The following is a 72,089-nucleotide window of genomic DNA, read 5'->3' on the forward strand; positions in this document are numbered from 1 at the left end:
AAATTCATGCTGACAGCCTCACATGATGGTACTTCCTACTATCTGAGTACTTGGCCATACAATGCTATTAATAGTCTTTGGAAGCAAAGGAAAAGTTTCTGTACATAATTTACACTGCTGAAATTGGAAGACTCCATGCAAATTTGGATCATCATGCTAAGCAGTGTACATAACATAACCAAAATCTCTGTGCTAATATGAGTTTGTACTAGTGTGATTACAAGCAAAAAGTGATACTCAGACTACAAACAGATAAAGATTCCTCTGCATTTCACCTCCTGTGATTTTTTAATGTTAAGTTTTAAAGAAATGATGATTCTCACCACTTTTTGAGAAGGAACAGACATCCAACTTTTTCTAGCATTTAGAGTTAAAAATTATTTATTTTTTCAATAGCGATATACACCATCTCAAAATCTTGATAAAAAATAATGCAGGCATTTTGCCCAATGCCAGGGAAGTGTCCATTACACATAGACACACACATCTATATAAAAGTGGACACTTTCCCTAGTATTGAAGTTGTTGCTCTGTGTCTGAATGAGAGACCCATCAGCCCATTTTTTACTTCCCCGTTGTTACAATTGTGTTGTCCCTAGGCTCATTCATACACCCTATTTCCTCTAGGCAAGCCCCCAAAAGTTTCTCTATTACATTTTATATCCATAGCTATCATACAAAAGTTACACCAATACATTAATGGAAATTCCTATGGTCTTCACTACAGTGACTTTTGTCTTCGCAATGCTTAGACTGTTACTAAAACATGGAATAGAAAGACTAATATTTTTCTAACCATCTATCTGGGTTGATTCATGGCTTCTACATGCAATAAAACTATTGATTAATGAACTGAGCTCAATTTCAAACACACTTTTTACATACACAGAGTCAAAATACTAAGTACAGTTGAAATCCAACTTGCCAGAAACTTCAGACTATTTTTCTTATCATCCTTACTGTCACCAGAGCTACCAAATTCAAGAGAAATAGTTCAAGATAACTCCAACTTCTACATGAATGCATTTGGATATTTTGAAGATATAAAAAAAAGCTCTGCACACTTCTTAATAAGTAGAGCAGAAAATGTTGTTAATGTGCAGTAAGAAGCAGATAGTGTAGTGAAAAGTACAGGTGACAAAGTCTACTGATATTTATTCCTTAGAGTAACATTTGTGGAACATAAGTGTCAGATTAAAAGAGAAGAGGGAAAAATAAAACGAACAGATGACAAATAGAGTAATAGAATTCCCTAGTAAAACCCTGCCTGACATTTTTAAACAGACAAGAATAAGGGAAACAGTCAAAATACAACCAGGAAAGAAAAGGAGGAGGGAAAGGGGATTTGGAAGTCTGGAACACTTGGTAAAAGTTAGAGATGGACTGTAACCAAAATTCTTGATCCAAATACCTCTAAATTTTGGAGGACATTTGAGAGCTTGAACTGGATTTGAGTTCTACAAAGTTGCCTTCCCTCTCCTCCTCCTCCCCCCCCAATACATTTCTAGCCAAACTCTGCTTCTGAGATCTGCAACAGTTTGAGAAAATCTTTGGATTCACGTTCCTGAATCTTCCACCCACATCAGCTGAAAAATCTTACATTAATGCAATTGTTGAGAAATAGCGCTGCTAGCCAGGCCTCTATTTTCAGCAGCTCAACCTCCAGAGCTGTTCTAGGCCACCTTTGTCTAATGGAAATAGTGCATAAGGCTGGACCTGGGCAGCTCAAATGCTTCTGTGCAGTGCACAAAGGGAGGTTTTATTGTAAGCCTCTCTTTCCACCACTTCAGTCCCTCCTACGCAGCTCAGTAAACAGTTAATTTATATACTCTGCCAGAAGCACTCCCTCTGGCTTCATGACACAGTATCTAAAATGATGAAAGTGTATGAAAGAGTGGACGTGGCTGTTCCAAAGTCAAGTCCTTAGCATTGCACTGCCTGCTGGCACAAGGACTCTCATCGCCAGCCCTGCATCCCATGGCAGGCTGGGATATCCTTAGCTGTGTACTGTGCTCATACCTTCCCTCCACACAGGCACCTCGCTCCACCAGTGTTTCCACTACATTCCCTGTGCAGCATCCTTGCTCCTGCCAGGTGCCTCTGGAAAAAATTTTCCTTTGTAAACTGTTTTTGTGCAAAGAGGCTTACAGAGGAGACTATGGGACATGAAAGGAGGAGGAAAAAAAATAAAGGAAGGGTTGAAACGACTAGTTTATGAACACACAAGGATTCGCTAGCACTATTCCTTGTGCCATATATATATTCCACATATTTCTTGTGGAAAAAAAAAATCGATCAAATAGCTACTCAGAAAAATGTAAATGCCAAATCATTTTTTTCTCCCCCAGCTGTGGTGTTTCTGATGGTCTCTGTGTCCTGTGCTTCTGGTGCATGCTATGGGAAAACTCATACCACTATCTTTCCCCTTTTGAGGATGCTGGCAGGGACCTAGCAACACAGATCCTCTGTCAAATCTGCCTGAATCAAGCAAGTGGACCCAAAAGTTACTTGGGAGAATACACTGGAAAATATCTTCACAGACAGTGCAACTAAACTAAAAAAGATGAGAAGCAATCTGCTGACTGCCCACCCCCTCTGCAAAAAGCAAGGGGAATCAAAAGGACCTTTGGGCACCCTCAGGAACTTTCTGATGTCCTCCATACGTAGCACCCCTATAGAAAGGTGATCCACAGGAATTGCCATATAACTTGACAACCCAACGTGTTTGCTATCAAGACAGTAGCTTTTTATTAGCTCTGGCTCTGAGACACTTGCTAAACAGTAATCACTTTGCCTCATTTCAGATACTTATTTGTACCTAATAGGTAAAATAATACCTTATTAGCATAGGGCCCAGTTCCAATAAATGTCTAATATGGCTATAGGTTTATGCCTCTGTACATAAGAGCAGAAAACAGATTTCCTGTTTTTCCTAGGATGTTTAAAATATCAAATTGTTCTGATACTTTGGTTTTTCAATACATCTACAAGAGAAATAAAAACAAACTTTATTCCAATCTAATGACATGAAAATGTTACCATTTTTAAGAAGTCAATTCTGAGAGGTTTTTAAATATTAATTTGTCCAAAGTTGCCAAATGGATAATTACAGCAGTATTTTTTTATTTTACAATACATTTTAAATTAGATGCATGTTACATCATGTTGAAAAGGGCAATTCTTTTTCTGAGAAAAATGGCCAAGTTCCTTTTTGGCCATCCTCAGTTTCAACAAGAGTCCCATCAGAGACTTGCAGATGCTCTTCTGCAACATCTTCCTGGTAACACAGGTGAGACTCGCTGTCCCTCTGAATCCTTTGCTATCCTGATGAGAATACTGTAGGGTTTCCCAAAAAAGATGACTGAAAGGTGAAAACAGACTGTTAGTTTCAGCCCAGGAACACAAATTAAAAACTGATAGTTGCAGCCTATGATGTTCACAATCAACATAAAGGACCTGGGAATTTGAATAACTTTAGCTTTCTTGGCTTTAAAAATCAGTATGAAGAGAGCAAATGACTTGATTCCACCAGCCTTTTGTACCAAGAATTCCATTTATATCCATATATGGATAAAGGAGACTGAGACAGTACGGTGGGGTTTATTTTTTTTTTAGGGGGTTGGGGGAAGGCATGTCTTTAAGTTGTAGAAGAAAAGGACTTTGGAATTTATGTCAGAGGAAAGGTAAACAGATTTCATCTACCCCTGCCCCTCTTCTGTATAATATATTGTTCCTTGCAACAGAATTTAAATTAACATAATGCAAAAGCAAGTTGCAACTTTGGGATTTAGTTTCCTTTTGGTTTCTTTTATCATTTTTTATTATTACCTTCTGAGTAATTCCTTTTTAGAAAAAAATGTTTTATGAAAACACTGTGGCAGGAACACCAGAATATTTTTTAGATCACTAATGAGATTTTGTCTCATGATTCATGCTGCACAATCCAATTCCAAATTATTGCTTTTTATGTTCAAATATTTTCTTATGTAAGCAGGAATTCATATACTTGTGGCATGGGAAAAATGTGGTAAATCTTATTCCAATGTAATTCTTTTCATGTACAACCTGTCATGCTTAGCTCCCAAGGATTTTAAAATAGCCCAAAGAAAAACAAATGAAATAAAAATAAATTCTAGAAGTAGAAAGAAAAATACAGTTTACCACATACCAGGTTAATGTTTATTGTGTACTTAATACTTAGGTACAGGTTTTCACAGTTTCATTGATAACAATGTCCAGTACTTAATTTTAAAACTCTAAAGGTAATTCACCAATCTTCAAAATCCTTCAAAGTAAATAAATATTATTTTAGAAGGATTAAAAAAAGAAGCTGACAAGACTTTCAAGGCTACACTTTGGTTTCAGACTTGATTCTTGTTGATTCAAAGGCTTCTGAGGTTTACCTCAATGCTAAAGCCATTGGCTTCATTAAATGTGTGTGGGAAAACAGCTGCATTAACCTTAATCAGTCCACACCTAAGCCTCAGTCTCTAAATAAACAGCACATTCAGGGAGAACATGCACCACACAGGTGCATCTCAGCAACTCACTGACCAATATGGCTTTGCAGCAAGGGTGGGACCATTCCTCAGCAAGCACAAAAAGGAATTAAATCCCCACCCATTGCTCCCTTTTTTGTAGTGGAAATGGTTTTCCACAGGAACTCATCCAACTACTGAGCCTAACCCACCAATCCCTACTCCCTAGAATTTCCTGAAATTCTCCTAAATATTTAATAAGTTTAGAATATGTTTAGCTCAAAATAACAAGCTATTTAGTTTGGACTTCCTCCCACCTTAAGGCTTGCTTCTTCCACAAGGCCTACCAGACTCTGACAACTAGTAACACGCAGCCAGGAAGAGATGAATTGGGTGATAACTAATGGTAAATGAGCTCATCCTTCCACTATCCATTTCTACCAATTCGCTTCATCCACATGTTGTTGCTTGTTATTCATTTAGATTTTAAGCTTTTGGAGGCACAATCATCTCTCTACTATAACTTGGCATAGTCTCTAATCAAGTCCAAACTCCAGAATGGGGCTTAAGTGTGGTCCTGCAACACAAACCCTTTGTCCTCCCCATGCTATCATTTGATTATATTATGTAATAACTGAAGCTATTAAAACTTTTTTTTTTTTTTAAAAAAAAAGAACAGTTCAAGTCCAATGAAGAAGTAGTTTTTATCCCAGCTGACTCGACTCAGCAAGGTGTTACTACAAAGAATAACCATAGGGCTGAAAGGGACACCAAGAGCTCCCTCAGTCCCTTGATCCAGTCAACACTACACCTATGAATCTACAACAGCTCAAAAAAAATATGCTTATGCCTTTCTTGACAGATGTTCGTTCAACATTACCACTGAAAATCCATCCACAGTGCCTACAGACATGAAGGGTTCACCAGTATATAGTAACTAATCAGTATCATTACTGTCAGATAATATTTTCTACCATCTCACTTCCATATTTCTCCATGCAGTATAAACTCAGTTCTCCTTATGCAGAAATATTAACAAAAGATTTCTTTGCAGTTTGCCATCTTTCAAAGCGCATCCTTCCTTAGTCTTCTCTGCTTTAGACTAAGCAAGCCCTAAAGCCCTAACAGTCCATTACTGGGAGTGCCTTTAGTCATTTGTTTCCCACTGGATCCTCTCCAGTGGATCCCATCATTTTGGGAGGGCAAGCTCCAAAACTCCAGTCCTCCAACTTGTTCCTTGCTACAGCATGCGTAGCGCAGTACAAGATTTTGATCATCTCTCTTCCACGAGATATTTCACCCAAGTATCCTCATACACCTACACCTGCACCCCCCCCCCCCCCCCCAATATATTTTTGGCTTACATTCAGTTTGTAAGCTACAACAGCTACAGCAGTCTTATAACTGTTACTGAGCCAGTTCTTGTCCATCATGTTTCTGCAGATGATCAGATATATTCTCCCTTTGGGGGACAGGAGCTAGACTTGCCCTCACTGACTTGACTTGTGCTGTTTTAAAGAGGTATCACCAGTCCATCAAAATAATTTTGAAATTTAATCCAATTCTCCAGTCTAGGATCCCCGCTCTTTCCATCTTACTACCACCTTGGTGAGGCACATTCTCTATTCTCCCAATCCCTGTTAAAAACACAAGGTTTGACAGAGAAACTTGGTAATCTCTTTCAAAATATGGTTTTCCAGTCAGTCCTTCCTGTAGAGTCTAACACAACCACATACTTTCATCTACTGCCATGCCTCTTCACGCTTAAAGCCTCACTGAATTAGGTTGGTCTGATTTTAACAAATAGCATAGGGAAATACTGTTGTTGCTGCTGCTGCTTCTTTGTTGCTGCAGTTATTATGATGCATGACTCACATTCTTCAAAAGCAACTGTTGTTTTTCAGCACTCATTTAAGCAAATACAGCTTAATGGAGATGAATGCACAGTCCTTTAACAGAAAAATCTTCTTTGAGATTTATTCTCAGCATTTCCTGTTCCCTGTGGTTTACATTTTCTTTCAGGTATGTCTAATCTGGGGAAGCTTTTGTAAGTAACACTTCTTTCCTCATGTGCACCTTAAACTGAAGGCCAAAATGAAAAAAGGTTGAGATTCATCAAAACTATATTCAAGATTCTGAAATGCAATCTTCTCTATAATACCCAAATGCTTTCTGGAAGTGCAGTAGGTAAACCAACAAGGATTCAGGGCATAAAGATACACATATATAAATTGCTTTCACTTTTTAGAAATCTTAGAAAAGGGAAGTAAAAAGAGGGGTTACATCTAATTAAAAATCTGTGACTGATATTCTCAAATTAAAATCCGGTTAAGAAAACCTATTATCTTGGATATGTAGCACAACTTTTTGGGCATTTACTCTCATTTGACTTTAATATGCTAGCAAAGTTTACTTCTTCAATGATTCTGGTTTGCAATAATAAAAGTTAATTTGAAAAGTTATTATAATCCAAATACAAACATATGTCTAAGTAAGCTCAACATTCCCATAGTATTAGGGGATCTTAAAATTAGGACTGAAAACAGCAGATCATCTAATTTTACCCCTTCTCACAGAACTGAGAATGTAAAATTCCCTAAATATCATATATTTAGATAGAGATTTTAAAGTGGAAAAAAAAAAGCTAGTTGATAGAGAAAAAGAAGTATGGTCATTACTAATCAAATGGGAAACTGACCTCCTTAATTCAACATAAGAAAAGCAAATAAATTAGCAGAATATAAGCCTTTTTTAAAATTAGAAATCACTTTTTTTTAATCTCTATATAACCTATAGAATATGAAAGCCCACTGCTAACTCTTCAGAATCAGTTTTCTCTGCGATTATATCCTTTTCCACATCTTTTCTGAGAATAAGAAACTGTGAAAAATACAGGTAGTGTATGCTTCTAGAATACAAGATGACAGAAATTGTCTGTGAACTCCCTGAAAATTACTGTCATCTTTCCTTAGTGGAATACTTTTCCGCCCTTAAATCTAACCACCATAACCTCTATCCCAGTGCCCTGGGGCCCAAGATACATATTCCAATTTCAGTCCAATTTCACCTGGGGAGTAAATGGCAACAATTATTGCTGGCTGTAACATCACCATGCATATCTGTCGTTATTCCATTTATTGCATGAGCAAGTGAAGACAGACAAGAAATAAGTAGATGGCTACCATTCATTTCAATCTTCACAAATGAAATCACATTCTCATGACTATTTCTAGTAAGCTTTCTTTCCAGTCAAATGCAAGAGGTGTTACCAAGAAAACATCTTACTCCAGTATCACATTACTGGTCATTTCTAGACAAGCTTCTGTGGCTTCACAAACTAACAATATCAGACAATAAGTAGTCTTAAGGTCCTTTTCATTCACTTGCTTTCCCTCGTTAGGGGGAAGAAGACAAGGATCTTTCATAGAGGTACTTTCTTCTAGACTTGTCCTCTTGAATTTAGGCAGCTTAAGGAAACAATGACTGCTGACAACTTCCTTATTACCAGCAATTAATGGCCAGTTTGTTAATTAGTGTCCTGAGGCAAAGTTAATGTAGCATTTCCAGCTAAATCAAAAACAAAAACATAGCCCACATCCAAAAATATTCTGACAGCTCTGTATTATTCACTATTTTTCTTAACAAGGACAGTTTTTCCTGTCCAAATCAGTGGACTCCAAAGTACATATTCTGGGAAAAGAGATCAGCTTCATTAAAATGAAAAACTAATAAATTGGTTGTGATCTTTTTCCTGACCCAAAACATGTGAAGTTCCCAGTGCATTCAGGGGAGAGAGGGAAAAAAATGGAAAACTTTTCTCTGCATTTTCAATGAAAACTCCAATCAAAACTGGGGGCTTTCCTCACAGGCTGTCTTTATGTCAATTAATCAAACAAGAATAATCTATCAACTATTGAAAGTGCCTTAAAGGAGCTAACACCTTAAAAAGTAAGAAAAGTAATAGCACAGGACTTGGTTCTAAGAAGTGTTTCTTATTTTGATGCTCCCTACTTACTCATTAGAAAATGATCAACTCCCTTAATCTTTAAGAAGGAAAATTAGAAAACCATTGCATATTCTTTTCACCACTTCTCTGCCTCTAGAAGTGTGGTAGAATCTTCATCTTTTCCTCATTGAACCAGCAGAGAGAGACAAGATACCTTCCCTCTAGATAATGGTGCTCCTGGAGTAATGTCTATATTGGGCATTAGTATTGTTCTTCAGGATTTCTCAGAGGTGTCCCAATAGGGTGTTGCTCTTGGGACCTCCAGGACAGGAACAAAAATAAATCAAGCCAGCCTTAAAAATCACTGCTAGCTGCAAAGGCAACAAAAATCCTCCAGTTACCACATTTGGATCACAAGTCTTTTTAGAAGTGACCTCCATTACCACAATTTCTATATCCTCTATACTGCTCCTAACATGTTACCATAGTGGTTAACTCAGGGGAAAAAAAAAACTAACACTAGCCTCTGCTCTTCATGACAGACACCTTAAAACCATAGATTTCTCTTCAGCTTTCCATAAGGAAAATAGCCAAAAGTGAAAACCTGCCCATGTGGCTCCTCTACAAGCCACATAGATGGTAATGCCAAGGCAGATGTGCCAGCAACAGTGACTCTGAACAGCTCATAGGGAGGTTTCTGCAGCAGAGATGCTGAATTTTCATGCTGCAACAGCTCATTTCATGACTCTCCAGGAAGAGGTGGGCTACAGCCTGCAGCTCTAGTCAGTGAAGACATTGCTAAGAACATATTCCCTATCAATGTGTGATAAAGCTTTACACAGAGTCAGAGTATTATAAATATGACGTTTCCTTCATTAATAAAGCATAACCAGGCTGATTTAGTTTCAGACCTCACATCAGCCAAACACAACTTTCAGCTGTGAAACATTTATAAATGTCTGCATTTAATAAAAATGTTAAAACTTCTTAAAATAATTCTCTCAAACATGTTAAACCACATGAAATGCAATCAAAGCTGCACCATGTTTTAGAAATTTTACAAGGCTTTTATTGTATAAACTATATTAAGTTTTAATACCAGCAATGATGTACTTACAACAAAAACAAAGCAAAGTGCACTAAAGAAAAAAAAGAAAGAAAGCTACTTGAGCAGTATCTCCATAAATAACTGAACCTAGCCACCGGCTAGTGGTTGAGCAGCCACTTCCCCCACAAAAGAATTCAGGAAGTACGCTGTCAGAATACTTCAGAGAGTAATCAAGGTTTCATTTGTTTGGTTAATATATTCAGTATTGCTGGGAACTGTACTATATGTAAAAGTAGAATAATCAAGAGCCATCTTTTACATGTTTTTCTCCCCATTCTCACCTCCTAATGGATTACAAATCACTTTGAAGTTATGAATAATGACTTCATGATAAGTTTAAGATAGCTTATTTAAGGGCTATAAGAAATTTTAAAAAAATCAGGATTTTAGGCCAACTTTGTTACTCTGCCTTTGGGGATCATTACATGAATACATTTGGAACGAAATCATTGTATTCCAATAATATGTCAAGATTTGGCATTGGTGACACTGTTTCAACACAGTGATCCTACAAACCGCTGATAATGGATTTATATATCATCATCTACATTTATAAAAGCAAACAGGGATAACTTTACAGGTTGTACATAACATTTATTCACCAAGGCTGTAACCTTAAGAAATCTGGGGCTTTATCAGCACCCCATTCATTGTTGAATGAGAAGTTGTATGAACTTCAGACAGTTATGGCTTATACACAGAGTCTGTGTTAACATCTTATATGTAAACTTGCTGCACTTGCATCAGACAGGCTTATTGCTAGCGTCTTATATGCAAGGTTCAACCTCAACACAAGTCTGAAGCTAGAAAAGTCATCTTAAAACATAATCAAGTCTTAAACCAATGCTGACTGTACATTATAACTACTTAGACCATCTGAAAAAATTCCATTTAGAGCAAACAAATCCAGAAGCATTCTGCACACCCGCTGTAACAAGCAGCATCCAAGAAGCATTTAAGTAATGCGTTAATCAGGCATATAGTAAATAGTTTTCATTTTAAATGATGTGCGTCTTACTCAAAAGGACCCCAAAAGTCTTCACAAAAACAAGTTGGAAGATGAAGACATTTTCTACATAAGAACTTCTGGGGGAGGTTGGACGAGATGACAGTCTAGTTCTGCCAAAACCTGCATGAAAGTTTCCTAGATACACACACTAACAGTAAATGAGCTTCTTCCCCTGCCCTGTCACCACTTGAGGAGTGAATATTAGCCTGATCAACCAATCTTTATAGTCCTGACATCTAAAAGGATGTTTGAAGCCAGAGCACAAACTCAAGATTTTTTTTTTTAAAAGGCTAAACCAACACCATCTGAAATCTCCTAAAACATAGCTCCAATAGCTACTTAAACAAAAGTTTAATAGACTTCTATCTTAATCAGCATTACAATAGAGAAACATAGCACAAAGCCACACAAAAACAGAAGAGGCAGGGAAACGATGAAAAGGGTTTAAGTATAGAAGAGAATCTGACTAAAACAGCCCACACCTCAGGACTGAGTTTGTTGAAAATAACTTTGCTATAGAACAGCAATTAGAGGAAGAGACAGACATAACGTGAAAAGTATTAACAACAGGTCAGGACTTCAGTAGAGTTCCATCAGAAGTAAACAATGATGTGCTGCCTGGGTTCCTTCTTGTTCACAGATGACATGTTTTCTACTTTGACACTTCACACCTCTAAACCACAGTATGTCTTTACTGCTATTTGCTAAAAAAAAAAAAAAACACAGTTGTGCTTTGTCCTTTGGAGTGGGGAAAAGAAAATACTTTTTCACTTTCCAATGCTTTTATCTTAATATGCTTGGTGTGAACAATACAGCATAGTCATGCAGGCCTATGCCCAGGTGAGTCATCCATCTGAAAGGTGTACTACTCCATGAGAAACAGTCTGCTTTATTGGGATTATATTTTGAGTCATGTGGTGAATGTCTGGGTAACAATTCCACCCCAGGCTGTGTGTGGTAGATCTGTTCAGGGATTAGAAGCAAACCTCTAGTCAGCTAAGAGGATACACTGAAAAATATAGCCATATCTACAGACTAACTGACTTCCACCTATCCACCCATGCAGCTACCTGCATCAGGAAAGAAGGTGAGTAATGTATGCTCACTTCTGTAAATTTGTTTAATATTACCGAGTGATTCACAGAAAGAGGAACATGGAACAACAACGTATAAGGACAAATGAAAAACAAAAAATCCTTTCAAAAGATATACATTCTTTGGTATGAAATACACCTGGGCTGTCAGCTGCATTCTTCTCTTTTCTTTAAATATACCTTTCACTCCCAGAGACCTCGATACAACTTCAGAAGTCTGCCTGAGACCTCCGCAGCACCATTTTTAAAATGGTTCTCATTCAGGTGAAGCATAAATTCTCTTTTCCATTCCTGATGGAGAGTTCTCCATAATCAGAGCACAAACACACCAAAGGAACCTTTTTCCTCCTGTCATGCTCTAATGGAAATGGATCATGTGTAGTTTTGATAAAGCTGTGCCAAGGCAAAGTTTCTTGGCAATGCTGTTCCCCACACACCCCAAGCAGAAAAAGTAAAAAATTAAATAAATAAATGACATTCCCCCCCCCCCCCAAAAAAACAAAGATTTCAATAAGAAGAAATCAGTGTTAAAGAACACCCTTGCTTGTCTGTGTGGAGGACTGGAGAACAGATGAGAGACATCATTATTCTCCTAGTCTTTATAACAGTCAAAAAAAGAAGGCTTGAGAAATTCTAAAATAATTTTAATGAGCAACAGGTGAAAGAGGCAGATAACATGATTGTATTTGTGCACATGAGATAACATACCTAAATAAACCATCATGGTGATTGCAATGAAGCTACTTTGCCGCTAACACTAAGATGCTGATGTGTTTTCTACCATAGAATCATTTAGATTCGAAAACACCTCTAAGATCATCAAGTCCACCTGTTAACCTAGCACTGCCAAGTCTGCCACTAACACATGGCCCTAAGCACCATATCTACACATCTTTTAAATACATTCAGGGATGGTAACTCTATTTCTCTGGGCAGCTTTCTCCAATACTTCACAACCCTCTGAGCGAATAAATGTTTTCTAATACCCAACCCACATCTTCCCTGGTGTAATTTGAGGACATTTCTTCATGTCCTATCGCTTGTTGCTTGGGAGAAGTGACAGACTGCCACCTCACTACAACCTCCTCTGAGATAGCTGTAGAGAGTACTAAGATCTCCCCTCAGCCTCCTTTTTTCTAAGTTAAATAATCCCAGTTCCTTCAACCAGTCCTCATAAAACTTGTTCTCTAAACCCTTCACAAGCTTTGTTGCACTTCTTTGGGTGTGCTCCAGCACCTTGATGTCTATCTTGTAGTGAGGGGTCCAAAACTGAACACAGTATTTGAGGTGGGGCCTCACCAGAGCTGAGTACAGAGGGACAATCACTTCCCTAGTCCTGCTGGCTGGCCACACTGTTTCTAATACAAGCCAGGATACTGTTGGTAACCCTTTTGGTCAACTGACCACACTGCTGGCACATATTCAACCAACTACAAACCAATACCCCCAGCTCCTTTTCCACCCACTCTTTCCCCAGCCTGTAGCACTGTGTGAGGTTGTTGAGCCCCAGGTGCAGGACCCAGCACTTAGCCTTGTTGAGCAAAGGCCAACTGCATGAGGTTCATCGATCCAACCTATCCAGATCTGTCCGTTGAGCCTTTCTACCCTCAAGCAGATTAACACTCATGCCCAACTTGGTGTTGTCTGCGAACTTATTGGGTGCCCTCGATCCTCTTGTCCAGGTCATTGACAAAGATATTAAAGAGAACTGGCCCCAGTACTGAGGCCTGTGGGACACCACTTGTGACCAGTCACTAACTGGATTTAACTGCATTCACCGCAACTCTTTGGGCCTAGCCACCCATCCAGTTCTTTACCCAGCAAAGTGTACACCCACCCAAGCCATGAGCAGCAGGTTTCTCCAGGAGAATGCTTCAGGAAACAGTGTCAAAAGCTTTACTAAAGTCTAGGTAGATGGCCACAGCCTTCCCCTCATCCACTAATCAGGTCACCTTGCTATAGGTCAGGATAGTCAAGCAGGACCTGCTTTTAATAAAAGCATGCTGATTGGCCCTGATCAGCTGGTTGCCCTGTATGTGCTGCATGATAGCAATCAAGATGATCAGCTCCATAACTTCCCCTAGCTCAAAGGTCAGGCTGATAAGGTTTGTAGTTTCCCAGATCCTCCTTCTGGCCCTTCCTGTAGATGGATGTCACATTTGCTAGCCACCAATCAAACTGGGGAATCCCCAGGCAGCCAGGACTGCTGATAAATGATGGAAAGTGGCTGAGCGCTTCTGCCAACTCCTTCAGCACCATTGGATGGATCCCATCTGGCCCCATAGACTTGTGTAAACCTAAGTGGTGTAGCATGTCACTAACCATTTCCTTTTTGATTATGGGGGCTTCATTCTGCTTCCAATCCCTATCTTCCAGCTCAGAGGGCTAGGTACCCAGAGAACAACTGGTCTTAGTACTCAAGCCTGAGGCAAGGAAGGCATTAAGTACCTCAGACTTTTCCTCATCCTTTGCCACTGTTTCCCCCCCCAAATCCAGTAATGGATGGGGATTCTACTTTGTCTTCCTTATGTTGCTAATGTATTTATAGAAGTATTTGTTTATTGTCTTTAATAGCAGTAGTCAGATTAATTTCCAGATGGGCATTGGCCCATCTAATTTTCTGCCTGCATAGACTCAAAACATCTTTGTTCTCCTGAGTGGCCTGCCCTTCTTCCAAAGGTCATAAACTCTCTTTTTCTTCCTGAGCTCTAGCCAAAATTCTCTGTTCAGGCAGGCCGGTCTTCTTCTCCACTACCTCATCTTTTGGCACACGGGGATAGCCTGCTCCTAATATATTTTTGTAGACCTGAGTTCAGGAGAGCATACCTCCCAGGGAAAGGTGCTCATATTACTATTTGCTTATTGGTAGGCACGTACTTGAGTACATCCCTGAATTAAGATACTGTTAAAATTGAGATCCTATGTTATATCCTTCACTTCCATAAATGTGCTTAACTTGCCAGAACAAACACTGTGAAAGTAAATGAAATTTTTAAAACAGCTCCTAGTGTTTTGTTCGTATCTGGCAGACCAACATCTACTTTCAGGCACTTTAAAATAGGCCTCTTGTAATAAGATAAGAACATGCAGCTTCCACAAACATCCACACTCATCACTGGGTAGCTTAGATTACCTTAAAAAATGCAAAGATTTAACATCCCTAAACTTAGATTCAGAAGCCTAAATTTAAAGTTTGAGAAGCTGCCTCTGAGCTTTAAAAAGACCAGGAACCTGACATCATGCTCTAAATCATTTCCTCTTAAATAATACCATAAATTAATGCTGACTCTCCTCAGATATAAAATTAGGTGATCAACAAAACACCCTTTTCATCAAAAGGTGCTCTGCACAACTGGAAAATCTATCTCTTTTAAATAACCTATAAACATCCCTTTTACTTTGTTCCTTTTTTCCTTTCAGAAGCACTGCAATAATTTCAAAGATAGTAAAAAGTAAGTTACACAGTTACTCTTATCTTTTATAAGAAAAAAATCCTTCTGTGGTTTATTATACATATATGAATGCAGAAGTTTCATCAAATAAACTTGTGGGTATGCTCAGATGTGTTTTACGTCTGGGAAGTTGTAACGCCTATTTATAGCAAACACCAAAAAAAATTTGGCAACTTGTGGAATTCACTTCCTTCAGGAATGTAAAATTACATATCAGCAAAGTAAATTCTTGCATCTCATTCTGTCTCCTGGAATACAGCACATCCACCTATTTCACTTGACCACAGAAAGACCTAAGTAGATGTGGTCATGATTTCTTCAAACTGAACTTTAGCTTAATTGCTTAGTTACCCTATGTAATTAAAAATAAGAGATTTTCATTGGTCCTCACTATCAACTTGAGCCTACACTGATACAAAATTGATAGCATCATAATATTTGAAGAAACCATTTTTTGGTTCAACAGTTTTGACTTGTAAGAGTAATTGTGCTGCTCTGCTCAGTTCTGGTGAGACCTCAAAGGTAGAATTGAGTCAAGCTTTCAGAACCATGCTGTAGGAGCCATCAATACAAGTTATGAGACCAGAAGAATGACTAGCATGAGAAAAGGATGAAGAAACTGGTCTTGTTTATTCTGGAGGAGACTAAGGAGAGGAAAGAGGAACAGAAGCATGATGACAGGCTTCAAATAAGTACAAAACAGTTATATGGAGACAATGGTGATTGATGTTTTCCATGCATACTTACAGTAGCTGACGGAGAATTTTGCTAAATTCGCAGGAAAGTTCCCTAAATATCCATTTATAATGGTTGTGAAGCACTGGAAAGGCTACCTAGAGAGGATGTAGAAAATTATTTATTGGGAATTTTTATGAGCTGTCAGACAAATTCCCTAGGAAGTGACCTAGGTATGTCAATATTGATTTCAAGTAAGGGATAGAGTGTCGATTTTTTTTTTAAAGTAGTCAGTCTGACACATCATGAGCTGTGGTGTTTACCTCAGATCTAGTTACTGCATTTCCAATTCAAAGGGGGGGGGGGGGGGGGGGGCGGGGGGAAGGCAAGAAGTTCTGAAGATGTTTTATTTTTAACTTTTTTTTTTTTAATGAATACTCTATCACCCAAATACTTCTGCTCCAGTGAGCTCCTCTTTGAAGAGAGAAAAGTCAGGTAGGATAAGACTAGCAAAAGCCATGTCATGCAAATCCACTGGACAAAGTCATTTCACAGCAAAAGGAGAAGAGAGCTATAGTCAAGGTTAGTTCCCCAAGAGCAACATCTCCTAAGGTCTTGGGGGTAGATCACCAGGGAAACACAGAACACTTGTATAGAGGGTCCCAAAATCCTAAGGTCATTGGCCTACATACAGATTACAATTATATCAACTGATGATTGATCGAATAATGTGAAATTACAAATATTACCCAAAGGACAATAATGAACCCCAAATGAACATGAAAGTTTCATATCTTTATCTCTTAGCAGCACCATGCTCAGGCTGAAGCCTTGCCTTTAAAGCAATTTTAATTCCACCTACTACTATCAGTGTCATAACATTCACAAGCATCACAAGATAATGTAGTCACTCTGGACTTGAAAAACAAACTGCAATACATGTAACAAGTAAGTTTCAATTAAATTCTCCACCTAAATACTGCCAGATTAATAAGATGCAGTTATAGGAAGAAAAAATACTGCAGTACCAAAGCATTTCTATGTTCCTGTTAGTTGGGTGCCCTCTCTCAGCAAGTGGCTTTGCTTAAGAGAAGCTTGCAGTTCTTCAGAGGAAGAAATAAAATTCTGGTAATATACGTAACTATGATGAACTCTCCTGTAAGGAGAGAGTTCTTCCTGACCACAGCTGGGAGAACGGGGGACATACTGAGACCACTTGTTATCTGTTTATCTTAGTAGTAATAAACTATGGGCCAACTCCTTCCCTTTCACAAGTGTACTTTACATTTGGTCACTATATAACATCGTTATAGCAAATACTATAAGTACCATATATTGAGAGCAGAAGCAAGTAGCTCTGTAAAGCCAACTTTTAATGAAATTCAAGATGTGAAAATATAGAAAAGGGTATATATAAAGGAATAAACATTCTTTCTGTAGACTTCCAGAAAAACTGTTCCACAGACTGTCAGACCCCCCCTCCCCAGGAAATCAAGTTTCACTCTTCTTAAATAACTCTACAAAATAAGTACTATTCACTGTAGGAGAGTTTATCACTAAAAATGCCAGGACTACATAATTTGGCAAGGAGCCTCATGAAATGTGATAGAGTGGCTCAATTTGACCCCAAAATTTCTCACTAACCTGTAGAAATTGGTGTCTAATCATGCTAGTTACATGTGCAGTAAAAAAAAAAAAACACTTCAATGAGTTGTTCTTGTGACACTGAGAAATTAAATGTAGGGCGACCCATTTATGTTTCTTCTTTATTTGTTATTCTAATGTCAGTCTGTGACTTGGGGAAACAGTCAAAAACTGAAGTGGATACCTCCCACCATTTGATAAAAGTAGATGTTCCAATTCCTGAGCACGACTGTAATATGGAAAATAAAGCAGAACTGAAATAACTATTACTTTCATAGCACCTTTTATGAAGCTGTCAAAGCAATTAACAAGCATTATTGGTTTCACAACAGCCTGATGAGACACTTAAGTTACAATATTATTTTAACGGAAAGACTTCAAAGTACAGCAACTAGTGAAATATGCAAATTTTTGTATTTCATAAAAATCATATTTTTACAGGTAGCCTACTTTCAGTCTCCTCTTTTTCACTGCCAGTCTCCCCCCCCACCCCCACTTCTTTTTTTGAATAAAGAATCATCTACAGAGAGTTCATGTACTTCTGTATCGAGTTCTTACAGCTAACCCTAAGCCATAGAAATGGCTATGAATCAGACTACAGAATATATTGAATCAAATACTGCATGAAGTAGCAAACCCTATAATTCCCCTGGAACACGGCAGGTGATAAATGCCACATTCCAGTGGAATTAGCACCTCTCCCTCCTTCCTGCTCAATCACAGCAAAAAGGCACAGGGGGGTCATCTGAGGTTACAGGAAAGGTATGCAATCAAGAAACCCAGCACCAGCAGAGGATTCCTTTGGTTCTGGAATATAAAGGGAACTTGAGCCATAATCAGAGGACCCCTCTAATTCACCTCAATGATATCAGTATAGGCCTTCTCAGAGCTGGTTAAGACCTGCTCTACACAGCTAGCTAAGGAATTAAACTTGTTCTTAGAATAACCTGAAAAATCTGTAAAGAAGGCTCCCTGTCAAGTGTCAGGCAAGCTTCTTCAGCTCCTGCATAAGAGGACATATAGCTGTAAGCAAGCCCAAAGCAATGTTACACATGCCCATCTTATGAACTGTGTATATTTGAAACTTGCCCCTAGAGCCAAACACACTAACTGTAATGAACATAGAATCATAGAACAGTTTGGGTTGGGAGGAACCTTAAAGCTCATCTAGTTCCAACCCTCCTGCCATGGGCAGAGATGCCACCCACTAGACCAGGTTGCCCAAAGCCCCATCCAGCCTGGCCCTGAACACCTCCATGAGTGGGGCATCCACAGCTCCTCTGGACAACCTGTTCCAGTACCTCACGACCCTCACAATAAGATTTTCTTCCTGTATCTAATCTAAATCTACCTTTCTTCCCCCCACCCCCCCTTTTTCTTAATATTAAAGCCATTACCCCTTGTCCTATCACTACACTCCCTGATAAATGCATTCATGTTTTCACAGCAACAAAACTTAACATCACAAAAGCAAAGAGTAAATCTTATTCGCTCTTAGTTTGATCTCAGGTGACAGCTTCCAAGATTCTGGTGGAGAAAGAAAAATTGTTACTGTTTATATAGTGTTCCTTATGGTAAGTCACTACAGGTTGTCCTCATATGTCAGATATTCGTTCTAACAGTTACCATATAGGCAAGTTTTCAGCCACAGCTGACATGTCATTCACAGCAGTACACATATTTAATATGCTGACAGTTCCTAGCCATGTTACTTTTGTTACAATGGGCTTTTCTGAATAGTCCTGCAAGAGCTTTAATTTCCCACTAAAGATCTGGAGCTAGCAGACAAGCAGGCAAAAGCATCGCCTCCAAAGTTAGGCCAGAGGTCTTATAGGCCCTTTCTGGCTTCATCAGTTGTCAGCATCTTTGTTTCTTCATCAGGGAATAAGAACCCGATACTGACCATGCTGTTCTCACTCATCCATAAGGGCAGTACACCTCCTAGACTCACATGATGTACCACAGTAATGTCCTCGTAAATCCAGGATTTCACAGATCTACAGCTAATTCTTGTCACCAGTTCCCCTAGTGAGAGGTCATGCTGAACAACACATGACAGCCACCATCCACACCAAGTGGGTCTTCATTGCCATATTACCACCATTGGAGAAAGGCCAGAGCAACCCATACCCTTCTAGCTCTATTTAATTTCTCACGCTTTCCTCTCACCTTAAATATCAGGCAACAGGCACAGCCATGGCACTGCTTTATCTATATATACAGTATTAGGAGCTCTCCATTTCAAATGCTGATCTGGATGAATGCCATACACCCCCTGGAAGCATCTGCATTTGAATTTAAAGGGGTGGGTGAGTGACAGCAAAACTAGCTTCTTCCTCTGACAAGGCTTTGGCAGATCATCGGTTGTCATCAAACCTATTGCATTTCTTGGTCTCTGCCAAGAATTCCACCTACATGCCTGATGGCAATTAAACCTTTGTAGGTGCTAATGAATAAAAGCAGCACGCACACTTTACAGACCTAAAAAGAATATCCCAATCCATATATTAATTCCATAAATAAATTCACATGCACACGCAGTTCCCCTCCTTCCCCTATCCACATGCCACTATGCACCCACACCCAAACTCGTGCTTAGAAAAAAAACAAGCAGCAGTAAGATGATCATTCAACTGTGTGCAAGTAGGATTTTTTCATGAATCATTATCTGTTTTTCCATAACTCATCTACTGCAAAAAGCATTGCTTTATGAATGCAGAAGGCAGCCTACGTTTGGGATAATAAAGCACATTCATCTCATGCTTGAACCTTTCAAGGGTTCAGACATTTCACACACTCTCTCTAACCATGACTTTTCTGTGGTATCCAAAATCATCTGGGATATGACAGTACGACATAACCACACTTCATGCAAATACACCAACAATTTCCATAGAAGGGAAAATGAGTAAAATAGGGGCACCATGAGGCTTCAGCAACACAGTACTTCTGAATCAACAAACTGAACGTTGCTTTCATGTTTGTGTAATTCTGGGTTTTCTGTTTCCTGTCAATTTTAGAAGACAAGGCACCAAAACAGCATGAGGAGACTGTGTAAAGCTGATTGAACAGTCTTTATTAGCACTTCCTATCAGAAAAAATCAGTTTAGTCAAACTATGTTATGGGAGTATATTAAGTCAAAACCAAATTTTTACATGCAAACATCGTTGCTTTTTTTGTTTGTCTGTTTTACATTAATGTTACATACACAAAAAAACTAGGTTTTAGAGTAAAAACACAAGTAAATTAAATTCTACAGGAACATTTGATTCATCCTGAAAGCGATAATGTATTTTTTCCCCAACCCTCAGACTACACTTTTTACAGGAAGTTCTAGCTCTCAATTTGAGCATAAAATGCTTTTGAAATATGGGAATTTCCCAACCACTTTTACCCTATTTATGAATCAATCAAAAGTAAAGTGTTCTGTATCTTACCATAACTTTTCCAGACAAGGTTTCACAGACTCCAAAAGACTTCAGAAACTTGTTTTTTAAATCATCACTATGTAGATAATACCTTTCTTTAGTCTCACTCAATTACAGTAGGATCCACTTTTTTCTACTAGCTGAACTGCAGATCAGAACGGTGTAAAAAACAAACAAACAAACAAAAAAAAAATCAACCAGCAGCTCCAGAACTTAAATGAAGTGTGTCTCAGCTGAATGGTATTGCCAATCACTGGTCAGAACAGGCAGCAGCTGTTGCTGCATGGCTTTGCCTGAGTTTTAAATTGTCTGGACCTTCACAAAGCAGGGTCTTTCTTCTTCCCATCTGCTGCTCCCTGTGTTACATGCAGTAGCATCATGCACTGTACTTACATGGTATTTTTGATAGTGTTCCACCATACCAGCCACTAGATAGTCATCTTGTTTGTGAGGTCATTTTACCTTTTGTACTATTTCTATAAAGGCAGGAAAGTCAGGGAAGAAGTCTTAAGTATTCCCAGTGCAGGTGAGTCCAGCATTCACAAGCAGCTGCAGCATAAAAGACCTCTCCACATTGTCTCCATTGTCTCCATCTGTGATGTCTCCATCAATGTAGCACCTGGGCATCTCTTGCTTTATAATGTGGTTTTATCTGTGTAAGCAGCAGAGATGAGGTGGACAACTGTCAGACTGCACCCCTGTGAGTCCTTAGCTGTGGCATCCTCTCATTTTAGTTTCCAGAAGAGGTTTTTAAGTTTTATGCCAAAACAACACATTTTATAGTTCATCTGAGCTCGGCAGAGAACTTTTTTTCCATTTTAATTTATTTTCTTCTAGCCTGCAACAGGATCACCGTCCCAGCCCATTCTGAACCATAATACATCCACAAATAGAGCACGGATCAACAGCAGACATGTTTTTTTCTTTTCTTTTTCCTGTTTACAAATTTCTCCTCCAATTTTCACCAGCAGCTGAGTAATTCAGGTCAAAAAATCTGACCATTCCTGTCTCCTCTATCGTATTAATATTCATAGCACCAGCTACTTTACAAAACATAGGTGCACACGCTTAACATCATCAGCATAGCATTGATGCTAAACATCTGAATGCTCTGAAATGCCCCAACACTTCACCTTGTGCAGCTCACATTTCACTGGCAGGACTTTGCTACCAGAGGAGGCAACTGTAATTTCAGGAGTATTGTAACTGTAGTCACTAAACCATTTTGCAAAGGCCTGTTTCTATCATGGGTATTGAAGTACACTTTATCCAATGGAGGTTTCACTAATTCCCACTGGGAAAACCAAACTCAGACGGATGGTTGTTCCTGCAGGTGGATCCCACCTGTGGGACCTGTGTGCTTTGAGAATAGGCCAAGGTTTCAGGTGCTCCTGAAGGGCCTGTTCCAGGAAGGGCCTGGCCTAGGTGCTGCTTTTTCTCAGCCTGAAAGGGCTAAAACCTCTGTCTTTCTCTGCTCCAACCTTCTAATTATAGCATGCTGCCCCTATGAAGGGCTTTTTCTACAGATATGCTCAAAGTTGGTTGAAAGGTGGACTATGGTACGGGCAAGAAGGCAGCACTCTTCCAGCAGAAGGCAGGACATGGGATCTGTAGCCTGATGGGCAGAACACGCCACTGGGAGGAAGAAAACTGCTTCCTGAAATTAGCCCAGGATAATTTTCTTTCTGTTCAATGACTGTTTAATGTAAAATGCATTAAAAGCTTAGGAGCAAAATGTGAAAACATATGGAGTGAAGATGTTTAGGCAAATTTACAAATATAGCCCTACCTCCCTGGAAAGTCTTACAAACGTCTTAGAAACTCCTTGGACTTAAATATCCCTTTGGCTTTCACTGTCCCCTATTGTGTTCTAGACAGCTTTTGGGAATATCACTGCTCAGAGTACTCTGTTTTATAAGGTTTTGAATATCCCCTGAGTTCCACTTATCTTAAGAATTGTCAAATTATCAAGGTCATCAATGTAATCCTAGTGTTTACAGAAAAACTAAACTTTTAGCTGGCATGTCTTACCACTCTGAAGGGAGTTCAGTTACTGCTGGTGTTTCATCTGTAGTCTCCATTCAGAATCCCACAACTATATGACTACATTTTTAATCTCCTGATCTCTCTGAGTTGTAAAAGTTTTCTATTTTCTTCTTCACTGAGTGGTTACTAAAGTGGAAAGATAAAAATAAAACAAAGGCAAAGAAAAACATTAAAGTTATATTTCAGGAAAGTGATTTCTTTCAGAGTATTTTTAATTTTTTACATGATTCAAAATAACTTCACATACAGTAACCACTCAAACCAACTGACTCATCTTCATGTCCACATGCTTTCTTTAAAAACTGAAAATTCTTTCTTTTTTTTTTTTAATGTTCAAAACATAACATTTTGCTGGAACAGATGCCTTATTTGAGCAAAGTGCCACATTCTGCAATATTTAAAATGATGTTTCAATTTAACCAAGATGTGACTAATAGTCAATGAGTAGGAAAAGGCACCATGCCTGTTTTTTTGTCCAGCACCAGTGACACTATCATGAACCATTCTGATAAGCGGTAAGGACTCATGGCTGAACAGTATTTCTTGTCTTCTTAGTTATTGGTTTGGTTATTAGCTTTGCTCAAAGGAACTGAACAGTGCAAAAAATAATGAGGTGAGGCTTGCAACCTTGGGCTAATATTGACTTTTTAATGATTCATTTCTTGTCTTCTGTCTTATTTTTATAATCTCCATCTTATCCCTTCTGCTGTTAAATCTTGTGAAAAGCCACCTACTCTAGTAGCTGGAAGAATCCAGCCCCCAGTGAAGAACTCACTGCTTTTAAGTCCTTTTTTCTTTTTTTTTTTTTCTTTTTTTTTTCCAGCAGCAGCACATCTGTCTCTGAAAGGTTTTGAGTGTTTTTGTAACTAATACAAGAAGAACTTCAAAAAGTTTTATTTGCTTTGGCTCAGCTAAAGGCTTTGGTTTCTAGCTGCTTGTTCAATCCTCCTGGAACTGTAAAAATAGATGGGGAATCTCAGGATGTTTCACTGTGTTTTTGTCACCTCCCCGTATCCAGTATGAAATTTCACAAGAGCCTTCTTTATAGTAAACTGACATTTATGTTAATGGATCTACATCTTAGTTGTAGACTTAGCTGTAGACTTATACTGGCCAACTTAGCTGTAATACTCACAAGACATAGGAGAAGACAAGGAGGAATAACAGACCATACTTATCCCACTTCCACCATTTTGGCAGAGAGAATTTGGTTACTGTTTTGAGTCTAATCCAAGTACTCAGGATTTCCATAGAGATGATGACAGTGTTTTTTGTTGTTTTTGTTTGCGCCCTCCCCCCCTTCTCAAGCTTTATGACCAAAATGTGGTAGGGAATTGGGTCTCTAGTGTCTGCTATCCAGAAGCTCTCTAGAGATGTAAAGGTACAATTTAGAAATGGTGGAGGGTTTTTGGTAGCCCTTTTTCCTGCCCAAGTGACAAGATCATAACAGGTTATGCAGTGAGAGACCCTTCAGGTCTCACATGCTGAAGCTGTAAGGAAAAGAGTCAGCACAGCAGTGTCAAGAGGTTGCACCACTATTTTGATTTTTCAGCTTCTAAATGAGAAATGTGAAAGTATGACATCTGTTTACAAGAATATAATGCGTATGCAGCAAGACCCTCAATGCTGACTGAGGGCATAGCTAGACATGTAGGCAAGGGATATAAATAGCAGGGTCTATGGATTACAAAGACAGAGTGAGCACTGTAGGATGGCAATGGTCCCTTGCCGCATCCTAGTCCATGCTGTCTGCTCCACTGCCAGCTGATGCCGACTCCTGTCTCTACAGCCTGCCAGAAACCCTGCAATTGCAGAAATGCCCAGCCTCTGTCATCTCAGAGCGGACACATAAGTGATATTCAATGAATTCTCACTGTTCCCATAATTTTGATAATCTAATAACAACTCAGGTTGTTATGGGATTTGGAAACAGATGATTTCATTTTGAAAAGGCATGTGAAATCCATACAGATGTTTAATATCTCAGAGCTGAGCGTCAAATCCAATAAATCCTTAGTCCTGAGCAATGTAATTCTGTTAGTCCCTAGGAAATGGAGAAAGCAAGAATTCCTTTTCATGCCACTTTAGTTTCCTAATCCTAATATGTATGCAAATGCTGTACGTCGCTGTACTTATTTTCTGTCAGTATGTTAAAGGAGTCAGTAGATAATCAAGAGTATCAACGGATTTTCTAAAGGTGCATAGACACTGACCAGTGCTGGAAAAACTGATGGATTTACCCCAGTTTAGACCAGCTAGGAAACTGAACTTTTATTAAATAATACTCACATTTAGGAGTGCTGATGTTGATTCTCACCATAAACCTCTAAGTTATATCCTCTGGTTTTACCTGTAGCTAAATCTATCCTATGAATGCTCTTGTTCAGCACTTGTACTGGCCAGTTCCACACTCATGAATACATCTTGTGGTTTTAATGAGGTTGAAATTATCTAGGAAGGAGAAGGTGACCTAGATGATCTGGATATGTGAGGTGATACATTGTGGTGTACATTGGCAAAGGAGAATAACAGAAAATGGAAAGACAAACTATCATGTGATTACCTGAATTTAAATTTATTAAAAGCTACCAGTTTTAGACTAACACTGTTATGTGCCCTTCCATTTATCTGGTCTGGTCTTCACAAGTTCCAAATGCTTATGCCTCCACTGTGTCTTCTGTTAAACAGGACCATAAGTGCTGCCAGCTGTTCTACCTTCACTAGTGTCTGTTTTATTGGATCTTTAAAAGACATTATTACTTAGGCTTATCTCCACCCTCATTTATATCACTCTTGGATACAATGGCACAGATACTCTAGGAAGATGTAGGAAAGACCAGACCAGAACAGAACAGAATAGTTCAGTTAGAAGGGACCATCAAAGACCATCTAGTCCAACTGCCTGTTCTCTTCAGGGCTAACCAAAATTTAAAACACATTATGCTGGGCACTGTCCAAACGTCTCTTGAACACTGACAGGCACAGGGCATCAACTACCTCTCTAGGAAGCCTGTTCCAGTGCTTGACCACCCTCAGATAAATAAATTGTTCCCAGTGCCCAGTCTGAACGTCCCCAGTGCATTTCTGTGCCACTCCCATGCATCCTGCCATGGGTGACCAGGAGCAGAGACCGGCACCTCGCTCTGTGCTTCCCCTCCCCAGGGAGCTGCAGAGAGCAGTGAGGTTGCCTCTCAGCCTTCTTTTCTCCAGACTGGAGGACCCAAGTGTCCTTGGCCTCTCCTCACAGGACAGGCCTTGCAGCCCCTTTGTTAGCTTTGACACCCTCCTCTGGAAGCTTTCAAGGACCTTAAGATCCTTTTTATATTGTGGAGGCCAGAACTGTGCCCAGCATTCAAGGTTAGGCTGCACCAATGCTAAATATATCAGGAGGATCACCTCTTTTAACTGGCTGGCTGTGCTGTCTTCAGTGTAACCTAATATGCAGTTTGCCATCCTGGCTGCCAGAGCACACTGCTCATGTTGAGCCTGCTGTCACCAGCAACCTCAGATCCCTTTCTGCAGGGCTGCTCTCCAGACACTTATCTCCCAGTCTGTACTTGCGTCCAGCATTAGTCTGTCCCACGTGCACAACCTGGCATTTTCCTTTGTTCAGCATCATCAGTTCAGTGTCATCAGCAAACTTGCTGAGGATGTACTCCACTCCTGCATCCACTCCTGGATCCAGATCACTGATAAAAACTGTCAATCCAGTTCATCACCCAGCACAAACAAAATCAAAGAAATAAATCAGGGTTTTGATTACACCTGCTTGTGATAAGAATTTTCCTTTTACCCTTTTCCAAGGAAGATCTGGATTGTTATGTCAAACATGTATTCCTCAACCTGCTGAGAGTTTGAATTGGATGCAGAACAGAACTTAAACACGCTGGATCACATCTAGCTCAGTTCAAACTCTTTAATATTGATACAGACTACAGATGAAATTGAATCTATCTCCACAGTGTAGGTGACCTCTAATATTAGTATACTATTTCCTAACACTAAATAGCTGGAGTCTGTGAAAGAGCTCAGCATACAAATTACATGTATCCAATCAAGTAATTTTCTTATCATGTTTATTTTTGTCATTAATAGAATTATCAACAGAAAGTCTTAAATCACCAGGTGAGTCACCAGCAGGGAGGTGTGTCAGCATAGGAACTGCAAGGTATCTCCTTGTTCAGTCTCATTACCTAGTCACTTTTCCTGCGAGGAATTCTTCCCAGAGGGCAGGAAAACCCCATAATGTCCCAGGATGATGAAGAAAGGAAAGTACATCTTGTGTCATCAGAGCAAGGCAGTCACTGAAGTGCATTCTGTGAAATGACACAAAAGGGTTTCTCCATAATAAAACACACAGTCCTGGCTACACAGTGATTAACTCTGTCTCATAGACAGGAAGCAAGAATCACACCCCCTTTTAAAGTATGTTGATAATTTTAAGTGTATCAGATCCTCCTTCCTGTTTACCTCCAGAGCCACAAGAGTAGTCACAGAAGACAAATACAACCCTTACTATGCTGCATTTTTCCCTTCCTTCCAGTAGCAAGAAACTTCCTGGAATTTGCTAAAGGCTTTGTATTAGTGTTATAAATGACAGTACATGGAAAGGGAAGTATTTCCATGCTTTTTACCATATTTGGACACCTCTTTGAAAGCTGTGGGATTTAATTTCAGTTGTGAAATTGCAAATATTGTTGCTCAGGGAGACACATGTGCCCGTCCTGGCTTTACTGAAGTCAGCATGGCTCCTCTGAACAGACCTCATTTCAGGACTTAAAAGTGTAGTTCAAGACCTGTGGTCCAATTTCCATTTGGCGCTCGCAAAATGAGATGCCAAGACTAGTCTATGGTTTCAGATCTTATTTCCCTTGTTATCCTAAAACCGGGAAAAGGATTTATTCTCAAAGAAATCTCTTCATAGTTTGTATTACAGTAGACTTCATTTTAGAAATGTTCAGTTCTGAAGGGAGGAGGAGGAGGTGTGCAATCCAAAAGTCGAAGCTGGAGTTAGACAAATTTAGGCTGGAAATATGTACAAACATTTACCAAGAAAAGCATATGACCACTGAAGCAATGGATCCTTCAGCATTTTCTGTCTTGAAATGTAGTTCAGATATCTTTCTACAAGATGCAGTTGTTCCCACGCCTCCAAACTGACACTTTTTACATCAGCATGAAAGTCACTCTGAAGTGAGGAAAACACACACACAGGATACATACACATAGTGTGTGTATCCTCAGGAGACAATGTTACTCCCTGGAATGGGTGGGTCAAGGTGATACACACATCTCAAAAAGTTTTATCAAGGAGCAAATCTAAAATGTAAATTCTAAAATTCCTTGAGAAAGTCCATCAGCAGGGAATTCGGCAGGTCTTACTCAGTACCAACTCAGAAGTGACTCCCATTGAGGTGGATGTTAAATTTGCTCAATAAGAAATGACTAAGATGTAGAATAAAATGTCAGGTCTCTCTCCAGCTTCCGCTACCATTAATGGCAAACTGCATACCATGGAATTCAAATTCCTCTTCTTTCTGTGGTTGATGAGGTGACTCTGGAGTGGAGGCTGAGACTTCACCCCCTGCTACAGAGTCTGGCAGCGAGGTTTCTCAAATCTACTAATCTACCTAAGCTTTCTTTAGACCATCATAGTTTGACAGGGAATGGGCAATGAGATTGTGCCACCACTTCTATTATCCCCAGTTGACCCCAGAAAAATTAATTTTGGTATTTCTAACTTTCATCTTGACCAGAGGTCATGATGGAAAAAGGCTAAAAATTTCATTAACCGTTCTAATTTAAAAAATCTGAACATAGAGTAAGATCTGTTTTTCAGCATCAGGCCGATACCTTTGCACTGACTGCCATGACCTTGATGCTATCAGGATCAAAAGCCACTAAACTCTCAAAATATTCTAAAAGTAGATGATAGAAGGTCAGTTTTTCAGAATGAAACAAGCCCTCAAATATGACTTTTTTTTTTTTAAGGAAAGCAAACATTTATTTTTGTTAGTTGTTTATATATTTAACATAAATGTTAACCTGAGTTTACATCAGCAGGATGTTCAGAAAAGTCTCCTATACAAGTATTTGAGCAACATTTCATTCAGTTTTCTCAGGAGACAGTATTCTGAAACAAAGAACCCAAAGACAACCTGGTTTTCTTTTCTCTATTTAGGGAGATATAGCTATGTGCTAGCTTCAAAAAGTGGTAACTAATACTCTGAATTTCCTAGTTTTCATATAATTATATTTACAAATATATTTTAATATGTTTAATTCCCAACATTTCTGATGTCAATAAAAGAATAAATAAAATTTCCTTATATTTTCTCCAAACAGAAAAGAAAATAACCTTTGGCCTGAGATCAAGCAGAGGAATGTTTTGAGCCCCAATGAATATTTTTTTGTTCAAAGTTCAAGATACGAAGTATAATGTTATATAGAGATAATTTTGCTTTCAGAAGAAAAAGTACTGTAACTTTTCTTTCTAATGATACATAGCTGAAAAACAAAACAAAACAAAACACATTTCTCACTAGCAACTAAGTAATCACCACATTTTTTTTTCTTTTCACCAAAATGCAGTCTATCTTCATTTTTTTGACAATGACAGACAAAGTGCTGTCATACTGATAACAGAACCAGATGAAACATCCAGAAACAAGGAACATAAAGGGGTAAATACTGCAATACAGAAAGTTTTTTTCTGTTGTTTTTGTTTTTTTCTTCTTTCTTTTCATAGTTTTGCTGCTGGAAAAAGATCACTCTATATATCACACATTACCTCAGACATGGACCTTAGCTTCTCTCAAAAAACAGAAAACCTTTCCAGAACCTTGGTCTAGGTTCCCAAAGAATGCTAAATAAGAATTGTTCCCACTAAGTGAGCACCCCCTGAAAACGTATGTATCAATATGGACCTAATGATCTTTGCACTAATGATCTTTGCTAACTAGATACTAGTTGCTAACACAGGAGAAGATCAAACACTCCCATGTGGAGGAATTTTATTCTACAGACTGCAGGTAAAACAGCTGTCCTAACAAAAGGTGTGGTTCTACCAGGGGGCTAGGGTGCCTGGAGTGCCATGTGTGGGTGACAGCACACAGCCACCACTGGAAGCCACTGCCACACAGGAAGACCCATCTCGGAGGAGGGCTTGGGGGACACACAGACTTCAGCCCTGGCCTTTTGTTGAAGAAACACTCTCACACGTGTTTGAATACTGCATCGTTTCAGCAGAGAAGGAAAGGCTTCCAAGCTGCACAATTAAGCTATTGTAGTCACATGGCGCAGGCCAAATTAGACAGAGTAGCTCTGTTTTCCCGAATCCGGTTTTTATAAGCTACATTCTAGCGGCGCTCCATTACGCTGCTATGCAGAAGTGTCTGGCATTGTTTCCATCACAAACAAATCTTTATGCCCTAAATTCATGTTGGACGGAAACTTGGCTTCCAAGGCTTAAACCTAAGAATTACATTTGTTTGTTTAAACAAATTTGAGGGAAAACATACTTGGCCATCTTTGAGTTATATGATGACAAGATGATTTAGATTTCCCATAAAAGATATAATTCTTTTTCCCTCCTCATGCCAAACAATGATGCTTTCTTATAGCTGGACAGTTGCTGGCTAAAAGAACAAACCTATCAAGAAAAGCCAACTCGCAGTTATATTGATTAGGGCAGCAGATGCTGAGCACCTCACAGGATGTGGTTCTTTCTTTGGAAGAGTGAAGACAAAGGTTTATCTCCTACATTTATGAGACTGCACTTGCATTTCTCTGATGCTGCTCTGTGTAAAGCTAAATTGAAATTGATTTATTTTGACTGTATTGTGTAATATTGGAATGATTTTATCTTTCTGTGTAAAGCTAAATTGAAATTGATGTATTGTGTACTATTGGAACAATTTTATCTTCTCAAGACAGCACATATTTACAAATGGCTACTGTAATAAGCCATCCTTGAAAGTAAACATCCTAAGGAAGATACAGTTGAAACATACAAGAAATGCAACCAAAACTCAGTTTTCCACTTTCTCACAACAAATTATCCCTTATCCTTAACCAAAGTACTATCAAAAGAAAATGATGGTAACATTCTGCACCCAACACACACACATACACACAAAATCAGATCTTTGAGTTAATTCCTCAAAATTATATATCTAGTTTTATTCTTATCTCTTTGTAGAATAATTGGAAAAGCACTTCATATATTGTTCCAGAAAGTAATTTATCCTGTGGAGAAAATATCATAGTCTAAATATATTCATCTTTCTCCCTCTATATTGGAGAAGTAGCATCATTTTGGGTTGTTCATGTGATTATGTATATCAAACTAATCCCACTAAAATCTGGCACTGAAGTATCACAAAGGAATAGAAAAGTTTGGCAAAAATAGAAATCATTAGGAAAGCTTTCTCTAAAATAAAAGGTTTAACTATCCCTAGCAAACAGTATATTATCAATCAACTTTTATTACATATTTTATTTCCTATCACATTTCATTCAGTTGTGATCTATACTCTACTAGGCTGTACCAAAAAGGAGAATAAACAGGTACCTCATAGAAAAACTACATATATATTCTTAGAAAAGCATACTGGATAATGTTGTATAGCTCCCTTTGAAGGTATTTTAGACATTGCCTTTCTGATTGTCTAAAACCCATTTGTACCTTTGAAAACTGCTGGGTTAGGAGACAACAAAAGTATATGTGAATGTTTAAAATTTGAAAAATGTTTTATAAATTCTATATATGACCAAAGCCAAGCCAAAGCTCTTCTGCTTTATTGAAATCAAGCCTGCAGTGTACAGGCACAAGACTCCAGACTTCTTGGTAGGCTTGGGTCTTGACTGAGCATTTTCTTGTTTGAGAAGATATTCATAAGACATTCTTTATAACCCCGCCAGACCTACCAGCTAATTGCCTTTTCTAAATTGTCTCTTAAGATTTAATTTCCAGGACTGAATATTTGTTCTTGGCAGCCTCAGAACAACCCAGAAATACACATTAAACAAACCATTACATGCTTAGACACCTGCTACTCTATGGTATACAATTAACAGAGTCAAGTCTCAGCAAATTACTTCGTTTGTTCATTGTTATGTTTAAGCAAGTGCTTGCCATTTAAAATAAAGCAATTCCGAGCAGTTTCTATTATGGAGTTATCTGTTCTTAATGTCATCATTCATTAGAGCAGTGGTCAGAAGAGGATTTTCCATCTTAACTAGATCATAGTTTACTTTGACATAGTAATTATCTATTATTCCCATGTATACTGTTTGTTTATAGGTTCAGTACCACATTCTTCTTTCTAAACAGTGCTTCAGAAGTGGTGGTAGTTGCTCAAGGCAAACAAAGCAATGAGTTAACATGAAGAAATAGACTGGTAGACACTTAAATCCTCATAATTTAAAGACCTACAAGCCAGGCATGAAATTGCTTTTGGACAGAGGAAGGAAATAAAGAAGCTATGTGGTGAGCTAAGAAGCTGACACTAGCCAAGAAAGGACGTCGCAAGATGATTGTAAAAGTTTATCCAATTTTTCCAAGCTATCGAACCACTAAGGGTCACTTGGACCTCCAACTACGATTACAAATATCTCTCACAATTGACTGACTTTTCTATACTTCTCCTTGACTTTGGGATTCATGCTCACCCTCTTCCCCTTACAGAGGAGATGCCTTTGCATTTTACCATATTACTGTGCCAAAGCAACCCTGAACTCAATTTTGATTGCTTCCCAGTGTTACAGCCTTGTAAAGAGCCAGGGAACATGCTCTACTCATCAGCCCAAAACATTGACTCTCACTCTTCCTTGGGACTTTTTCATATTCCACTAATTTATCTGGCTGGATTCCACTATGAAATGACACAGCACTTCTCCTCAGAACCAGTCTTCATTTGTTTTCTCTGATCCTCCACCAATAACAACATCCACTTTCAGAAATTGTGCTTTTCCCCAGTACTGCCCACACTTCTTTTTTCTTTTCTCAAAACATTTTGTAGGGTAACTGATCTTTATCATCTTCCCAAACTTCACTTTTTATCCATCATAATATCTGATTCCTTACTGCATGCACCAGTTATTGCTTCTTCCTAAGAAGAGAAGTCAAAACTGGCACAGCTGACATCTAGCTCTCTTAAAAAATCTATTTCCCTTTGTCGGTTGAAGTAAAAATGCACATTAAATCTTTCAGCACTAGTTAAAGTAATTCATTACTATTTCCTTCTGAAGGGAAATGAGGAGGGTGATCTCTATGTACAAACATGACAAAGTAACACCTGGAGATGTGACATGATCAGTCCCTAATATTTGCAAGGAAAGGAAGGGCAGAAGGCAAGGCTGTTCCCAGTCAGAACAAATGCACACTGAAACAAGTTCAGAAGTAGTTCACATCAGTCCATCCTCATGCTTCTGCCAGTACCACCTTGATCTAGCCCTCATATAAAAGAAAAAGGTTTTAAGTTGAAACTGAAACAGTGAAAAGACATCTTAATAAGAAGCATGTGCAAGCACACGTGCAGACACATATACACACAAAGCTTCTTGACATCAACTGGCACCTGGAGACTGGTTTCAGTATTCAGCATCTTAGTTCTCCACAAACATTTAGAGGGAAACAGAATGGGAAACATGAAGTCCCGGGCTCCAGTAAAATCCACGGCAAAACTCCCACTGACTTCAGCTATCCTCATTCTTCCACTCAACCTCAAGTCAATGCGTCTTTTTGTTTATTTTCTTATTCAAATACTTTCCTCTAACAATATTAACACAGGAAAAATAACTGCTTGTCAGCAGAGCTCTACAGAAATTGGCAGTTTTTGTCTGAAGGCATTTATGCAAGCTTCGTATTTAGTTTGATTAGAGTAGATTCTAGCCACAGTATTTGGACACAGATCAAGATAGAAATTTTGAATTCTGCCCACAGAACACTCATGTACAGCATTTGAATTGGGCTGAGGTCATTCTGCCTTCATTTTCATGCCTTGAGGTTTGTTACTAGCTTTAGAACCAGAAACTTGCAGCAGAATCCAGCTGAAGCCACCTCCTTTCACCTAGTTTCATGACACCTAACATCAGGAACTACTTGCATGAGTGAGTGTATACCAACAGTTATCATACAATGGTATCTGGGAATGGAGCATTTATTTCCTGTTTTAACCCTAAGGAAATATTATGATAACAAAGTGTCATTACCCCTGAAAGTGTTGTCTTTTACATGATGACCACAGGGTCCATTTTTGGACCAGTTCGTCTAAAATTCATCACGCCAACAAAAGACTGGTGGGTTGGGTTCTTTCTTCCTTACTCTCTCTCTCTCTGGGTCATGTTCTAAGAAACTATGGAGTCATAAAAGTTTAGTGCCATGTGAAACTGGGCAACAGAAGCTTTGCACAGTTCGTCAGTTTGTCTTCTTCTGCAGCTGCAGACAGAATCAAGAGACAGTAGCTTTCACAGCAATGTTCATTAGTAGATCTCTGAAAATCAATGGTCTTTTAATTTCCATCACTTCAGAGGAGTCTGCTGGAAAAGAGTCTGTGCGTCCTTCAAGACAACATTTCAAGTTGCAGCCAGTGAAACTCTGAACCCTACTATGAGAGCACAGAACTCAAGCTGGCATGACCAAAATTGGTCTGTGCTGGATATATTCAAAATATATATACATATTCTGAAGATTGACCTCAAAGGCCTCTCATAAGCACCAAAATAACCGCCAACACTGTTTTTGCTGGTTTCTTAATATTCTTGTTTCCTCGTCAGTCTCAGTATCTGCTTATTTCTATTGCCCCTGCAAGTGTTTCTCTCTGATCTGCATTCCTCCCTGTGTCACAGTGCTAATCAAGTACCACGCAGTCCTACCAATGATACTATTCATCAATTCATATAATGTAAAAATTATACTAAAATGCTGTTATGTTACAATATCATCTTAGATATTTCATATTAGAGCTCATGTAGCAGCATTTTAGCTTGTGACCATGCAGAGGTCATCCCCATCTAATTGAATGGAAAATCTGCAGCATTGGTTCATTTGTGCATTCATGTATTTTTGAAGGACAGAGCAGTCTGGCAACCTGGTGAAGACCACTGCCAGCTTGCATACACAGTATCTGGCTAGCGAGTGTTCCTGTAGCACCGTGACTCCACACATAACCACATTCTGTTTGACTTCCCCCCCTACCCTGGTTCTATTTTCCAAATCAAATTTTAAAGGGTTGGATCTGACCTTCTCACCCTGAGAAACAGAGAAAGTGCTCAAGCAGGAATACCTGGCCAGTCACACTATTAAAACAAAAACAATTACTGCCTTATTTAACAAAACAAGCCACAATCTCAAAATGGTAGAGGCCGCCTATTTTGTTAAGGTCTTAATAGCATATTTTGTGGTTCCCTGAGGAATAATTCTCCTTATTCAGAGAAACACTTATTAACCTTCATAATTTATTTGTGGCTTCACTAAACACACACATACTGTACTGCATGGCCATTAATCCTGGGAATGAACTTATTAATGATGGGTTAACCTTAAAAGGTTCAGTTTAGCTCAGATAACCACCCAGATTTCTGGATGCCTTTTCAAAATGTATCAGCTTTTTGAGACGTACTACTGCATTTTTTCCAAAGTCCTTGTTACATGGCTCAGTGTTTCTAGTCAATCCTCCTAGAAGGTCCTCAGTTCCCTCCCACGACATTAGGTGAAGGGTTACCTCAGACATTTCTTAAAAGACACCACGAATAGCTTATTTGACATTCTGGAATAAAACCTTAGCTGTTAGCTAAAAGGTCCTAGGGTAAGGCAGAGTGTATTTTATTCCTTATCTTTGCCAACAACTGCATCAAACATACATGGCGCCTCTCCCCTATAACACTTGATTCAATGATCTTCCTCTGACTAAGTGAGAAGAGCAGTGGGACTACAGAAATTACCCCATCTGACTCCTATAAATTGTGTGTATGACCAACCTATGCTAAAACCTCATCTAGCTTTAGTGACTTCATCTTCTTATTTTCTGTAACCTGCTTATTCATTCTGTATTATTCATTTCTGTAACCTGCTTATTCATACTCAGCCACTATTAAAAATAATAATATCAACAATTTTATTTTAAATATCAGAGAAATAAATTCTTAATACTAAAGAGAACAAACACCCATGTACTGTGAAGCCAGTCTCTTTACTAATGCCCAATGTTGTATGGTTTCTGAATAATTCTCATGTCTTTGACTTTTGCTACTACTTTCATCTAGTTATTGCAATTGAATATGAAGAAGAACTCCTTAACATATTCTATCATCTTCAGAAAATGGAGGTACTCAATGCTAATGATTCTGACTTACAGGAAATTAGTACATCCTAACATGGAGATGTGTCTGTGGAGCCTGTGGAAGGAACAGACATACCACGGTTATGTGAGCAATTACTGCTTGAACCAGAACTAACTTCACAGAAAGCTATAGTTATTTCTAGCCAAATTGAGACTGCCATGGAAGAGGCTAAAATAATTGCTCAAGAAGCAATAGACCATGTCCAAGCAGTTCATTCATTAACAGGATGATTCCCAAACTCACATAAAAGTGGCAGACAGAATGGTGGTAAATGGAGCACATTTGATACATCTAGAAAGCACCACACCATCTCAACACCCTCTGGTACTTCAAAGTCAGCCTTTGATTTTGAATCTGTACTGTGTATTGCCAACTGCATTGTAAAACAAAACCATGGACTGCAGGCAATTACTGTATTGAATCATGCATAGGACAAGGATGAGACTGAAGAATCCCATACCTGAGTCTATATCTACCACATGCAAAGACGTGAAGAGATCAGGCATTCATCTTTTATCAAAAAAATTAAAAAGTGAGCAAACAAAAACACACTAGAGCACATGATTTTCAAGCCTTTGCTGATTAAAGAGAAAACTTCGAAAACATGACCATATGTAATCAATGTAACAGGCCAGACTAAATCTGCAGACAGGCTGAAACAGTGGTACTGAAAAATGTGGACTGCCCTGTGCATATCAATAGAGAATTAACGATGAGAACAACTGCTCCACAAGACCTTATCCACATCACTGTAATGAAACACATCCGTTACTGGAACTCCTGGGAGGGACTGGGGAAGGAGGAGAAGGATGTCTTGTTGCTGACATCTTTGTCTGGTTGGCCAGATAAAAGGGAGAGATGAGCAAAAAGATATTTCTGACTGCCCTCAGGAAGAGAAGGAAGGTGCTACTCTGGCCAGATTGGGAACGGAAAGCCACTTGCTTCTCCTGACAACTTGACTTCAATGTGCACTTGGGCACAGGGCTCACCTAGACATACAAGACAAAAGACCCAGATGGGACCAAACAAGAATGTGCTGCTGTTGGAAGTGAAGCACCTGATTCTATTTAAGGGTCTGAAAGATGTTGTGCTTCCTTGTAGGTTACCCCAGTCAGCATCAACTCAGTATGAAAGAACAAGTCAAGATAAGCACATGCTGTGTAACATTCATATGGCTCGGTTAGCTTTCATGTGAATAATTAAATACAAGTCCTGGAATGAAAACACTTCAATAGCTCGCTCACTGAAACAGAAAGACAGACAATTGCTATCTGTGGTGGGGAGGGCATAACATTCTTCACTTGCTAAAGAATCAGACCATCTTGCTGAACAGTTCAAAGTACGTTATGGAATAGATTCAGAAAATTTGAGGCTACCTAACTTGTGGAAACTGCAGGAAGATTTCCTGATATGTGTGTGATGAGTCCCCTCTGCCTGAAAGAGTTGCAGGGGACACTACTCTGTGTACCGCTGATCTCCAAAGCCAGGTGCCTCCAACTCGTTCAGAAGCTGCTGAGAAAGTTGGCTGGAAGACCTGTGGCTTGGAACCAGATTAAAGACCTAGGAAATCCTGTTACTTGCCAGAGGCACGAGAAAAGAGCTGCAATACAGTTGGCCCAATTGTATCCATTGTTCCTGATACGCTGTATTAGGACCTTTTGCAACAGCATCAGAGAGCTTACAGTATGCTACTGCTTGTAATAGCCTACACCAGCCAATGCCTAGAAATAAGCTTTCTATCTGCATTACTTTTATAATAGAGCATCTATAAAATACTCCTGTGTTGTCTAAGTTATGCACTTATATGGAATACAAGCCTTGTTGTTAGGTAAAAGCTCCAAGAATAAAATAAACAGAAGGGCTGGCTTGTTCTTTTTCCTCTATGTTCATTAGCATAGCCAGTCACAAAAGTGAAAGTAGGAAAACAAAAACATTTTCCTAGAGAAGTTCATTTTTAACTGAAAATATGTTTTTAATTATATATTTTTAGTCATCTCTTCAACCATTCAAAAAACATGTGTTCTTTATGTGCTTGGAGATTGGGGGGCATCATTTTCAATAACAATTCTCATTATTTTCCATTGAAAATGTAGACAAAATTTTTCTGACAACCTGTACTAAATAAAATGTGTAAAGCCTGCAAATATTCACTTTATTTATACCATGTTAATCACCACCGCATTTCTGGAACACCTAAATATAAATGTAACCCTATATTATAATTCCACTAGTTCCTGTCTGTTATTATGTATTCTAATTGCAGAAGAGTGTTTTCTGACTGAAAACACTGCGCACCACTGTAATGTAAACATTAAATACAATAAAATAGTAATGGGCTATTGTTGTAATTTACAGAGCTAAAAATACACAAAGTATCTGCAAAGAACATGTAACAAGATAGGATCAGGAGTTTTTAATGGTTTTTCGCATGTGGTTGACTGCAACTCAAAGTTTTGTTAATAATTGCATTAAAATCTGTCTCATTTATCACAACTTGCATCCTATGGTAAATGTGAGGAAAGAAATGGTCTTCCACTGACTCGCCCTGCCGGCTGCTGGTACAACAGGGTCATGAGCAAGGCTGGCTAAGCAAACCAAGAAGACTGATGTTTCTATTTATTTACAAAGGATATCTTCCTTCCTCTGGTCTGCCTCCCTCCTTTCTTCACCCCCGCAGTCTAACCCTGCCCTGTCTGGTACGTGGGCATGGTATTTGTCTTCAAAACATAACAAATAGAAGTTAACATTCACCAACTGTGACTTATCTGACAGCTCAGCACTCTGTTTCAAGTAGTTCACCATTGCAACTTGATTTCCACAAAGCCCTGCGTCATGCAATGGCATGCTGCCAGGTCATAGGCTGCTCAGTCTCTTGAAAATGGAAATTTGTAAAGTTCACTTAGCATTTTCCTCCTTCTCTTGCTGTACTTCATATATTAAGTGAAGAACATGCCAAACAGTATTATTGCAGGGAACAGAGATTCACAGATCAGCAAAACTGTCCCTCCTTTTTCAGCATGAAATTTTACTGATCTGTTTTGACTAGGGATTCACCAAATTCCTCTCCTATGAAGATTTTGTCTTTCTAATATTCTTCTCTGGAGTAGAACAAAAATTCTCCTATATGGTTCAGGTGTCAATTACTCCAGTCAAGAGGTAACATCCTCTCCCTCTCTCTAACCAGATTTGTTTCAGACATATTAGGGCATTGGTCCAGATTCCTGCTATGATCAACTACTTCCTGACCTCAGCTGCACCATAGGAACTTATTTTAAACATTTTTTTTAAAGGTCCAATATGTTTTGTATGTTTTTTTTCTTTCCCCCTTTTAGAATTTGGAATAGATCAAGGACTATTTGAAAGTCAAAATGGAAAAATTCATAACAAGTACAACAACAAAAAATAATGAAGAAACATCTTATGTTCCAAAATATGGATTTTCCATTATGGCAAATTTGTCTGCAAGTGTTTCTTAAGAGAGCTAGTAACAGTTTATTTTGTCAAACGTCCACTCATATTTGTAACTATTTCAGGAAGAATAGAAACTTCTTAATCCCTTGGTATAAGGGCTGAGTCATCACAAGCCAAATCCCATACTCTGGGGGCCTTCAAGATCTGCATGGCAACAGTAACTTCCTTTCTTTGTTTTTTTTGCTCCACATCCAATCTTCCTGCCCCATTACCTCACACTGAAGCGATGCCGGAACCTGTAACTTGCAGGTGCACCCCCGGATGCCTAAGTCCAAAAGCAAGAGTATCACATTGAATCTGTGAGGTTGGATTAGTGGGCTAGAGCCCTTTCTTGCTTTCAGTGCCTCTGCACCACTCCAGAAACTCAGATTAACTTGAAAAACCCTGGATACAAACATGTGATTTGCTCCACCACCTGTGCTAACTGCTCTGATGGGGGGTGTGGGTGGCATTTGTAGAGCCCAATCTACAACACATCTCTTCATAGTCTCCAGAGAATATCATAAGACAGAAACATCACCAAACAACTTGCAGGGTGATACTCTAAGACATGACTTGTTAGTCTGTTCTTAGGAAACTGAGTTTTACAAGATGGACTTTCCCAAGGACCACAGAAAATTGGAATAATGTCCTAGCTCACTACTCTGGTCATCTGCAAGTTAAGACCAACCATTTCCTAATTGTATTTTGCTATTTTCTGCTGTATGGCACTGTGTTCATGAATTCTTGTTAGCCTAAGTGATAAGTAGTCCCTGTTGGTTACTTCTGTCTTTGTGCCCTCCCTACCTACCAGGGGAGACTTCCTCAGCTGAAGTGCAATATGTCCCAGCCTTCGGTCCACACACTAACTGTGTGTGGTGTGGAGTTCTGTCCCATGAAGAAGCAGTCACAAGTTTGGACTCTCCTCCTGCGTAACACAAAAATCCTCCCCTGTTGCTGTTAGTCTTTATCTTTGGTGATGGAAGCAAACGTAGGAATCTGCTTTTATCCATAATTTAATTTCACTGATACCTTTTTCAAAGCACCATGTCCTCTCTAATGGAGTGATCATACTGGTATTACTCAGAAGCGAGCAACAGAGCACCCAACCCTGACTCACTTTCTTAGCTGAACCTTCCTTAGACAGAGAAGGATTGAATAAAACCTCAGTAAAGAACTACAGACATGGCCTACAGTGATTAATTCTCTCCCACAAGTACAAGACACAGAGGGTGGTGCCTGACCATAGGTACCAAACCCTTCCCGTCTCTCTCTAGGGCAGGAAATCCTCACCCATATCCTGAAGGAGCAGGGCACCCCCTGCTGACCCTGCACCCAGAAGACAGGCACCTTTCCATATCCTTAAACCCAATTAAAAACAAACAAACAAACAAACAAATAAAAGAACAAATCAGTGGAAATCGTTGTGGTTTTGTTTGTTTGTTTGTTTTGTTTTGTTTTGTTTTTGTAGAGTCCCAATCTCATTCTTTACAGAATACATTTCATTTCTCTTCTCTCTTCAGAGGGAGTTGGTTCTCACAGCTCAAGAGTTGCTTAAGTTGCAAAGAAATAAGATTGCTCTTCTCTGTTCTGAGCTTTCCTTCTTACTCATGGCATCTTTGGAGAATTTTTCTGAAGTAACAACAGTTGCAGAGAGGAAAATTGGCTTTTATACAACGCTGTTATGCCTTTCCACTGTTGTTACCATAGCTGAAGAATAGGTCTGATTTCTTGTATCTTTTGCCCCTGTGGGACACTGCTGGAGGGAAGAATTACTATTGTTCAGTTCTGATACAGCCATGTCCTCAGCTCCAACACCTGCACTGGCTTCTCTCATCAACTAAAGGTAGCTTTGGAAGAAGTGTACAGAAAGGCCATTAATACTTCAGTATTTCTACAGGAAGCATGAAAGAATGAGTGCTTGCCTCTGTCTTGTATTTGTCTGGGGACAATTTAGCTTGAGGACAATAAATGTGGTTCTAAAATCTGAAAGGCTTCACAGATGCCAGGTCTCAAATTATTTCAAAGTCTCAAAAACTTTGGAAATCAAGATCCATATTTTAAATTGAACACTTTCAGCTTTCTACCTGACGCACTAAAGACACATGAAGAATCCTAAATCCTATCTTCTAGCATTCAAACTCCAGATTTCTCCTCTTTAGGAAACGTCTGAGTAGCAAGCAGAATAGGTGAGGGATGATTACACCCCACAGAAAAAATGTGCACATGAAAAAATGTCATAAATCTCTAATCCAATCTGGACAATCTTGATTATAACAACACATTCTCTCTTAATATAATGCAATGTAATTCATTTAAATTCATCACATATGCCTAAAATTGAAGGAAAACAGATTCTTCTTTTCTTAGGGGAGGACATAATTCCAAGTCTTCTACCTTTTTTGTGTGTTTTCAGCATCTCACAAAGGCATTTAAAATTGCTGTTCTAATTCACAAGATATTTCACAAGGGCCATTTTCCCCCATACTACATTGCTAAAAAATACAAATGTATGGAAGCTTTTACTATCAAACCTGTTTTGATAATTCCTTGTTAAGTTTTTTATTATTATTATTCGAGAGCTGAAAGTTTTAAAGTAGTAGAAACTTCCAGTCTTTTCGATTAAAAATTTCAGTTTAAAAAACTTAAGTAAACTTGAAACAAAAATGAAACAAAACAAACAAACAAAAAAACTCAGTGCAGAACAAATATAAACTGAAGCACATTAAATGTTAAGGAATAAAACACTGTTTGAACCATGAGTATGACAGATGGAAAAAGAGACGGCCTCTTTCCTGAAGATCAGTCAGACTAAGGGCTTGTCTGATCTTCTCTGCAAGACGATTTCACATTCTCTGATTAAGAAAGTCTTGTATCCGGTTCTCACATACTTTCTTCTGGGCAATGCATTCTGCTTCAGTCAGTAGGAATACTATTGTCATGATGGTTCACACATAAAAATTTGGATTTGATTAGCTGCTGTTGATTCACTAACCACTTTCAGTACTGAAAGTGACATCAGAAGCTCACCAAACACCCTGAGAAGACTTGAACTGCTACGTTCAAGGTAGCTTACACCACAGAAAAATAAGGTAGCAACATCTACAGACATTTAACACACCACTGGGCAGCTGCATTAACCTGATCCTGAACACAAGCATCATTTTTACACTCAGATGAAACACATTCAGATCAAATGAGTTCCCATAACCTAGAGTGGAAGCAGCAAAGCTGTGTGCTCCTGCCCTCAGGTTATCACGGTCTGGGAGGAAAAAGGGGACATTTCCTAGCTAGCTAGCTGTGAAGTGTTTAGAAAGCAGCGCTACCTGGCCATTGAAGCCAGGCAGGACCCAGGGGCTTTGCACAACTTTGATAAATGGAGGCCATATGTCTTCAATGAGTGGAAGGTGGAGACAGTCCCTTGGCCCACTCTTCAAAGCATTCCCTCTTTCTGACTAGCATTGCTTTGGTCTTGCCTGCGTTCAACTTGAGCCAGCTGCTCTTTATCCAAGAGTTTATTTCCTGAAGGCATTCCAAAATCCTATGGCCAGTGTGAATATACTGTCAGATTAGACCATCTAATAGCCCTGTCTGCCCTCAAAAACCTCAGAATTGCTGAAGTATTAGCACCTACAAGGCTCAGCTGAGATTACAGCCTGCTGAGATTATGCACAGGAAGGCAGCCCTTGCCTGGAACAGTTTCCATCTGAAATTAATAAAGCAAATGCAAAGGCAATGGGGTTATCCAATGGCTGCAGGATTCCCCCTAGGAGTGGTGAAGGCACACCAGGCATGGCCAACCTCCATTCCAGTACTTAACTGCTCCACAAGCTCCCTGGTAGAAGAACTTTGACAGGAGATGAAGGAAGAGAACTTTGTAAAAGGAGAAAAATATTAACCCCAATTTCCAGTTTCTGAATCCAGAAAGTACCTCAGTCTTAGAACTCTTTTTTGCCCTGTAGAAGTTTATGGTTTTTCATACTAGACTATTTTGATGACTTAAAATATTTGCACAAAAATATATACTGACACCTTGTTTTTTCCAAGACCTGTTTTTTTATGAAAATAATGCAAGTATATCTAAATATAATCAACCAGAAACATTCTTTTAATCATATTTCTTGTCTTCTTCTCTAAGAACCTATTTGTTGGATATTTATTTATTTATTTATTGCAGGTCAGAAGCTACCAGTACAATCAGCTGGTCTATTTTCCTACCTAACGGACCTTAAAATAATCTTCAGAAATTTCTCTACTGAGCCCAGTATTGCTGCTCAAGTCAGAGGATTTCCCCCAGATCTTTGGCAAATCAGAAATACATTTTTGTGGTCTATATTAAATCAATAAGACACTGCAGACAAAAAAATAATAAATAAATAAATAAAATAGCCCCTGTATTTTAATTCTCACACATTCATTCTACTTGTCATAGAATTAAATATCAACCAGTTAGCTAAAGCCCTAATCAATTAATGTTCACAATGTGCACTGAGTAATATTGATCGTTACTGTGTGCAACTTTCTTGTGAATTTTGTTTTAACTCATCAAAACTGAGAATGAGAGAAGTGCTAATGTCAACCTCGTGATCATAATCATAAAATCTTTCTAATATATACCTGCTGCTACATCTTTTCATGAGAAAATCTTATTTTGGCCGGTAGAGACCACGAGTAGCTGTTATACTTCTGTGCAGAGGAAAATCTTCCTGACATAGGGAATACAATGAAGGGTGGTGAATGAGACTTTCAGGTCTTTTGTGCATCAAAACAGATCCAGCCATGCTGGCTTTGCCTAGCTTGGCATCTTCGTGGCTGAAATCCAAGCTGATTCCCTCAGTACCACAGATGCATCAATCCTTGCTACCACTGCCTTTTATATTTCAAGCTATGGAGAGCACAGTGCAGATATATGCAGGTGGCTCTGAAGCTTAGACTGCAGTCCTGTGGCAGGCATGCAGATAGGCAAGATGGGGAAGGTACTGTCCCTCCCCAATACCACCCTTTTGTTCCTGTTTATTAACACAAAGTTCCACATTGTGGAAGAAATATATATATATGTATATATATATATATATTACTACTTTTGGATTTTGTTTATCCTTGAAAATAATGTGGCTGCACATGAAAAGCAGTGAAACTTTCTGGAATCTGCACATGCAGAAAAATATTGCTAACCTCTACCAAAAATTCAGTTGGCACTTTTCACCTTTCGCCCCCTTAATGACGAAGTTTTAGGTTTTCAAGCTTTCCTTCCCTTTTACGAGTGATATATATATCATTTTTTCAGATGTTTTTTCGTATCCCATGAGTCTAAAAATTAGCACTTCAAAAACTGGAAGAACTGGTAACATTGCTGATTGGTCACCAAAGAATTAAGTCAACATGGCAACAAATGTACAGCAGGAACATTACACATGTCAACAATTTCCACTAGTATATTTACCACAGTGGGAGAGGTTGGGAGCAGAGTCAGCCTATCTTTGAGAATAAACAGCTTTCAACAGTTTATAATTAGACAGTGGACAAGATAACACATAATGACTGCATATCTTCTATTCCCCTATATTTGGATGAAAATAAATAAATAAATAAATTGTAAATTGCTTTCTAAACAGATAGATTTCCTGTATTACCCCAGCCAGTTTGAGAGCCACTATGACTTTTGTTATGTCTAATAATGGCTTTTGGATGGAATTCTGGCTCTCATTTTTTTCCTATATATTTGGCATAGATCATAACTCAATATCTTGGATGAAAAAAGAACCAGAAAAGTCATTAACTTTATAGAGCAAAATAAATTCATTATGGTGGGCTAATAGTATTAGCCCTCCCTCAGCTGGCATTGCATCAAGGTCACTGTTATGGTAGTAGGTGAGACTTCTTGACTGAAGCTGAGAATGAGAGAAAAGGATGGAACTTGACAAAGCCACAACTGTCATGACTATAAGATACTGTCTGGGGACTTCATGGGCTTTATTATGTAATAAACAATTGAGTAATATATATAATTATTCCAAGAAAGGACACAAATCAGCAACAAGAACACAACATCAGTGAACCCCCTGAAGTATGATCCTTTGTGAAGGCCATAACCATCAGGAATAAATGCACTTTTCTTTTTTTTTTTCTTCTCTTGCTCTGTCACTCCCATCCCCTACAAACATTTTATCACATCTTTTAAGAAGGATATGAGAATTCTTAATCCCTTATGAACATTGAATTTATATGTAGACAACAGCCTGAACAACAACAACAACAACAACAAAACCTACTTCCAAAGCACCTCAAACTTTGTGAGAAATGTGCACTTAGCTCCTGCCTGGTATGACCCAATCCAAATGTTGTAACAGCAAAGTTCAGAAAGGGACAAAAATGATGGTGACTGGGTAAAGGAAACATTTGGTTATCAACAACAAAAGGGAGATTTCTGTTCCAGGAGTGCAACACAAGACTGGTGTCGTCTCAGAGACTCGTGTAGGGACAAACCAAGGCTACACAGCACAGAAGCAGAGTTTGTAACAGGAGATTGGCAACATTTACCCACATCTCAAAACATTTTTCCACCAGGTCCCAGATAGCAACAGTTATACCTGATACTTTCCCCTTGTTTAATAAAATTTTCGACATATGATTTTTCAGTTCTCTTTCTCTCTCCTTCCTCCCCCCATCCAAGTGCTATGATCACTGGAAATAATATTAAAAGTTCAAGACCTGAAAACACTTAAAGCCATGACTAATTTTACAGCTTAAGGAAATCCAAGATGACATATAGTAATTTTACATATTTGTGCAAGTGACACTAAGTATTGTTAGGCCAGCACAATATTCAAATAAGAATTGTGAACTTTTATTCTCAAGAGCATGGGGTATTCAGGTCCCAGGTTTTGCTAAAGATCAAGAGGGAGTCTCTGAATCACAGTCCAATTTAATCTATGATTGCTTCTTTTAGGAATGTATCAGAAACTTCCTTTTTACTTTGCTATTAATCAATGTGTGAATCCATGTCCTAAATTTCCAGTGCAAAAGTTGCTCCACAACCTAGAGCAACTAGGTGTTTCTGAAAAGGAAGGACTGCTCTCACAGTCAGAGCTAGGCAATACTTTTCAAATAAAATATTTTTTAAGAAAAAGGTAGATTTACCCACATTAAAATATTTCACTCATTAAAATGCTTTCATTGACATCTTAACAGCATCTTAAGTTCTTGCATGCTGAATGTTTGTTTCAATGTTTTCCTGGCATTTTTTTTAAACTGAAAATCAATTGCCTTTTAAGTTATTTAAATGCAACTTTTTTGTAGCAATGTCAGAATACAAATTCATTGGTATTCCATTTTGTACCTTTTTTTCCCACCCCAAGTTTGTTTCATTTGAAATATCTGAGAGTCAAGGTGTCAAGACTGCTAGTGCACTGGAAAATAAGTTATTGAAAGTGGTCTAGCTGTGCCAGTTGAAGGTTTTACAAATATTCTGAAGTAAGGACTCTGAGAATTTCAGAAGAGCACAGAAGTGATTCAGCATGCCTGTCTGAAGCACACGCTTAGCAGGAGGATTTTCAGTTTGCAGGATCAGGTTGCGTACCGGCACAGCCCTGGTGAATCGATGGAACAGCTTTGGTAACTGCACACCAATGTAAACGAAAGTCTCCTCAGTGTGACTCTACATTTTAACTTTACTTCTAACCAAAGCTAATTTGGGAAACAATAATTAGCCACTTTTCTCTCAAATGTCAAGCCACAACATTTGCTCTTGTTGCCACCAAAAAAAAAAAAACAACACACACACAAAACCTCTCCTAACTATTTGATATATCTTAAGCAAAATGCTAGAGATAAAAAAAGAAAAAGCTTCAAAACCACTGTAGGAGGCTGCAGAATGACCTCAAGACCTGGTTTGGTAAATTTATTCCTACCTTTCCTCACAAGAGTCATCCTGTTAACTTCAACAGGACTGTTGGCACAGGCAGACTCATGCCCAAGTGCTCAGAAGATGGAGGGGATGAGCTATTACAAAGTAACTGAAATTTGGGATTTAAAACCCTCACAAAAATGGCTAATGCTTCAAAAAATACCTGCTGCAGCCTCTGAGGGCTGTATTGGCATCCTCAATACCCTATCCTCATCAGAGAGTAACTCTCCCAGCAGTGATCACTCCTGGCAGCAGTAGCATTTCCCACCTTGCTCCCCATTACCGCCAGTGTGTTTGTGCTCAAACAGGACCCTGGGCATGCAGTAACAAGCACAATCTTGTAAAGGCAGAGAGAATCCTGGCCCTGCCTCCCCGGCTCACGCAGCTGGCAGAAGAGCAGGAGGGCCATGACGCTTTGCAAATTTTGGACCCCATTCCCTCTCTCCATCCTGGGGGAAGCGGGAGGAGAAATGCAACTCTTGAGGGTGAGTCCCGTCCTACTTCTCATACAGAACTGAGGTGACAGCAAAGGTTTAGACCTCAAAGCATGGGGCAGGCCTGTCTCTAGGCAGCCCCTTGGACAGGATGCCCCATGGTCTGTAACACAGAAGCTTTCTCTTTACAGAGGATCAAACAGCAGCTTTATTATTATTTGCAGAAGTACACCAAAATGACAGGATTGGAGGCTGATAGATTCTGCTTATTGCTGGCCAGGGACCTCAGAGTATTTATACCAAGTGCTACCTCCCTTTAAAAAACACATATAACATCTACCATCAGTTTCCTATTTGTTTATCCACGGTACAAGTCACACAGGGGCAGTAATTCATCTCCCATTTAGAGATGTTACATCCAGGCGCTGAGAGTGTACAGGTCATTTATGAGCATACAGCTCATTTGCAGACCATTTATTACGCCCATTCATCTCACAGTCTCTCACTGGCGTTGCCAATATAAGATAGCTGCTTTTCCAGTTCTACCAAGTTCCTCATTCCCAACATATCCGAGCATCTCCGTGATATTAATGAACATCTCTTCACAATGCTCCCATGAGGCACATGGATATTATCACCATTTACAGAGGACTTGCCTATGGCTATACAATCTGTGGCAGAGCTGGGAACAAGACCAAGAAATCCGGTGCTTCAGTGCTCTTCCTCTGCTCCTTTTTATGAGCTGGACACCTGTTCACTGGTGGAGGACCACCAAACAGCTATCAGATGGTAATAAACTTTTACAGTCACTACAGACCTGAGATGGATTTGAACCAGCATTTTAGAGGTGCAAAAGCTTTATATATAGCCTGTTATTAGTCCCTCGAGCTAGGTATTCCTCTGGTGGATGGTTTGTTACCCACTGTAAATGTGAGCTTACGATGCCAGCAGTCTCCAAAAGGAGGTATCATCATGCACTCAACATTATTTAGGTTTGACAGAGAATTCATACGGTGAGGGTGTGTGCATGCCTGTATGCGTGTGTGTGTGTGTGTGCGAGTGTTTTTTTCTCCCATGGAAACATTAAGAATCAACCTTAAGGATGTGAGCTTAGTTTAAATGTCAGCTGAAAAACAGCTGCTAAAAAGAGATATAATCCACAAGCCAAAAAAGTGGGGCTGGGAGGAAGTTGAAATGAGAGATGTTTGGTTCGCTAATGCTCCTGTGTGAGGATAAAAGGGTGAGATGTGGGGAATCTTCTTTGGCACGAGGTCCTGCAAATTGTTCTGGAAGATTCGGGTTAGCAGAATATGATCTCCCCATATGGCAGTTTTGAAAAAGTGGTGAAAGAAGTCCAAGCATATGCAGCAGTGATGTAACAGGGCCAGAGGGTTCAGGCACCTGTGACTTTCTAGCCACATTAAGTTCTTCAGAAGCTGCTTTTTGACTTAGCAGAGCAGAGTTTTCCATCACATATGTGTAAAACATTTCATCCATTACAGGTTTCTTGGCTTTTCTGGATTGATTTTGTTCATGTGTGGGGAAATTTAAGGAAACAAAACAACAACAAAAAAGCTTCTGAAACACATTTCTTCTCCTGTTTCAAAATTTATCACTCATCCCCTTGAAGCACGAGTCTCCTCTCTTGCATTTGAAATGTCAGCTTTTCAGTATTGTGTTTTGTTATTTGTTTGCATACTACTTACTTAGCACAATTAACAAGCAGAGCTGCATGAACTTTCACCTATCAGTAGGTATCTTAGGCAGTGCTACAATACAAGAACAGTAATAAATCGCTGCCTACTATCCACTCTAAAACTTTACAGAAACAATGTGTGAGCTCTAGCCACAGGCAGACAAACAACTGCCTATCCCTCCTCATATCAAAAATGACTTAGAGCAGAGTTTTCTCCAGATAGCCATAATCCTCAAATAATCCTCACTTGCCACAACAAAAAATAACAGAAAAAAAAAAATATTCACTGTTGCAGTGCAGCTGTCTCCTTTACCTTCCACTGTGTCTGGTAAATGAGGAAAGGAGAGAGTATGGGGGCTCCAAGCAGCTATGTGGGGCTCAGAGTTCATCACAGACCTCAGCTCCTATGCAGGTTCAAGCCATCACCATGAGGAGAGCAGGAATGCAGCCTGTGGAGGAGTCCCAGCAGATCCAGGATTACACCTGAGTCCACAAAGAATGATGCTGCAGTCTCCAGAGCAGGTTCCCAGCAAAAATCCGTCATCTTCCACCAGTTCGGGTTGCTGTTCAGGGCAACAGCTGGGTAGACACAAACAGTAATACTAAAATACCTTAAAAAAATAGGATGTCAGCCTTTACATCATGTATACTGCTCCCGTGATAGGTGCAGAAAGAGAGAACCTGACTCCAGTTATCCTGAAGCCTAGCCTTCTGAAATTCAGCCTCTTGTAAAAGCAAAGGTAACATTGACTCCTACTTTTCTGAAACTAGGGATGAAATCATCTTGTGCTGCTTAAACATTGAGCTTGCACATGATATTTCAGCCATCCAGAATGAGCTAGGGTCAGCATGGTCCTTCAGGGTGTTATCTCTTTCCCTCATCATGTTCGTTACTCTGTAATAATACGCTTGAGGCCCCACTCACACAGCAAATTTTGCGAATTAAAGCAACAATTAGTTCATTGTGCAGAACTTCAGAAAGTTGTCAGGCTTTCCACAGCCAAAGCTGTAAAGGCTGGGCTAGCACTCAGCCCATCCTCAAGTTCTCACCCTCCAGCTAGAAGAAGAGCAGGAAAGATGTGCCAGACTTAATTTGTGCTCCCTCTAGCTTTTGAGCCATCCTGAGTTCACCAATTCCTTTAGTTTCAGGAACACATAAGAAAAAATATAGTTCTTTTAAATGCAGCATATTACTCATTACTCTCTTGTTGAATTCCTCATACAATTCCAGCTGTATTTTACCCTGAACTCTATCGCAACATGTTGGAGTAGGTTCCTTAAACCTGTCTAGGCAACATCACAAGTGTTTGGAAAGCTGCATTAATCTGCAAGCTTTCACCAACCATGACAACACCCCTTGATGCACTGGCTGCACCCACAGATCAAGGTGTTGGCAGAAAGTTCCCTCCATGGAGGCCACTGACTGAGCTGCTCACCTTTGTCTGAGTGTAGATATGGGGTGGGAGGTGGAGGGGCTGAGAGGTTGAAAGGTTTGCTGCCATTAACCACTCTGGGGAGAACAAGCACCAAACGGGAGCCCTATCTCTTTCAGCAGTAGCACCTCACCACTCATGGACCAGTGCGGTCTTCCCCTGCAGCAAACCCAAAGGAAAACCCACAGGAGGGTGAGCTGCAACTAACCAGGTGCCTGGCAACGACACAGAGAGCCACCATGCAGCCAAGAGACAAGGGTGAACCCCCCAGACTCCCCCACAGAGTGCTGAACCCCACCAGCCACCCCGGCTGGGCAGCGCCACAAGGTCTGTGGCAGCGGCCAGAATTAGGGCCGTTCTCTGGCATTTGACGTTGTTTGTGACAGCACCAGCAAAGCATCACAAGTGGATACTATCAAGGATTACTATTTGTGTATTAGTGAGTCACAATACGCCAGATTCATAAGAGCCAGATGTCACAGCTGACCCAGACAAGGCACTTAGACAGATCCCACGCGTTTCATGTGTCAGCCTTATATCCATTCATAAAACAGCTCCCTCCCTAAATATAAGTCTTGGGAAAATTTAAGATCATGGTGCAATTCTAAGTTAAGTTTCAATCAAATTCTTAGGTTTATTTTTCCCCTTCTCCTTCTTTTTCTTTTTTTTTTTCTTTTTTTTTTTTCTTTTTTTGGTCAACAGTGGTTAAAAGAAAGGAGGGGCAGGAAATGATGTCCATCACAGTGGAGGATATAAAAAATGAAAAATATGGGTAGACAGGCTTGGAAAAATAAGTTTTTTTTTTTTTCTTCAAAATGTTACAGCTATAGAAACAATCTCCTGGACAAAGTCAGACAGATGTTTTTTTCTTCCACCCCCCCTCCCCCTTCCTTTGGATGGAGTGACTTTCTCAAGAGCACAGCTGAAAAACCTTTGGAAAAAAAAACACACATGCAGTCTCAGGCGTTGGAGGTGTCTGGGTCTGAGGATTACAGAAGTTCAAATTGGCTCCCCCGTCAAAATTACAGCTGCACAAAAGATGGTACAGTGTATCAGCCCAGGGCTCAAAAGGACTTTTTCCGGTTCTCAAGAACGATGCAGGTCTTGAGAAAACGCAGCTGTACGGCAACCAGACAGGCGGTGCTGGCGGAGCCAGTGCTGCCGCCTGCCCTGAAACCAGTTAGCGAGGATGCCAACCTGCTACGGGGTGCGATTAAAGGATACCTCCCCCCATGCATTTGTCATTTAGGGAAGATTTACTACCAGGGCATACCCTTCATGACTCCCTATAATATGTTTTATTTGTTTTCACACTTTCCTCTTGAGACTTGAAATTTAATATCTATTCCAGCAAGCAGAGTTCTTGCTCCCTTGCCCTCTCTGTCTCACTCTCCCTCTCCTTCCAGCATATTACCTTTGTCCATTGCCCAGATGAAGTGAGCTGATTAAAATTTATGTGCATTGTCACTGAGGAGCTGTTTTAAGCATACAAATGCTTTCTGAGGCTGTTGTTCTGTTCGAACCCACCCCACACTGCTGACCCTGCTAATCTCAAACCACAGCACTTGTCAGGTGATGACTACCAAGGGGTCCCTGTACAGGCAGCGCTGCACTGTGGTTTCACGGCTGTGCGGGTGTTGGTGTAAGATTCCTGCATGCTACACCTGGCTTCTGCAGCATCAGCCAGTTGCGTGCAGGTGGAGCAGTTCAGTGGCCTACACACAGCATGGATGTTCTCAGTATGATCTGCCAGATATTTTTGCCTATGTGTTCTAAATGCCACATTTCCCCTTCTCCCTCCTACCTTCGAAGTGAAGACAAGTTGACTGGTTATGGAAAGCCAGCTACATAACTGGATTTGCAGCTCCTGAGCAGATATTATGCATAATATCGCCTGACTCCTGCACACACTGCTGTTTAATGCATGAGAGTAACACAACCTCCTTCTTGCAAAGGCTTAATATTTCAGCTACAGATCACGCTGTGGTCCTCAGAAACTCTGAAGCAAGGGCAAATGATGCACTTCTATAGGAAAGACAGCTAAACTACCCCTTTGACTTTCCCATTTTGATCACAAGACTAATGAAAACCATAACCTAAGAACACAAAGATCCTGCTAGATCACTCACAAGCTGGTCAAAACTTTTAGTCTGGTTCACCTCTAAAACTGCTATTTTTGTATAGTAAGCTCTAGATAAAAACCTCTGTGATTTACAGATACAGGAGCACCTGTAAATTTTGGGTTCTTCCCTTGATGACTGCTTAGGTCTAAAAAAACTTGCACCCTCTAAAAATTATCTTGCAAAACTGTCACTATTCTGTGTGTTATATTCTGCCAGCTCTAGAATTGATTAACTACCGTTGCCTTCCTTCCTTCCTTCTCGCTCAATAGTACCAATTATGCTGCTAAAAAAAATCACTCTCCTCCCCCACCCATCTAATCACATTCTTCTCTTCAAATCCTACAGTAGGCTTTTCTATACTCAGAGGAAATTTCTCATGCTTCCATGGTAATCTCTACTTATGCCTATATCCCTGTTCTCCCTTATTTGAGTTCCATGCCCTGTTGCCTAAACTTACTCTCCAGGATCCTTCTGATGTCTTTCACCCATTGTTCCTCCCCTTCCAGCTCCTCCTCACAACACAGGGCTATTTCCCATCTTGCTGTTCACCAAATGGTCATCACTTTCTCACTCTTAATTCTGGGAGGTATATCAGCCTGAAGACAGCCTGTATAAGTCATGCATATGTAGAGATGTATGTGTATAATATTAGACTGCTCTCAGGCTAGATCATTGTCCAGATAACAGATGCATTATCTGAACACCATTTCCTCTGAAATTTAAAACGCTGCCTTAGATTACTTGTAACTTGTTGAAAAAAAATTAGCTACGTGCTCAAATTTTTCATCTTCTATCAAAATTTCTCTCATTCAATATATGGGTAGTGGCAAAGTATAACCATACCACTAGAAATACAGTGCAACCTTTGACAAGTCATTTAATTTATCACCCTGGTTTGGTTGCCTCTGTAAAGTAGATGAAAGTAGTTGTTCTCCAAGGTAGTGGTGATGAGGCTTCTTATCATGACCTTCATCTGTTCAGTCCATTTATAAATCCCTCTGAGTCTGAACTAGGTCTTGGTATATCAATGTACGTTGCCACACACACTGAAACCTCTGATCTTGGTCCGTACCAGTGTAACACAAATCTAACAACAGAGTCATGAAAATTAGTTAATATTTTTTCCAGTGCCCTGAGCATGGAAAACACTGCATAAGTGCCAACAAGGTGTTTTGTTTGCTTTTGGTCAGGGACATGTTGTGGCAGGAGTAACAGTAAAATGTGTTAAACAGATCATTCCCCAGGAATTGTTCAGTCAGATCCCAATATTATTATTGGAGTAAAGTACATGTAATTAAATATATTAAAACATTTACAGTCTTTATTTCAAATTATATACTCTGGATTACTCCCATAACATTCTCAAATTCATACCATTGGATTTTACAGTAGCTATATTGTGTAAAGCGTACATTAAGTAGACTCCATTATATGATGACAGTATTTTTGATCAGTGATCTTGAGAGCATATTGTATGTGGCATATGTTTTTCTTTTTTTCCCCAAAACGGTTATCCTTGATAACAAAACTCTTGGAAAAACTTGGAGATGAGGAGGATTTTCTAATGCTGCTAACTCATTTCAAAGTCAACTGGAAACGTAGTTTGAAAATTTTCCACAGCATTTTTCCTTTTTGCTTTCTGAAATGATAGAAAATTAAATCTGATGCTTATCGAACTTATTGATTAGTAACACCCTTTATACCCAGGGACAATGTTTCCAAATTCCCCTACCTCTTTTCTTTCAAGCTTTGTGTGTAAATTCAGTCCTCATGGAAGGGGGGAGGGGAAAAATCTGATGTCAGTGACCTAAGTCAATACGGTAGAAGCAGATGCTGTGCTAGCTCCTACTCAAAGCTTTGCCAATACTTTTGATTCCAGTTTGTTATATCCTCTCCCATACTGAGTCTTACCTCTTTTCTGACTAGATCAGCAATTGTCCCTCAGTAAAAATTAAATAGGAGAGCTATGAAGTTTGCCAAGTGTCATCTACAAATTAGAAGGAGCCCCCACAAAAGGTAGTCATGCTTGATCATGCTTGAGATCAAATTTGATGAGGGCCAAACACTTGGCTCTTCTCCAGGACCTGCTAGTGGGGTCTCAAAGCTCAAAAGGCATTTGAGCAGTGGTATTCAAGCGTGGTCAGTCCACCTCGCATAGATCTATACCGTGAGTGCACACAGAGAAGACTTTTCATAAGCCTACAGGAAGAAGCCGGGACAGAAGCACAAGTGTCAGATTTCCCATCAATATTTCACATCAGAACAAACCATGCTACCAGCATACTACTACTTTAAACATGTAGGAAAGTGCTACCAGATCAAAATGATCACATTTTGCTTTGTTGTAAAGTCACAGATGGCGACTCACAAGCTTGGCACCTCTCTTTCCTTTATTTCAGCCTTCCTAGAGGCAGAAATGGTCTTTTGTGCATTGTAACTCAAACTTCTACACTGGCATTACACAGGGATACTGAATGGTGCCCTCTTGCACAGTCCTACATGCTTTACACTGCCTTCTATCTTGTTTTCCATTTCATATAGTTTGCCAAGCTAATTGATTGTGCTGAATAAGGCAGAGATGTAGGAGGAAACAAGCAGCATGAGATTACACAGTTAGAGCCTACATTAATGTGTGTATTCATGGTGCACATGGGGCCAAACTAGGGCAGGAGCAGCTGATTTAATATTCTGTTTTCTCCAGTTATCCAGATAGAAATGGCACTGGATCTATGGCATTTGTTTTAATTCTCAGGATTCATTTAGGGAAAAGACAGTATAGCATAGGCTCAGTGTCAAATACTGAGGAGACTGGCACTGTACATGCTTTTCCCAGCATTACAATGATAGGGATTATGGACACAAGAACAAATCTCAAGTCAGCTGCTCCCTAGTAACCACCCCCGTGAATGCTATCAACACATTATAGATGTGAGATAGCATATTATTCCTTCACTTAGGAGTAAACAGCCTTGAATCACCTCACAACGACATAACCAGGGATAGCTACACTTTGTATGCATGGTAGGCTGTTATCCTATGGAAACTTTATTTAATTGAGAATCACAAATGACAGATTTAAAACCAATTACAGTAAGTAAAACTTCATCTTTGATTCAAGAAGAAAGAATTCAGTAACAGTATTTGTGTATGTGTGTATGTGTAACTAAGTAGCCCCTCTTCTTGGCCATTCCACGTAGAAGTATTATCTTCTTAGCCACTTCAATTAGAGTTAAAAGAAAAAACGCTACAATCCTTGTTGACTACCTATGGCTTTATCTACATTGTTTCTTCCATCTTCTTGTAAAAGATATGTCTCCTTTCAAAGATGACATGGGACTTTGTGCTTTAATGCTGTATATCAATTCCAGTGTTCTTAAAAATGTTAAAATCCAAACTGGTCAAAGACTTCAGAATAGGCAAAATTTTCGTGGTAACAGAAGTTTTAGATACTCTGTTTGTAGAGCCTTCACAGAACTACCAAGTGCCATAAATCTCACCTTAACCAGAATACCCAACCTATCACAAAGCCTAACTTTTTAAAGAGAGATCACATCAATAAAAGAACCTTTTATGTTGAATGTGCCTCTGTGTTTTATCTTCCAACACTACTGCAAAGAAACGCTGTTAAAGCGTTAATGATAAGTCAGAAGATAGAATCTTCAGGAATCCACTTATTGAAAGATTAGCAAAGAGGTAAGTTTAATTCTCATCGGCTCCTATTCCTGTAGACTGTTCTAATACAGTTCCTACTTTGCTGCTTACCACAGTTAAGAGACTGCATCAATATGCCTATTATAAATGTCATGTTTCCAGTACTTACAGCTCAGCTGCTGGTATTTTCCTTTGGACTAACCATGGAAATTCAAGCCTATAACCTAAAAAGCATGTATAAATGCTCCATTTACTCACACAAAACCTTTACTGCCAGCTACCTAAACAGAAAGTTTTAGGAACAACAGCTAAAAATGACAGCCTACAACATCAGCTTTAACCACCTACTACTGCAGGCAGTATAATCCTAAACATGGCAATATATTAGGCTACAATATAGTCTCATAAGAAGTGACTGGATATATTTTTAAACCTTCCAATCTCACTGTTCAACGGTAGTGTTTTAAGATATCTATAATCACTTAAATCACACGATGGCCTGCAACAGTTCCAAGGGAGGGTGGTAAAAAAACAGTCTTTGACTTAAGAGCTCTCAGACTAATTTCTGCTGTGGTTGCACATGTAGCCACAGCAAATTCACAGTGGTCATAGTTGCCAGACACACAAAAGAGCAATAAAAAGTGAATTTTTACACAGTGGTTGCACACAAAGTCCCTGGTGGCCACATTTGGGAATTGCTGGTTTAGCAAATACAACTCTTAAATGAGACTGGGAGCCTCAGTTCCATTTTTGGTTCAGACCTTTTTGCTTGCTATACTCATTTAACTTGCCAGTTCCTACCTAGACGTAGCACCTCCCTCTGTGTAGGCCTGTGGGGTAAGCGCTTTCCAATAACAACTGGATTTGATAGCAAATCTAAACACTAAACATGCAACTGTAGAAAAAGTGCTGCCACCTTTGGAGTTAAATATTTACTAAACTCTGTACAAGCTTTTCCCTCTTCATTTGACAGTTCATAGCAAAGTCAGCACTTGTATGAAAAGCAGAGTTCTTAGCTGAGTCCAAAATCTGTTTAACGCCAGAACAAGTATGAGCTTTCTACCAGGACCTCACATACGTGTTTCAGCACCAACCTACACATCCCTCACTGCGGGATGGAAAAATAAAGAAATAAACCACAGCAGTGTGTCAGCTGGCATCATTTTGGCATCCACCTCAATAATTTTATGAGGCACAGAACTGATGCCTAAGAGGCTTCTCTAATCCATTAAATGCATGTTCTGAAGTGACCTTTTGCTTCGAGAGAAAACTCACCAATTAAAAAAGTGATCCCTGCCTGCACAGTCCTGGACCTTGTCACTGTGACTCTCACTGTAATGCCATTTAATGCCATTTAATACCAAATGTGGTGACAGAGTTTATCATTAAAGTTGCTTTTCCAGGACTAAGCCATCAGTTCACTTCAGCAGTCGCCTTTTCTCATAGAACAAATTATCACCAAAAATGCAAAGTACTTGCCTCTTCTAGTAACAGATGGTCCTTAGATAATAGAGAACCGAGTCTTATCAATAACACTCTCAGCTACACAGGGAAAAGAAAGCTTCCTGAGCTGCAGTGTAAAGTACCATTTACTGCCACAAGGGAATGCTTGGTGGGGCCAGAGCTCCTACAGTACGCTGACTTGAAACAGGAGATAGAAGACCCTGAGGGGCCAATTCATACAGATTTTTCTAACCTGTGGAATGTATTTCTGTGGGGAGAGAGGGGGGAAGAAGGAATGCAATAGTAAAAAGTAAAAAGGAGTAAAAAGGAGTACTGTAATCTAAAGGGGAGCAAGGGTTTGGCTGATATGAGGAAAGTGAGGGACTGGAGTGCTGTACCCCAGGAGGGACAAGGCTGGAAGAGCACGGAGCTGAGCCAGTGTACGGGTTGAGCACAGGATAACAGAAACACTGGAGAAGTAGCAAAGACTCAGATAAAAGAAGAAACTGCTTTTCCCAGCTGTCCCCTAATGAAGGTGCTTGTAATTTCATTCTAAAAAGGGGGAGAATGGGAGGAGGAGTTGGAGGAGGAGGAGTGTGTGCTCTTTCTCATTAAAATCCTTCCTTGCTGCCAACTACATACCCACGCTCTAACTGCCTCTTTCTTTGCCATGGCTGGGTGGCTTCAATACATAGAGCAAGAGAACCAGCACAGGAAAGCCAGAACCTTTACTTGCATCTTGTTTGCAAGGACCATCAGAGCTCTAACCCAACAAGTACCTGCCTATCTACTGACCCTCATATAGGGCAGTAGTCCCAGAGAACAAGAGATAGTTCATGGGTGAAATCCAGAAAGCAATGCAGGACCAAGGTGCCAATTCCAGTACACTCTGATCAGGAGCAGCATGTTCCTGAAACCTGCTAATGCCTGGAGTATAAATATCAAGAACACCAAGTTAAAACTCAGGCTATGGACTATGCACAGCTGTTCAGAAATCCTTCCTGACACATCCCCCCAGAATTCATTCAAGTTTTGTTGCTTCTTTTGGCTTTAAAGGATGACATACTTACTACCCCATAGCACTTTGACGTAAAAAATGGGAGGTATTAACAACAATACCAAAAGAATAGCTGTTATTAGTGGGATTTTTTTTTTTTTGTACTTTGCTCCCCACAGACACTTCCTTTCCCTTTGAAGCTTCCTTCCCTCCTCTCCTGCTTCCACATACACATCTATGATCCTTTCTTTAATCTGTGTACCCAGAAAAAGGAAAAGAAAGGTCAGTGAAAGGTGTTGAATTAGACAGAAAATGTTTGTTTCTTCTCATGGGAAAGGTCTAGTGTTTTTCAGCTAGCCTAAATAGAGTCTATCAAATATTCTTGTTATAGAATTCTTGTATATCTTGTTATAGATGAACTTTTCAGAAGAACTGTGAAGTTCTGCTTCTGAGGAGTTACTCTAAATCAAGAGTCTCCTTTAAAACCAAAAGGCACAAGTGGTATCAGAATTAATCAGAAATAAAGGCACTCTCCTTTAAAACCAAAGGCACAAGTGGTATCAGAATTATAGCAGACAATGACTTAATGCCCCCACACCTGAGAAAAACCTAAAGTTCCTGATAGTTTCTTTTCTTCTACCTTGCTCCAGTTTCTTTTTCTCTGACTGGCAGAAAGCAGGCTTGGTGCAAGTTTTGCAACATTTCTTACATTTATGAACTTGCATTTCTTTTATGCAGTGTGTTTTAAAATGCACCTGTTCCTAGTAACCTTCTCCATTAAAAATACTTATTGTTTCTGAGCTGGATTCAAAATGGAGGGCAAGTCACCTATGGAAAATCTCCTCCCATAGCCTTATGAAAAAAAAAAAAGTCACCTTCTGGGTCAGCTGCAGGTTTGCCCCCCCCCATTCTTTGTGCACTGCCTTTGTTGAGCATGGCTGTAACTGATTTTTAGCCACCTGACCCTCACAACAGAAACTACTGCTCTCATCCAGTGTCCTGAACTTCCCTTTTCATGGGTGGAGAGAGGTCTGTCTGGGTAGACTCAACCATATCCCACGCAATGAGAGAGAAGCCACTGAAATTCTGTGATGGATGTTTATTTTATGTGCCTTTAAAAAGGGGAGCATAAAGACCTGCTTTGTCAGCTCCTGAGCCTGCAAGGTGCAGTAGCAGACAACGAAGTCTGAAATATGGGATTCCATAGCACAAAACAGAATGGAAAGGGTTAAGGTGTGAAGAGGCATCTTCCTCCGACTAGCTAACACTTGCTGCTACTCAGAAAGTCACCAAATTGTCTGGAAGTAACAATCAACCCAGTGAGACATGGCGGAGATGGTGAGGTGTATAAACTTTTTACAATTACTGTTCCGTCTGCTATCACTGCTTTGAGCTCTTTCCAAATAAAAAGTTCTTGACTTTTATTCTAAGAAAATTTTGTTCTTTTAAGTCAACAAGCCCTTTGGTCATTTTGGGAAGCTCACTCCTGGGAAGAGGTCTGGGTACACTGACTTCAAACTGTGGCCAGAGAAGGGTACCTGCACATTAATCAATGGGAAATGCTAAAGAGGGGAGCAGATACTTAACTTCTTTGACTTCAAATGTGCAGCTAATTAGCTCAGAGGACTGAACCCTGTCTTTGACTACTCCTTTACTTAAAATATTACTTCTGCTAAAACCATTTTTTGTCCATCGGAAACTGCTAAGAAACTAACCTGGAATATGGGAGACCCAAGCTAATTTGCTTTTCACGTTGACAAGAGGAATGGAAGCTAGATCCACTTAAAATAGGCTATAGTCTGATCTTTACCAGTACCAAACACCAAAGCATCTTCAGGTGTCCTCAAACCCAAAGGAAAGGAGATACCTTCTAACAGACCAGAATTAAAGCCCATAAGCCTGAAGAGGGAGACATGCTTATCCATATTATTTCCAGTCAGCTAGCTTCCAGATGCATTTGTAGGTGGAAGTAAGTGCACACACACTGAGCTTACCAGCTCCCCTCTTACAGGCATGTTAGTATCAGTCCACTTCCAGTCACCACACACATAAATTTGTTCCCTTATTTACTGCTGTATCACTGCGGATAGCTGTTGTGAATTGCACTTTGAAGACCCTGGTTCTTCCCACTCACAGTGCATATAGCCCTGACACTGAATTCCAGGTTGAGGCAGAAGTACCAAGATGCCTAAAAAATTAGAGCTCCCTTGGTGGCTTTAACTCATAGCACTCAGAAGTACAGTTAAAACCATGGCAGCTAGGAGGATTTAAGTATCCCTGATGACAAGCTGTAAAAAGGGAGGTTACAAAAATTTCTTAGCAATAGTGGAAGTAAATCTATTATTGTCTGGAAGATGCTCAGATACTCCAGAGGAGAAGTAAGGGAAACGTACATATTAAACACATATTATTTGTAAAACTAAGCAGTATATCTCTCTGTATCTGAAAACAAGCAGCTTGGCTCAAGTGTGGGAAACAGGAGACATATAAACTATTGAGAGCAATTTCTCTTCTTATACGATTTTCCTGTATATTTAATCTAATTTTCCTATTATTATGTTCACATTGCACTTGGTAAGGTACCTAGTAACTGAACACATCAGTAGTATATGCTGTATACAGAGCTTTGATTTTCTATCTCTGCCACATACCATCACTAAAATCATTTATCTTAGATCTCAGTCGAGTCAGAAAGGCATGTCAATCCGTAAATCTAGGTTTTTAGCATTTCCAGTTCTGTTATCTTTAATAGCAATACACAACCTTGTGCTATCATAACTCCTTCCAAATCAGTGGCCAGAACTGACACATTAAAAGCAATTTCAAAAGAAAAACAAACAAAAAAACAACTAACCAACCAACCAACCAACCAAACAAACAAACAAACAAAAAAACCACATGGTTCAGCCACTGAATATCTTCGCCATAATGATTAATAGTGTTTAAACCACTTTTAGCAGAGCTTCAGTAATTGATGCACATGCCTGTCCTTAAGAATATCACATTGCCTTGCAACAGTGCTTTTCAGGTTCATTCCCCTGGTGAATGACAGAGAGAGTTCAGAGTGATAACCTGGGTTGCTGCTACTAAAGAGTCACCTGAAAATATAAAATAAAAGATAATTTAACTGTAATTCTAAGTAGCTACCATTGTCAGGCATTACCCACACAATACACAGTTTGGTTTGGTCCACCCGCTGAAGGCGGTTCCCTGAGTCCTCTGCTGAAGGTCTTTTTTTGTTCATCTTTGCAGAACTGATGCTGCTCTGTGCCTTAATAACATCTCCTAAGACACCGAATATATGACTTATCAGGAGAATAGTGAGAGGGAGGAGAATGTGCATAGGAAGCTCACGTTAAGACACATGAAAAAATTCCTAAAATTCAGGAGGGAAAAAAGGACAGATAGATTTTTTAGTAAATACTGTTGCTTCACATCTTCTTGGCTCCATAAGAGAAAACATTTTCTACTAAAAATAGAAGCTGGACCGAAAAGGTACCAATTTGTCTAAGGGTATAAAATGAGGTGTGAGCTATTGGAAAAGGCAACTCAAACTGTGTTTGCCAGAAAACAGCCAGAATATCATACCAGTAGGTTGGGGGTTAATCCAGTGGTAAATACAGGGTATGTGCCTTGGGAAAAAGTTTTGAGCGGTAGAATACTTAAATGATGAGGTGCAAATCTGGTAGCTGCACCTCCAACAACATACTGAGGACAAAGACATTGGTACAGTATTTCCATTTCCAGCTTGGACCTCTGCTTGTTTTTCTGACAAACAAGCCCCATCAAGCTTTTCCACCTTCTTTTTGTTCCCAGACGCATCAGAGCATCATCTTCTGGCCGGCAGTCTTAAGAATAACTAAGCAGCTATGCATAAAAATTAATAAGCATGCATGCAAAACCAAATAGCTGTTGTGTCTATACATAGTATAGAAGAACTCTGTGCACTTGTTCCATTCTTGTGACTGCTTTGTTGTCTACTTTTTGTGTGTAACTTCACTGCCTGTGGCACTTGGACCAGGTTAAGCATGGCGTCCTCATTAAGAATGCACTTATAAGTTTTGATGAACAGGTTTTCTGGCAAGAGATGAGCCAAACATTTACTTGTAAGTATGCTATTGGACCCAAATGCTTAATGATAGGAACACCTCTAAATACTTACCTAATTTTAACAGAATAAGTAGACAGAGAGCACTACTGCTTGGGGTATTTTGCACTTGCAAAATTTATTATGCAAATGCATAGAGTTCCTGCCAGATATCATGAGCTTCCACCCAGAGCTTTGACTGAGTACCCCGGGAAAAAGGTTTCTTTCAGGTGAAAATTCAGCCAATGAAATCAATACAGTTCTTACGAGAAGCCCAAAACTCTGCTAGTGTCTGTAGAGAGAGAACCATGCAGTCACCCCAGAGCAAGCAGTAGCTGGAATGGACAGGCATACAGGAGGCTGGCAAGTGAGTGTTATACATATTGCTGCCTGCGGTTGTGAGAGAATTAAAAGCATTTGCTGTGATGACATTTTCATTAACAAGTTTCCACTTTGCTCACAAGGGAATATAAACCAGTCGTCTCCACTGGAAGAATCACATCGTGCAATCAGGAAAACATCAGAAAGGAATAGACATAACATGGGTGAATTTAATTTTAGAAAAACTTGCATAAAGACTGTGGGATATTAATGGAAGAGGCTATTCAAATTCTTTCCCCTTCTTGAATGGAAAAATCATCCTATGATTGTAGGTTTAAGGCTCTGGAGGGGACACATTTATTCCCTGTTCTTCAGCACAATTGATATAACAGGCTCTGATATAATAGACCTGAAACAGCCAGGGAGAAGGCAGCAATGACCTGGCATTGGGCATCTGTGACCTCTGAACACAGGGTGAGGGAAGGGTGACTTACAGCAAAAATGCTGGGCTACAGATCAGGAGCAAAGATATTGAGAGCTTGATGAGCTACATGGCTTAAGGTGAAGGAATGTTGCTGTTACTGAAATCATTGCTTTAAAAGTAGGCTTTTGATGGCTAAAAGTAGAAATTGCTTGTTAATCATATTCATTTTTCAACTGCTTTCTGTAAGGACTCTTTATTAAAAAAAGGGGGGGGGTTTCTCATTCCATAACAGGAGAATTCAATAATGTTCATTTTTACAGTCTAGAAGCTGACACTGGAAATAGATGCTGAAACCTTTCCTATTTGCTCCAAGATGATGTGATTTATTAGAGCATTCTGACTAATACAAAGCTGCAAGGTGCATTCGCGAAATCTGCTTACTCTGGAGGTTGCATAAAAAAAAAAAAAAAAAAGTTGAGAAGTCTGGGGGCAGAGTTTTTTCCCATGGGGGTGGTCTGACTAAGAAATGACTAAGAGCTCTAAAGAAGAAATTATAGTAAGCAAAAGAGCATCCTAGGGTATCTGCAAACAACTGGCATAAATGTAACACTTAGTAAGGCAGATGACTAACATACACATCACTAAGCACTTTGTGTGGCATGGCTTTTCAGGTCATCTTGTGGTGTGTAGGCTCACACTGGAAATCTCCACGAGAACTACAAAGGTAACCAAAGATGCGCAGGCGGAGGAAGCAATAAAAGTTCAGGAGTAGAATGTGAGGGAGTGATAGTGATATAACTCTAATTGAGCTGGATGAGACATTGCTGTCCTAGTGAGCCAAGAAGTTTGTAAGCTCTGAAAGGATAGTGATAGCAGCAAACTTAAATAAAAATCAGAACTCTTTCAGGATATACTAGAGCTGAGGAAGATAACACACTGTAGTCAAGCTTCAGGATGTTGTGCATTTACGAACTTGAAGGGATGGCTTGCACTAACCAAATTGTCCTCCTAGTTTATGTGAGTTCAGTGACAAATTATTTTGCCTTTAGTTACGGATTTACCACAGCATTTCATCGTCCACCTGACCAAAACTGATACTTTCTGATAGGATGTATATCACTCACAGTTCCTCATTCATGATGTCTTTAAACTCCATATTAGAGGGGAATGAAGAATGTATTTTCAAGCATATCTAATGAAGACTGGCTGTGAATCAAGAAAAAAAAAGACACGCACACCCTTCTATATATATATATATTTTTTTTTTTTTCCTGGACTACTTTTGTGCAGGAAGATGCTTTAGAAAGGTGATATTATTTTCCTGCCATTTTCATCATCATTTTAGCTTTTTCTTGTGTTCAGCTGTTTCAATGGGACATTACCTAGGTTTTAAGCTATAAAACACTGCAAAAACATTGCCTAAATCTGAGCTTGTAAACCAAATTACATAGCAGTTTGAACAGCATTTTAGGAACTCCAATAGCTAGTTGAAGAAGAAGGATATGCTATATACTCCCAATTTCTTGCAGAGACAGCAAAAGCACTGTTCAAGTGTAGTGGGTTTACGTGGCAAGGTTTTGGTAGTGAGGGGGTCATAGGGGTAGCTTCTGCGAGAAGAATCCAGAAGCTGCCACATGTTAGGTAAGGGCCCCACTGCTGACCAGAGCCAAGCCAATAAGTGATGTTGCTTGCACCTCTGTGACAGCATAGTGTTTGCAGAGTAAAACCACCACATCAAGAGAAGAGTATGACTGGGGAGTCCTAGAGAAGTGCAGGTTGAGCAGAGAGGGCTCCCTCCTCCAACTTAATCTACTATATACCATCACTGCTCCTCTAAATGCTGCAATTATTACTACATGAACTTATTATCTATGCCAAGCATGAAATTGGCACAACTGAGTATGATGTCTCTAACTCACATTTAAGCCTGTTTAAATTATTCCTTCTTTTTCAAGGAATGGAAGCAATGAGCACCTTTTGAAGAACAGTCTCAGCTAAACCCAGTAAAACAGTGACAGTCATAGAATGATCTAGGTTGGAAAAGACCTTCAAGATCATCAAGTCCAATCATCAGCATGAGCTACTCAGTCCCATCACTAAGACATGTTCCTGATTGTCACATTGACATGTCTATTAAATATCTGAAGGGATGGGGATTCCACCACTTTCCTGGGCAGCCTGTTCCAATATTCGCCCACCCTCTCCAAGATGAAATTCTTCCAATTCTTCCTAATGTCCGATCTAAACCTCCTCTGGTGCAACTTGAAGCCATTTCCTCATGTCCTATCACTTCTCACCTGAAAAAAGAGACTGATACCCACCCCACTGCGAACTCCTGTCAGGTACTTGCAGAGAGTGATGAGGTTTCCCCTCAACCTCCTTTTCTCCAGACTAAAAAACTCCAGTTCCCTCAGCCTCTCCTCATAACTCGCATTCTGGTCCTTTAACTAGCTTCATTGCTCTTCTCTGTACATACTTAAGCAACTCAATATCCTTCTTTTAGTGATGGTCCCAAAACCAAACAATATTCAAAATGCGGTCTTACTAGTACTTCTGAGTACAGAAGCTGTCCTGCTGGCCACGTTATTTCTAATACAAGTGAGGGTGCTGTTGGCCTTCTTGGCCCCTTGAGCACTCAGCTGGCTCATGTTCAGCTGGCTGTCAACCAGCACTACCAGGCCTTTTTCTGATGGGCATATTTTCAGCCACTCTTCCCCAGCCCTATGCTGCTGAATGGAGTTGTTATGACCCAAGTGCAGCACCCAGCAGTCAACCTTGTTCAATATCATGCAGTTGGACTCAGCCCATCAATCTAGACTATCCAAATCCTTCTGCAAAGCCTTCTTACACTCAAGCAGACCAACAGTCCTGCCTAACTTGGTGTGATATGTGAACTTACTGAGGGTACACTCCACCCCCTCATCCAGATCATTGATAAAGATGTTAAAAAAAAAAAAAAATTGGCCCCAGTACTGAGCCCTGGGGAACACCACTGATGACTGGTTGCCAAGTAGATTAACTCCATTTACTGTGACTCTTTGAGCCCAGTCATCCAACCAGTTGTCCACCCAACAAACTGTACACCTGTCCAAACCATAAGCAGCCAGTTTCTCCAGGAGAATACTGTAGTAGACAGTATCAAACACTTCACTAAAATCAAGGTAAGCAATATCCATAGCCTTTCGCTCATTTACTATGTGGGTCACCTTTTCATAGGAGATCAGATTAGTCAGGCAGGATGTAACTTTCATAAATCCATGCTGGCTGCTTCTGGTCACTCAATTGCCCTATACGTGCCATGTGATAGCACTCAAGGTGATCTACTCCATGACCTTTCCTAGTGCTGAGGTCAAACTGACAGGTCTGTAATTCCCTGAATCCTCCTTCCTGCCCTTCTTGTGGATTGGAGTAACATTCGCTAACCTCCAGTTAACTGGGACCTCCCCAGTTAGCCAGGATTGCTGGTATATTATTGAAACCAGCTTGGTGAACACTTCCATGAGCTCCTTCAGTACCTTTAGATGAAACCCATCCAGCCTCATAGACCTGTGAATATTCAAAACACGGAGGAGGTCACTTACAGTTTCACCTTGGATTATAAGGTTTTCATCTCACTCCATCACTGTCTTCCAACTCAGGGTGCTAAATATCCTGAGAACAACTGGCTTTACTAATAAAGACTGAGGCAAAAGGGGCATTAAGTACCTCTGCCTTGTTCTCATCTTTCACCACTACTTTTCCCCTCATATTCAATAAAGGATGGAGATTCTCCTTAATCCACCTTTTGCTCTTGATATATTTGTAAAAACATTTTTATTGTCTTTTACTATGTTAGCCAAATGGAGTTCTAGTTGGGCTTTACCCCTTCTAGATTTCTTCATGCACAGCTTGACAACAGCTTTATAATCCTCCTGTGTTGCCTGCTCCTTCCTCTGGGGTTTCTAACTCTCGTTTTCTTCCTGAGCTCCAGAAGAAGCTCTCTGTTATGTCATGTGTTATGCCAGGCTGGTCTTCTCCCCCAGTGGCTTGACTTTTGGTGCACTGGGATAGCCTGCTCCTGTGCTTTTAAGGTGTCATTCTTGAAGAAGGCCAGCCTTCCTGGACTCCTTTACCTTACAGAACCACCTCCCAAGGGACTCTATCAGCCAGGTCTCTAAATAGGCCAAACTCTGGATTTCCAGAGGGATTTGGCAATTTGGCAGTTCCACCAACAATCTTCCTGAGAAGGAAAAACTCCATCATTTCATGCTCATTGTGCACAAGGCAGCCTCCAACCATCACATCACCTGCAAGTCTTAGTCAGGACAGAGAATCTGGTAAAAGATGTCCACAGCCGTGTGCAAGTGGGAAAAGAAATGTTAATAAACTTGATTGAAAGCCACGGTGGTTTAAAACAGACAGCTAGGGACATGGAGCTGTGAGCCATGTTCTGACCACACTGCTGAATGGGACAGCAGTAGCTCTAAGGACCCCACCACTAAGTAACAATACAACAGCAGGAAAAGCACCCCCTTTCCTTGGACAAAATGATCACTATTTCCTCATTTTTTGTTGGTGTAAAGTTTTGTTTGTTTTAAATATTATTCTGGTTCCAAGGGAAAGACTTTTTTTTTTTTTTTTTTTTTAGTAGGAAATTCTTGAAGTTTCCTCCATGCAGTAAAATTTATCTTTTCACCCCTGGGATGATAATAGTTCCATTTGCCCACCCATTGTCTCTCTTGTCCATTTGTATTACTCTCTTGTCCATTTGTATTATAAACTCTTAAGGAACAGGGATTACTCCTTTCTCTCCAAATATATACATAACATCTCCTTCATCCTGAGTCTCCCATTTCAAATGACACCTCCACTGTAAAATACAGCCAAGCAAAAGGAAGTTTAAGAAATGCTCTACAGATACAGATGATTACCAAGGCCAGCCAGGGACAGAATGAGAAGCAGAAATCAGGATTTTCTGTTTTCCGCTCTTGCTTAGTTCACAAATCCATGCACTTTTCAAGAATGGAAGCAAGACTTCTTTTGACAGTATGGCTTTGTTAGTATTCTTTAATCTCAGAATAAATAAATAAAAAAGTATTTTGATCAAGTTAAATAAGCAAACAAAAACAACAACAACAACCAAAAAAAAACACATTAATTTGTGAATATTTTGATCCTATTAAATGGCTGTAGAAATGACTGTAAGTCTCTCCCTTGACTTCTATGAGCCCTCAGCAAGAGCCCTTATGAACTCAACGCCAGACAGAGCTGAGTGGGGCTGAGGGATGTTTTTTGTACACACATCCTGCTCTGCTTTGGGGATTTGGTTTCTGCTCACAGAGGAAAGAGGGTCCAAGATAAAATAGAAGGGGAGCTCCCTCCCTTCATCTGATTTCAACAGTCAGAGCAATCTGAGAAACATTCTTGTATGAAATAAATCCTATCCTCACTACACCCATGCAACTGAAGGCAGCATTTGGCTGCAAGACAAGTGTATTTCTTAACTATTTTGAGTGCCATATGCTATATGAGTGCCATATGTTAGCATTTCTTAACTATATATAGCCATTTCAAATGGTATGCAGAGTTAAAGGAGAGAGCACTGCCCCGGTCTCCCCTTCACCTCCCCTCAGATCTCTCCTCCCGCTTCCCTTCCCTTTCCTTTTCTCTTCCTTCTGCACTCCTCCCCGCCTACACTCAGCTTCCTTCATCACACTTCCTACTATTTTATATTTTAAAAAACAAACAGTATTTTGCATTCTAACAAACCTCCTCCTCCCTCCCCTCCCATCTGACATCTGGTTTTATCCCCCCCCCCCTTCCCCCACACAGCATACAGCACGAGTTTCCATTTTCACAAAACTAGGGTGATGCGAGGCAGCGGCAGCAAGGGCAGGAGCTCTGTGGCAGGTGCACAAAGTGCCCATGAGCCCTCTACCTCATCCTCTCTACCCCTGCTCCCACCTCCCTATCTCTCTGAATCTTTTCAGGACCTCTTGCTTCCTCCCCTGCTTTGAGCAGTTGGTTGAGAGATGCTGCTTCCCACCAAGGCTGGTCCAGGAGGTGTCCTCCAGAATACAATGATTTGTTTTATTTTTTTTTTATTTCAAACCTCCTTTAATCCCTTTCTTTTTCTTGTGTGGCACCAGGTGCTCACTCATTCCTTTCCAAAATGCAATGCATGGGACAGCCTGACTCTGCCATAAAAACACCTCAGCTTTGAACCCTGCATCCTGCAGGTTAAAACAGCTTCCACCACACATCTCAGATTGTTTGGTCATCTTTAAAAATGCAGAGCCCAGCTGTTGTGGAATGGTACTTCTCAAAAGAAGAGAGGAAACGCCATCAGGGGCATTTCCCTGCCCACCCAGACTATGTGAACCATCCTCTAGCATCTGTGGTGAAAGAACTGGGACACTTCCACCAGGCTGTCACTTAACAAAACTAACTTTATTATTATTAGGCTGTGATCACTGAAAAAAAAAAAAAAAAAAAAAAAAGAATTATTTTGACTGTTGCAGTGGCACAAGCACTTGGAAATTTTTGCTCCTTGTAGGCCCCACCTCCACAAATCTATTCACGGAAGCAGCAAGGTGAAAAAGGGAATAACAACACAGGGGAAAAGGCAGGTCCTCAATGTAGCAAAAGTCCCTTCACAGTCCTTAATGAGGAAAGCCAAGAACAATAAACATTATAAGGGAGGAACACTAAGGCAGGATAAAATCCACCTCTGTACCCATAATCAGTCTGAAACAATGTCATAAGTTACACTTTCCTTAGCACAGGCCAGGATGAGCAGGATTCAAGGGGTGCATAGGCCTTTGCACCACAGGATGCCCCCATTTTTACACAAACAGCCCACAGGCTGCTGGTGCCCTGTGGGATATTGCAGATCCTGCCTGAAGAACTGAAAGCGGAATCCTACCATGACACTGTGTTCCCCCCAGCCCTTCCTTCTGTCAAGCTCCCCTCTTAGCAGCTGGGCTCCATGATGCAAAAAAACATCCTTTATGAACAATGGTGCCGGGATGAGGGAAATGCCACAAAAGGCTGGAACAGAAAACAGCATGGGCTCCTCTCAGCTGCCCCCAATGTTTTTTACAATATACCATAGAGCAATAACACCAATCTGAATGTGACATTCCTCTGAGGTCTAACCTCAGTCTGTGCCTTTTGAGAACTGTATGAAGTAACTTACGTACTTGGTAAAAAATATTGATTTATGATTTGCATGTTTTATTGCTTATAATTATAATCCAACAGTGCCATCCACTGCTTCTCCAAATAATCTTTGCTTGGAGTTACTTCCTGAAGTCATCTTTCATAAGTCACGACACTAAAACTGAACAGTTTTGCTGTATCTGTGTATATATATATATACATATATATATATATATGGTATATATGAATGTGGGGCCAGATGTGGAAAAAACAAATTGAAAGAGAAAAATAAAAATTGTAATCTGGTGACATTCATGGGGGATTACCAGAGCTGTCAAACAAAACCTTTTGGGCTGTAGATAACACCATATTTCATAGTTAGAAAAAACACACTCCTGAGTCACACAGAGAGAGCTTGTGTGCATAATTTTATAATACTTCTTGAAATCAATCCAACAAAATAATTTCTTTCAACTCAAAGTTTTCCCCAAATATAATCACCTAGCAGGCCGGAACAGAGCACCCCATTCTGTGAAATGCCAATTGAGGACCCTCTGAGATCACTGTTTTGGATGATAGTACCCAGCACTCCAAAGAACCACAATTAACACCTAATTTTTCTGTGTCCTGTGACTGTTGGAACTCCAGATCTGCTTGATAAAGATCCCTTGAAGAAAGGAGCAAACGTGTTCCTAGGACATGGAAATCCATTGGGGTCTCCCCGCGCAGGTCACCCGAGGGTACTGAGCGAACTGGCAG

The 72,089-nt window shown here is 39.8% G+C and overlaps 1 long non-coding RNA gene across 1 annotated transcript; it reads right to left on the reverse strand.

The window, feature by feature from the left end:
* Positions 1 to 2,996: 2,996 nt before the first annotated feature.
* On the reverse strand, positions 2,997 to 21,209 carry LOC308191194. The gene is made up of 2 exons (XR_013947788.1): positions 20,845 to 21,209; positions 2,997 to 3,361 (listed from the first exon to the last, which is right to left on the reverse strand). It is a non-coding gene; the product is annotated as an uncharacterized lncRNA (long non-coding RNA).
* Between the last annotated feature and the right edge of the window lie 50,880 nt (positions 21,210 to 72,089).

The sequence above is a fragment of the Anser brachyrhynchus genome (genome assembly GCF_964034855.1).
Source record: "Anser brachyrhynchus genome assembly, chromosome: 2".
Taxonomy (NCBI): Eukaryota; Metazoa; Chordata; class Aves; order Anseriformes; family Anatidae; genus Anser; species Anser brachyrhynchus.